At 42.9% G+C, this 72,089-nt stretch overlaps 1 protein-coding gene across 1 annotated transcript; it reads right to left on the minus strand.

Moving 5' to 3' along the window:
• Positions 1 to 9,050: 9,050 nt before the first annotated feature.
• AMOT (angiomotin) lies at positions 9,051 to 51,017 on the minus strand. The gene is made up of 11 exons (XM_065900646.1): positions 50,146 to 51,017; positions 43,456 to 43,960; positions 38,531 to 38,675; positions 37,681 to 37,773; positions 35,011 to 35,156; positions 20,977 to 21,126; positions 20,053 to 20,243; positions 12,498 to 12,620; positions 11,276 to 11,508; positions 9,452 to 10,141; positions 9,051 to 9,148 (listed from the first exon to the last, which is right to left on the minus strand). Exons 1-11 carry the CDS (start codon positions 51,015 to 51,017, stop codon positions 9,051 to 9,053), a joined length of 3,246 nt encoding a protein of 1,081 aa, XP_065756718.1.
• Between the last annotated feature and the right edge of the window lie 21,072 nt (positions 51,018 to 72,089).

Here is a 72,089-nt window from a genome sequence, read left to right on the forward strand (position 1 = left end):
TAATGCCTGAAAACAGAGGAAGTTTCTTCTGTCAGAAATGTACTCAATAATACAATGTATACAACTATGCACAGTACTTTTATTTATTCTGCGATGGGAGTTGCATAAAATATAATTTATCAGAATTCTTCTGTGTATAGAGCACAAACCTGAATCAGTTCTACAAGTATCAGTTCTACTTCAAGTGTGTGAAGTTGCATGCTTCAGCTTTCCAACTATCAATAATAACAATACATTTTGATCAACTATGCTAGTGGAAAGAGTAAATTATCTTCCTATTCTCTAGATAGGAAACAATATTACAAAACCACTGTTATGTGAAGAAGCCAACAAAAGTATAAAGCCAAGAGTGTAGGAAAAAAGTATTACAGAGGTGTGTTGGGCAGTTAATTCATAAAAAAAAAAATACCGCGTTGGTTTTCTTTTTTATTGTTATGTATGTGGTATTTGTCAGCTTTTAAAATTTTGTAGTTAGTTGTGATTTCTCATTCTAAATAAGTACTTTAATATCTGGTTGTGTATTTATAATTAAAAAAAATTCTCTTTCATAAAGAGGGCCTCCAAGCTGTCTAAGTTTCACAATTCACAAGATGTGGATTAGCCCCTGGGTGTGAGAGAAAGAAAAGAGTTTTAAAAGATACATTTGTTTTTGCTTTTTGGATCTTTTAACTTTGCTTGTTGGGAAGAATACATATGTTACATTTTTTGTCACAGAATTAGTTTTTAACACCTAGCAGTTTACAAAAATTTTATTTCCCTTTCCCCTTTTCCTAGCTCTAGTTAGTTCCATGGGTATCATGGTGGCTCAGCAAATGCCATCCTTCTCTTGGCCATCTACTGCAACATGACACACGCCTTGATTACTTCCCCTTTTACCCTCTTTTGTTTGTGTGACTCAGCCCCCTACAACTGGATAAATGTGAGTTACCATAGACTCATGGCTTGAAAGAAATGTAAACTATCCTTCCTTTCCTCTGTTTTGATCTTCTCAGATTTTTCTGGGAAATTTATTTTTGTGGATGTGTCTTCTTTGGAAAATGACATGTATAGTAGGAGAATGAAGTAGGTATAGCCAAGATGGGGGAATAAAATGTCAAGTGTGGGCAGAACCAGTGGGGAAAAAAAATTGAAGTTTGATTAATAGATTTTAGGCCTGTAGAATATTTTCAATATATTCAGAATTTAAAGTCTTTTATCTGTGCCACATAGCCAATTTTGGATACATGTGAAAGAATTTATAACCTGGGAGGTAGTATTTAGTCTTACGGAATCAAGGAACAGAAGAAGCAAAAGGGACATTAGAGATCGTAATCCAGTGACTTCATATTATAGAACAGTCATTGGAGCTAAATGAGCTAACCAAGATCATAAATATGTTGGTGGTTGTCTCAAGGACTATAAACCATGTAAACCAATAACAAAAGCAACCAACACGTCTTGTTTGATCAGAGCAGTGAATCCAACCACTTAAGAGTTATATCTGGGGAGAATAGGCAGCTATTTCACCATAGGTACTAAGGGTGAATGAAGAAAATAAAATGGCTGCCTACTGAAGTAAGGGTGTGTGTGATAGCTAATGTTCAAACTGGACTTTGAGGAACTGAAGAGGGGAAGGGAAGTAAGATAAATGCCAGGAAATCTTCAGCCAATGTTTCTCAAAGTTCTGTAGTTTCAGGACAAACTACATCAAAGTCTCCTGGGAAGCTTGTTAAATTGCAAATTCCTGGGTCTCATGCTAGAACTACAGGGTAAGTTCTCTGGGGGAAAAGCCAGGGAGTGTGCATTGAATAAACGCCTGCCTGAGGTGATTCTGATACAGATTGTTTGGAGAGGACTTCAAGAAGTACTCTTCTAGATTAGTATCAGAGAAAATAAGGATGCCATAGCAGTAGTGTCCTATAAGCATAAGAAAAAGAAGGTACTCAGAATAAAGCACGAAAATCATTCTACTGGAACAAGAGTCCAAGATATCTGCATTTTAGTTTCACAACCATCAACTGTAAAATTTGGGGTTAGTTGTTTAACTCTCACGGTCTCATTTTATTCACTTTGCAATGGAAGCTTTTGAAAGATTTTTAGCAGGGGAGTGACATGAATTATATTTGTTGCTGAAAAAATATAAATATTTGTGCTAAACAGATAAGAGAGTAGAACAAGACTCATGAGTTCCTGGCTTGTGATGAATGATTGACATTTTAAGGGGTATGGATGATTTGAGGGTTCAGGTGGGTTCAGATCAGGTAGGTCAAGGCTAAGAGCCTACGAGGAAATGGGGACGTCAGATGACTTTGAAGTCTCTCAGAAGTCAAAGGGCAGATAGAGTAGAAGTAGGAGAACTGGGAGGATGGGAGACTGTGGCCAGAGAGTGGGGCCCTGGTGTATGTGATTTCTACGGTGGAGTGGTTCTGCGTGATGCCAAGGTCTGTGTTCGCCATGGGCACAGAGGACTCAAGTGGAATGGATGTGGGGGTCTGTGGAGCTGGAGAGGGCAACGAGCTAACAGGCCAGGATGCTAACTGGGCCTTTGAGCCTGGAGAGGACAACTGTGATTGGGGGCCAAAATCATCATCGCACTTAGGGTAGTGACCAAATTGTTAGATGAGAGTAAACAAAGACTAGCTGGATGACAGGGACTTTAAAGGAACTGGAGCTTTTTATATAAGTGGCAGAGAAATAACAGCTTAGAACCTGCAATGGGGAGCCTTTAAAGAAAATATCTTCCCCTTTGATATGTGAATTGTGGGAAAATGAACTCCTCCATTTTTGAGACTTGAAGTTACAGTTTAAGGCAGGAGTTGTGGTATCAAACAAACAAGTTTTGCTAGCAAAATGAAGCCCAAATGTGATATCATTCTGTTTGGTTGGTGAGTTCTACGTTTTGGTTCCAGGTGTAGCACTTTAAATTTTTCACTATTAAACATTTCATCTTTACGCATACAAAAATATTTTTGGAGGAAATGCTATGATGTCTGGGATGTGCTTCAACATAATATAGGATGGATGGGTGGGAGCTAAAAATGAAGCAAGAGAGAGAATTGTTGAGAATTGCTGAAGCCCAGTAATGGTGACATGGAAGTGCCTTGCACTGTTGTGTTTTGTGCAAGTTTGAATTTTTCTTTGATAAAAGTTAAATAAACCACTTCATCTTTATAGATCCAGCCTATCATTTTGACTTGCATTTTTTATATTCTCACTTTGTGAAGCTCTCTTATCCCCTCTCTATGAGGTTCACAGGGATAACTATTTATCCCCATTTTACTGATAAACTTCTCAGATCCTGTTAAGGGATTTGTCCAAAGGTAAACATCTGCTAAGCGGCAGATTTAGGACCAGAACTCCATGTCCTTTTGACTTCTGGACTAGTATGTTCTACCACCTACTTGAGTGAGTTTTTAAGTTTCCATTAAGAGGTCGTTAAAATTTAGAGTAGTTATCTAGGGACTTTGATCTTGGAAACAGTCTTCATTTGGTTGCAGGTCTGACAAAGTGAGATTGCCTTTGCACATGCCATTTCTTTTGCATGGAATGTTTGTTCCCACCCCCTAGTTCACCAGGTTAACACCTGTGCATCTTTCAAAGCTCAGTTTCGTTTTTCCCACACACATACAGTCTCTGTTTCATTCCAACAATCATTCCCTCCTTTGCCTCGTACATAATGGCAACATCTAATATGGAGTTATTCAACAACTGCCACCAACTAAAACCATTGATAGAGGCAATAGGCTAATGAAAAAACATGGGAGACAAAATAAATACCCTGGACTTGGCCAGTTTGTGTATCTGAGTGAGTACTTGGATGTGGTATGAAATTTTGGTGCTGTGGAGAACATTTCTCTCTCTCTTTTTTTTTTTTTTCTTGGTACACGGGCCTCTCACTGTTGTGGCCTCTCCCATTGTGGAGCACAGGCTCCGGACGCGCAGGCTCAGTGGCCATGGCTCACGGGCCCAGCCGCTCCGCGGCACGCGGGATCCTCCCGGATCGGGGCACGAACCCATGTCCCCTGCATCGGCAGGCGGACTCTCAACCACTGCGCCACCAGGGAAGCCCCATTTCTCTTTTTGGAAACTGTCCTGTCATTCAGGTGTCTTCACTCAAATACCACAGTGATTGCCAATCAATGTGGAAACTATTCTAAGACCAAATGACTTACACTGAGCAGCTCGCTTGTCATGGCAGGGGAGGCCCACAGGATGGGAGGTGCAGTACCACAGAGATAAGAAGATTGGTTATAACACTGGATAATATATAGAAATGTTCCTACAATGTGATCTTTGTCACTTTTGAAGGAATACTTGCTTTTTCTCTCCACAAGTGACTGCTCATTAAGAACTAGGTACAATATATTTCTGAAAGAAATGCTTCACAAAGCTTTGTAAGAAGGTGTGGTTAACTTAATGCCGTCTTCTTTGTCCTGAAAAACAGGAGTGGGCTTTCACACGTACAGTTTTCAAAGCACTCATCATAAATATGGAGGGAATTTAGCCCAATTTAGTAAAAAAAAAATCAAATTTAGAACGGAATGAATTCTATACCCTCTCCCTATCCATTCTGCAACACCCATCAAGCCCAATTTCACGGTGAAAAGTGTCATTTCAAAGCCTGTGGGGATCTTATCCTCCCGGGTCAGGCTGGGACTCAGTGGTAAACAGGAGGCACAGAGAGGGCAGTGTAAAGGCAGCTTTAACATTTTCAGTGAAAAGAGCCAACTTGTTTGTGGTTTTGATTTGCTTTTAATAACAAGCTCCCTCAACCAAAACTGATGAATTGGCATAAGAACAAGGGTACAAAAGGAACATCAAGGGGCCTTCCAAAATGCTAACCAAAGGATGAATTCTCTGCTTTGGGTGGCCATCATTTTATCCCTTGGAACCAGGAGATAAAAAGATGCAAAGCTTTTAATATATGCTTCGCAAGTATATAAAGGAACTGATTAGACCATGTGGCCCGTGGTGGTGTTGTCTTAATACTTTATAATCACATTTCATACTTTAAGCAAATGCAAATTCTGCCACATACTGCCCCTGAAAGGCCATTTCACTGCATACTGAATTGAAAGTAATCACTGACACAGCGTAAATAAAGCCTCTGTTGGGTAAACACCAAAGCATTTTCCACACAGTATTGCATTTTAAAATAGCGAAGTTTATTGTCAGTGAAAAGATAGGCACAAAGTGGATTCAAACCTGCTTAACTTTATTGGAACTAGCTCAGTCAGTTACAGAATGGGGTCTCAATCATTATGGGGCCACATACATTTTAAACCAAAGGTGATCCCTGTCTAGCCATCTGCCAACCCCAGCTATCCATTTTACAAACACATGCCATCAATCACAAGGGAGGCCAGAAGGAGGTTTGATGGCTCCATCGTTGCTACCGGAAAAAAATAAACAAACTCCCAACACTTGTCCAACTGATGATGGATGGTACTTGGAAGCTATATTTCCAAGGATCATGGCGGGCTAAAATTGGTGGCAATTAGCCCATAGCTGATGCCTTCCTTTGAAAACATGTTCAGTAAGAATGCACACATTTTAAGTAACACATTCCATATGTGAATGGGCAATTGAGATAACAGGAGATGGTATGGCTAACAGACATGAGAATATCATTCATAAAGGTTAGTGCACATGTATACACTTGAAGCTGCCGCATTATGTTTAGGCTCTTCATAAAAAGTAGTCTGGGGCTTCCCTGGTGGCGCAGTGGTTGACAGTCCGCCTGCGAATGCAGGGGACGCGGGTTCGTGCCCGGGTCCGGGAAGATCCCACATGCCGCGGAGCGGCTGGGCCCGTGAGCCATGGCCGCTGAGCCTGCGCGTCCGGAGCCTGTGCTCCGCAACGGGAGAGGCCACAACAGTGAGAGGCCCGCGTACCGCAAAAAAAAAAAAAAAAAAAAAAAAAAAAAAAAAAAAAGTAGTCTGCACAATCAGTTTGTTCCATTTTCCAATTGGTGTCCCCAACCCAACTGTGTGACAAGAAAAAGAATGCACGACGGGGCTCTCGGTGTGTTTCCTATGGCAGATGACGGCAGATATTTCAGGTTCCTGCTATCCTGTCATCCTGAAGCTCAAAAGCAGCATTGAGAATAAATCCTTCATTAAAACAGCAATCAAGATACATGATCTTAAAAGACAGCTCAAGCTAGTTTTATTTAATAAAAAAATTGTTAATAGGAATTTTATATCAAGTAAAGTTTGTTCTAATGAAGTTTTTCTGTACATGGGACATTGGTGTACAACTGACTTAGAAGGTCCCCAGAGACCACCAAGCAGTACAAGTTAAGACAACAAGGTCACCCTCCTGTCCTGAGGTGCCAGTAAAATGCATAGATAGATGGGAGTCCAGAAAGATCCCCCAAATGTTATTACATCCAAACAATCATGAAAAGGTGGCTAACTTGAGATTTCTCCCATAAACCTGAAGTTTTTAAATGACACCTATTTTCTGAAAAGGCTGAGATTTTCTGAAAAGGCTGGATCTATCTTCCTCGTAAACATAATACACTGACATGGACTTCTTCCACCTCTTAGATGTTCCATATTATTTTAGCAAATTACCTGTGATAAAAAATTGAGCCAAAAGGAACTGCCTCTGGTGTGAGGGGGCAGAGAAGTTGTGGAAAGTTCAAAACAGTAGTTGGCCAAGAAGTTCCTCCTTTCCCCAAAATATATGAGTCTAAAGAGATGGCTGCCCCACAGTGTGGAATGTATGACATTTGTCACCTTACAGAATGTGATTAAAACGATGGCTCCCAGAGCTAGCAAAAATTCTGGCAATGTGTCATAACCATGAAAGGAGTAGATGAAAGGTTTCTTTTTATTTATTTTTTATTTATTTGAATAGAAAGTAGCAGTCCTGAAGTTTGCTACTTGTTGCTTCTACTATTTGAAGGATTTTTTCCCCCTGTGACTATAGGGTAATATGAGTATTAACACAACTGCACTTTTAATTTCTATTTGAGATTCACTTGATGACTGAGGACTCGTGTAGGATGATCACTTCATCTTTGAAAATGTCAAGACTGGCTGAAAAATCACATCACCTTCCCTCCTGTCTCTCCCTCACCACATACAAAATAATTCCTTTTAGGAATGACCAGAAAAACATTGTTAAATATACCATTCCTATACTCGCAGAGGAACCCTGTAAGATGATCCAAGATAGCCAATCCCATAGCAAGAAAAGTGAGGTTGATTTCTTAGGGGGATGTTTCATGTGGCTCAGTGTTGAAATAAGGATCAGGAAAGGGAAAACCTTGCAAAGGGCACTGCAGGAGAGGCAAGATAGGAATTCAAAACCTTGGACAAATTACTCAAGCCAGGGACATTTTCCAAAATGCATGTGCCCTGGACCGTGTCAATGTCTTTTCTTAAAGTGGGGCTTTTTGTATATAAGCGTTTCCCAAATTAAGCATGGTAATCGGCAGAGTGGAAAGCTGTGTTGTGTGATCTTGAAAAAGTCACTTAACCTCTCCAGGTCTCAGATTCCTCATTACTAAAATGAGGGCGTATGGCTATATTGCTAAAGTTCCTTCCAGCCACTATGCCTCACAATGTAATATATCAGGCCTACTCTTCTATGAATTTGGTTTCTAACTAACATATCCCCAAACCTCTACCCCCCCGACCCTTACCTAATACCCCCACTCCCCTCACCCCCCCCAATACCCCTGAAAACTGATCTTAATGACATTGTCTATGGATTTATCACCTTAATGAAGGGCAGAGAGGCGACACAGGGCAGAGACCTGTGGCAACAGGCAGCCCTTCTGTGTCCCTGGAGGCAAAGCTTGGAGCCATGGCCTCCTTGGTCCCTGCCCACATGTGCGTTTCCTGCTGCTCTCCAAAGGTATTTCAAGATGGAGTCACTGGCAGTGAGAAGAGGTAGCTGAGGATACTGCTGCAGCCTCCCTCTCCCCTGACTGCAGCGTAGTACTTTGGGCTTCTGATGCTATTCCCTTGGAGGTGATAGTCATATATGCCTTTTAAGACGTATGCTAAGAATTTGGGAAAACAACACGAGTTATTTCAAAGTAGTCACCAGAAATTCAAAGCATTCAACCTGTCAACGAAAAGGCTTCCTCATTTTGCAAATGATTGGCAATTTGAGACTGGTGACACAGCCAGTGAATTTGTGCTGGAGAAGAAATAAACACTAAGCAGGTTGGTCTTGGGAAAGGCAAGCGAGCTATGTTCCTGGCTACACACAGACCACACAAGTCTGCATACAGCACCTCATGCAACTCTCCATCAAGGCCTCGGATGGTCTAACTCCCTAAGAGAGAAGAAGTTGTACATCACTCAGCTAATTTACTCTCCTAGCATCTGAAAGCAATATATTAATTATCCAAATGCATAAATTACTCCACAGTATATATATGAATGTATGAACCTCCACAAGGGAACCAAAAGAATCCACTTCCAAAGCACCACTGAAATAAAGATAAACACAATCTCCTGGCCCAGGGTAGCTGGGAAATTGGGAGGGAAAATTAGCTCCAGCACCCTTCCACACCCCAATACTCCCTACCTTTTCTCCAGTTTACATAGCTCTTAAAACTATTCCCTTTCATGTGCCCGAGGTGAGAGCTCTTTCTGGATGCTGCCTAGATGGAAACTATACAAAACAGCACACACCCAAATCCTCTCTGGCTTCGACTTCTGAACTACATGTTACACACTGTCTTCCAAACATACTGTGCTCTTCGATTAAAGAATGATCCAGAATATGGAAATGCTAAACAAATTTCAGCACATTGAAAACACTGATGTATATCCAGCTATTAACAGTCCCAGAATTTGTAGAAATCCAAACAATAAACTTTAGAGCACATTCTGATTGATCTGGCTTTAGAGGTACTCTCTAAGCGTACCAGAACAGACTGGAGTTCATATGGTATTACCTAAGTACTATGTTGTTACAATAAAAAGTCCCTTTAAAAAACATCCCCCCACCCAACCCTTGTCCTCACCCTCAAAATAAGAACAAACAAAAGGGAAAAATGATTAAAAGCATTCTTGCTGATAAACTGCAGCTCTTGATTAGGCCATTTAGATGAGATATTCCACCATCTCTGCATCAGGCTCTTGTCCCAGGATCTGAATGGGAGCTTTTCTTTCCAGAGTATTGGAGTGGAAAACAGGGCCATCTAAATGGAAATAAGGGGTTAGAAAACACTTAGGGACAAGGTGAAAACTCAAATTTTAGAAGTGGCTTTAGAGCCCCCCATTAAGCCTAAGGCAAAGTGACATTGGCCCACTACACTCCCCCTGTTGTTCACCTGAGCATTTACTTTTACTGGGAAAATGACCTTGACTCATCCCCGTTCTATCCTGGAGAAGTCATTTACAGACTCTCTGCCCCTATCTCCTCTGATTAATCGGCTTTAATTAATTAATTAATCTGTCACTGAGGGCAGAACCCAGGGCTACCTGATCCAGAGAATTACTACCTGTCTTATCTGGATTGCAGCTCAAACTTGGTATAGACAAACGACGTGGTCCAGAACCGGCAGCTGGACTCGCAGGAGCCTCAGCCTGAGCCAAAGCTGGAGCTGGAGCTGGAGCTGGAGGAGCAGCTGCAGCCGGAGCTGGAGTTGGTGCCTGAGTCTGAGCTGGAGCAGAAGCCTGAGCCGCTGCTGAAGCCGGAATTGGAGTTGGAGCCGGAGCTGGAACCGGAGCCGGAGCAGCTGGAGCAAGCTGAACAGCAGCAGCAGCAGCAGCAGGAGCAACAACAGCAGCAGCGACAGCAGAGGCAGCAGCTGGAATCTGAGCAGCAGCAGCAGCTGGAGAAACAGCAGCAGCGAGAGCAGCAGCAGCCGTTGCTGGAGACGGGGCGGCGGCGGTGGCGGCGGCTGGAGCGGCAGCAGCGACAGCCACTGGAGCAGCAGCTACCGTGGTGGTGGTGTTGGTGGCAGCGGTGGCAGTGATGGCGGCAGCAGTGGCGGCAGCAGCAACTGGAGCAGGAACAGAGATGGGAGCGACAGCTGCGGTTTTGTTGGGTTCCGTTCCCCGTTCTGTTTGCGTGCTGCAGTCCCGGCTGCCTGTCTTGGAGTGAGCTGACAGTAGGGGAGTCGAGGGCGGCACAGGCGAGGGGGTGGAAGGGACAGACTCGGCACGGTAGTCTCCACCCAGGAGGATACCTACAAAGGAAAGAGGGAAAGAGCTTAGAAAACTACAGGCCATTCCAATATAGACATCTGATTACCTCTTCTTCCTTGCAAGAGGTTCAGGAGGAATAGGAATGGTCCCAAATTCTCTACTTTTGCCTCCAGTGAACCCAGGAATCAGTTTGTCAGGCACCTCCCACCGTGGCTAAAAGCTTCTTTCAGACTTGGCAGATCCCTTCTGGTTCTCATTCTTTAATCCCCCAGCGAAACGTATTAAACCTTTAAGTGTCCTGGGTATCTGTTCTGATTTATTTTTCCAATGGTGATTGATTTCCAACGAGCTGTCAGAATGCTTCTACTTGGTTCCACTTATAACCAACACCAGCCATTACCAAACAGCTGGAAAGGATCAGGGAAAGAAGTCTGTGGTCACAGAGGAGTGTGATAGTAATTGTGTGATCTAAGGTTCTAACCATGACCATGGTCCCCCAAATACCTACTCTAAGCAAGGGACACTGCAAGTGTCAGAGGACCAAGAAAGGTATTAGAAGCAACAAAGAGAGCTAAAATTAAAATATACATAGCTTGTTTCCTCAGGCTCCAAAAATGTGCCTCGTGGTATCCACAGTACTTCTGGGGTTTTGATTAGAGGGGAAGGAATGGACAGGAATGGAATGAAAAAGTACATTCTGTTCTCATCTCAGAATATTCTGGTAACAAAAACCTGCCACCCAGCTCCATTTAGCTTAACTAGAACTCTGCGTCCTCCTATTATATGGGAGGAAAGAACACAGAAAAAGCTGGAATTTTGAAATTTTCAGTGACACGAAAGCCACATGGGCTTTGGACAAAGACAAAAGGTTCCGCATGGCCAAAGCCAAAGCTGAGAAGTTTTAAGAGGAAATTGAAGTTATCTTCTTTCCCACCCAAACAGGACTCAGGATTCTTATCGTCTAGGGCTGTGGCTTCAACCAGTGTTCTCTCAGTGAGACTTCATGGTGTCTCCTAAATATGCAGTCAGCCTCTCAGGAGGACAAAACCCAACCAGGTATATCTTCCTCTCTAGAAGTGGGACTATTACTCCTTCTCATTGCCACGTGGGCACATATCCAAGTCAGGGCTCTCTTTAAACGTGTCACTTTAATCTTCCTTATTTACTGTCATTACCTAGGCTCCCCTTCCAGCTCTTGTCATCCCGCTTCTCTTCCATGATGGGGGTGCCAGTCAGGGTGGAAGAATGGGAGAGCAAGCCTGATCCAGCATTGGAAATGGACATCAGAGACTTTGCTGGCCGCATGGATGACAGCTGCTCTGTCTTACTTGGCTCCTTCCGGGAACGCTGCTGGAGTACCTTGATCATGGCATCCTTCTCAATAATCTGGGCATGGAGGGTCTTAATCCTAGGAGCCAAAGACAAAGAACATATAAAACATTGTTCTGGTCTCACTTCCTGCATGGACTTGAGCTTCCGTTATATTTTTGACTAGGGGGTGGTCTACTTATTTCTGAGTTGTAAGACAAGAGACAGTGTGCAACAATTTTTAATGCACACCCATATGGGCACAGAGGAACATCCAGGAGTTGTCAGTTAAACCTTAGGAAGCCAAAGAAAAGTATCTGTGAAAAGAAGGGCTGTATATGAGAGAGTAAACTGATGTAGTGGGTACCTTAGTGAAGAATCTGAGTCAATGGAAATGATGAGTCAGTCAGTGAGAAGACGAGAACTTCTAAGAATGGGCTACTTCGGCTAATAAGTAAATGATCACGCGCTTGTAAGAGACATCAGATGCCCTATCTCCGAGTTTGAGTGGATGTTCTTTTTTTTTTTTTTTTTGTGGTACACGGGCCCCTCACCGCTGTGGCCTCTCCCGCTGCGGAGCACAGGCTCCGGACGCACAGGCTCAGCGGCCATGGCTCACGGGCCCAGCCGCTCCGCGGCATGTGGGATCTTCCCGGACCCGGGGCACGAACCCGTGTCCCCTGCATCGGCAGGCAGACTCCCATCCACTGCGTCACCAGGGAAGCCCTGAGTGGATGTTCTTTTACCGAGCACTCTGCTGTACCACAGAGTTGAGGTGCAATGCTAGAAAGAATACCTCAGAGTGCAAATACCAACAATTCAGTTCTGGCAGAGGGCATATGGAAGCAATTTACCCAGGACAATGGGAAAAGCAGTGTTACTTGGAATTCCAGAGTTAGTGGGAGTGATCAAGGTAAAGGTCATTGCATCTCAAATCCTAAATAACAGGCTGGCAGGGGTGCAGGGGTGGGGGGAGGCTGCATTATCAGGTTCCCCTGTTGTGAATGAAGATGCTTGCCCTTCCCTACTGACCTATCTGGTCTCCATATCATCTTCTCAGATCCACCAGAGTCCAGATCAACATTTTACCTGCCCTCCATGTCAAGGCAACGCTTGTTGGCCATCAAGATTTCTTCTTCCTCCTTCTGGATGCGAGCTTCTAGAGCTGTGTCATAGCTGGTGTTAGGAGAGTGGCTGATGACTGTTGTGTCCCTGGGAAGGAAAATGGCAGTGATAATGACGGGAGGGCAACAAAATCTCTGTCCTAAGTCAAAAGCCTTAGGCTGGAAGGCCCTGCACTGAAATCAAACTTATTAGGAAAGGTCGGTTTCTGGGTGACTTACTGATAAGAATCTCCAAGATGGGAAGGTTCAGCTTTCAGAGCTAGAAGAGGTTATTGACAGACATAAGTGAAAAAGTCAGTGATGAATTCTATGAGAAGTGCACAGGCTTGCCTTCAGAACTAGAGAGACACCCTCCCAAAACCTCTGGCAGAAAGTCCCTTCAAGTTTGTAGATCATGACCAGGCAATAGGAAGATATTCATATTTCCACTTTATATGATTATTTATATTACATATGAGATATGCCCACTTTATTCTCATGACAGTCATGAAGGGGAAAAGGCTAGACTTTGAAGGAAGTCAGAGAAAGTACCAAAGAGCTATTGCTACATTCAACAGCAGTAACTCCACCTGAGTGTTTGCTAGAAATGAACTCTAGACATGTCAATAGCCAAGTTCAGGTAGGGCATGGGAGCTGAGTGAGAAGCAGGGCCTTTGAGTCCGTGCTGCTTGATTCCTATCTAAGCTATATCTGAAACATTCAAGTGCCAAATCAATGAGTCTCCCCCAACTAAGTGACTAATCTCTTGCCAGAGTCCCAACTGCACGAGTGACCATCATGTTCCATCTGAAAGTGTCTCAGGCCATTAACTCAATGGGTAATTAATAAGGAGAAGAGTGTGTGTGTGTGTGTGTGTGTGTGTGTGTGTGTGAGAGAGAGAGAGAGAGAGAGAGAGAGAAGAGAAGTGAGGAAAGGAGAGGAGAGGAGAGGAGGGGAAAGGATGTAACCCATGGGCAAGGCTGATGTTTAAACAGCACAAGTCAAAGACATAATGGGAATCCTATACCCTCCTGATAAGTGACGTCATGCATCTTTCTTTAGTTCATTTAGAACTAGTGGTAGAGAAAAGACGGAAGGGAAGAAAGAAAACTGGATCGCATTTGAGTAACTTGGAGGGAAAGAAAACGAGTTTAGGAAGAATGTTGATGTAATTATATTGGTCTTAAAGAAAACCAGACTATAGGCTGAGGAAATAATGAACTGGCACTGCTGCATTATACTTCCTCTGAGAATGAGGATCTGTGGGAGAACTCCAGGCATCTCTTCTGCTGGCAGCTGGTTATGTCCTGTTAGCATAGAGATTGTGACCAGTGCAGATGGCTGTGAAGGAGCAGGGAAATGAAGAGGCAGAAGGTTGGTATTAAAGTTGGGGAATTTTGGTGAGCTTCTGCAAAACTACTGTTCCCCAAAATGCTTGCACCTTATATGCAAGGCGGAAACAATTCATTTGAATGGAGAAATAATTGGAGAACAAGAAGGGAAAGGACCACAGTGGCTTTCATCATTTGCTAAATTCAAAATATTTTAGTATCTCGGAATTCTACACTTGCTCTAGTACAGTTCACTGGCTTGTAGTCCTACTGGGAATGGCCCCTGTGTTCCAAAGTACCCAAGAGGAAGCAGCATTGTGTAGTGTTGAGAGCACAGGCCCTGACTATAGGCCATGCCAGGGTCAAGTTCCACTTTCCCTAGTCCTCTGCCACTAACAAACTCTATGAGCTCAGGAATTGGGTTAACTGCTCTAAGCCTCAGGCTCCTTGTTTGCAAGATTGAGATAATAATTATACTTATATCTCATGGGATTTTGGGGGGGATGAAATGAAAGTGTGCGTGTAAAACATGCAGTGCCAGGCACAGTAAAAACACTCGACAAGTTATTATTAAGAGAGAAAAGTGTAGGTAGAAAGAGAATAACATACAAGAGAGTATGAGTTGAATGAATTCCAGCTCTTGGTATGATCCTGGAGGCGATCCCCGCAGTGCAGAGTTCCAATGTGATGGCAGAGGCTTCAGAGGCAGGCCTCTTTTAAAAGTGCATAGTGTCTAGGGACACTGGGGACTTGAGCGTACGGTTTGTCCCTGGGGGAGCCACTTTCATTGCATAAAAGACCATTCTGGGGACACAGAGCCCTGCCAGCTAATTGATATGGACACTGTGAACTCCTCAGGAATGGAGCCTGAAAATGTGGGGCACTTAGTGAATTCCTACAGAGCTGCCAGGATGGCCTTCGACATCAATCTTCCTTCTAGAAGACTGGGGCTACTGAGCAATGGCTTAAGCAAAAGCAAGCAGGCACAGCATTTGAGGGAGCAACTTGGCCTGCTAACTTCCAGTACTCTGAGCCTACCCTTAAGCACATCAGTAGAGAGATGCTGGGCTTGAAATGACAACCTACAGACCCCAAACCACATTATCCCTGAATTACTATCCTGCACCTCAAATTCTTAAGTAAATGGTTTCTGGCAACTATTCCTCCAGTCACCTTCTCTCTCCTTCCTCTGATGAAGTTATCCCCGTCACATTACTTACACTGCTTTCTAGAATGTCACCCATGACCTCCTAATTAAAACATCTAGCGGCCTTTTAAACTTCAAGTCCATCTTTTTCCTATCGGTAGCACCCTTTTGTTTATTTAAAATGGGAACTCAACCATGAGTGGAGCAGTGTGTTTGAAGTTCCTGGGAGGCTGGAGAGTGGATGGACATGGATAAGACTAGTCCCCGACTGTAGGGAACTTGCAAGGGGAGGGGGAAAAAGTAGATAATTAACTATTACAGAAATGAGTTTGGACTTTATTCCAATAGGCAGTGAAGCTTATTAGAGCTTTTCAAAGGGAATGAAATGATCCAAGCTGTGGTTCAGGAAGACAGCATTATCTCTGCTGAAATGTAATGGAGGGATTAGAGGAGCCATAATACTGGAATCGGGCAGACCAGTCAGAAAGGTTATAATCCCAGCAAGAGATATGGAAAACAGGACCCGGCGAAGTGGCAAGGGAAATGGAAACAGGCTACAGGAAGCAGAATTGCTAGAACTTGGAGACTATTTAAATGTGGGTGTTAGGGAGAGGGAAGAATGAATGAGGACTTTGTTGTTTCTAATTCAAATGACTAGAAAAGATGGCATACTGCTCGTTTTCTGTGATAGGAAACCAAGGAGAACTTTCTTTCTTTTTGGAAAATGCCTATAATGGTTTTTTTTTTTTTTTTTTTTTTTTTGCGGTACGCGGGCCTCTCACTGTTGTGGCCTCTCCCACTGTGGAGCACAGGCTCCGGACACGCAGGCTCAGCAGCCATGGCTCACGGGCCCAGCCGCTCCGCGGCATGTGGGATCTTCCCGGACCGGGGCACGAACCTGTGTCCCCTGCATCAGCAGGCGGACTCTCAACCACTGCGCCACCAGGGAGGCCCTATAATGGGTTTTGATTTTAGTTACAGTGGACTTAAAGTGTCTTATGGATAGCCATATGACAATATCCATCCAACAAGTTGTTGAAAATTCTAACTTTAATCTTAGAGATGTCAGAGTTACTATTTGAAGCTATAGTAGAGAACAAGATAACTAAGACAGAAGGTAGAATGAGAAGAAAGCAGAGAACGGAACCTGAGAAAGGCCTCCACAACGCAAGACTAGGTAGACATGCGTCACGTGTGTGACCAGTTTCTACCTTCTGCTTTCCCTTTCTTTACTTCCTTCTTTCCCAGATTTACTTTGTCCCAAATAAAAGTGAAACATTGCACATTCAGAGAAAGGTAACAACCTGATTCAGTAAATGCAAAGAAATAAATTACTGGTCGATCGGGTGTGTTATCCTTTTGCTGCTATTCAGAAATAAATCACCATTTGTGAGCTGAAACTAAAAATCTGCACTGCCAAATCAGTTCTTCTAAGATGAACTCCTACTTGGTAGTAATTTCCCTCATCTACATTAAGCATCTGGAGAGGAATACTCTAGGAACACAATAATATGAAGTTATAATATAGGCCATGTTTTTGTGATTATTTATAATAGTCTAAGAAACTAAATAATAAGCCTCAAATAGTAACTCCTGAACAGGTAATACTCCCTATTTCAGCATCTTTGAAATCATCCTATCTGGGAGGCAGCAGAGTACATATAGCACTCAAGGTGTCAAAAATGTAGATTTAAGTCCTGGTTCTTCTGCCTCTTAGTAGCTGTGTGATCTTAGGGGAATTCTTTAATTAGTCTGTGCCTCAGCTTCCTCATCTGTAGAATGGATACCAGTACTTCTCTCAAAGAATTATTGTGAAGATAAGCAATAACTGTAAAGCGCTTAGAAGCGTACCTTATATAGTAAACACTACATGTGATTTCTTGCATTGACAGCTTTCCCTTTGACAAGAGATGCTTCACAGAATCAAAATGCCAGAATGGGTATAAAAACAGATAACCCAATATGTCTTCTCACCTGAGAAAAGACAGATGTCTATTCCTATATTAAAAATCTATATTTTATTATTCACAGTGGCCAAACACTGGAAACAATCCGAATATCCGTCATCAAGTGAATGCATAAACTGTGGTACATCCATGCTATGGAGCACTACTCAGCAATAAAAAGGAATAAACTATTGATATACGCATTAACTTAGAGCAAGCTCAAAGTAATCACGCTGAGTGAAAGAAATCAAACAGAAAAAGTACATATTATATGGCTCTTTTTATATGACGGTCTAGAAAAGGCAAAATTACAATGACAACAGATGTTGTCTGGGGTCAGGCATGGGAGGAGGGGATCAAGTTAAAGGGGCATAAGGGCACTTTAGAATGTGTCCTCTATCTTGATGGTAGTGGTGGCTACATTATTAGATACAATTACCAACATTCACCAAACCAGACACTTAAAATAAGTGGTTTTTAAATACGTGAATAATACTTCAATTGAAAAAATTCTACAACTACCATTGTATGACCCCAGCAACATTTCCTAATTGCACAACTTATTACTTATGTATGAGCTATTATTTTACAAATATATTAAGTTTGAGATACTTAATGTCTCAGAATAATAAGCAGAATACACAGAAACTGAGCAGGCTGGTACAATGTGGCACTAGATTTAAGGATTTAAGTTGTATAGAGTTAGAAAGCATTTCCTTTCTTCTTTTACTTCTTCCTTTTGCCCTCTTTCTTTTTTCTCCTTTTTTTCCTTCCTTCATTACTCAAACATATGTTGAGCACTTTCCATCTGCAGCCAATATCCTAGGCACTTAAAAATTATTTTGGAAGAAAATAGAATATAAAGCCTTTACTACAGAAAAGGGTGGAGAACAGAACCTTGGTCAGTACATTTAGGGTTGGGAGGAGGGAAAGTGAAATCACTGGACAGAAAAGAAATGGCAAGAAGAGATGTTGGAAGGGAAGGCAGAAGAGCCCACAGGTTCTGAAACAAAGTTTTCTGAATGTTACTTTCCAAATTTGAAATCTCATAAAGAAAGGAGGAGAAGGAAACTAATCTCCGTGGCAGAGCATAAGAAGCAAATCTTCGGAAAAATAGTATAATCTTAGCAATAGAAGGGTCTGGAACAATCACCTAGTCCAATTCTCTCATTTTACAGGAATTCAAATACAATCTCTCAGTCTCTTCTGTGGGTTGTATTAATAGGCATGCAAAAGGTACACAGTCCAGATATGGAATGTTTGTCTGGGAAACTATTACAAAGTGTTCCTATTAGGTGGGAACTGGCTGCTTTTTACCATATTAAATGATAAGCATTTACTGAAAACAGTGATTGCATGGAAACTTTCTACCTGGTGACTTAAAGGAATTCAATTTAAATTAAATCTATTTTATGGGAGCCAACAGATTCTGGAAAGAAATCCATCTGAAAGGGGATTCTCCCAATATTCAAAACTTTCCAGGGAGGAAGGAAAGGGGTAGCTTCTTTATACAAGGCCCCCAAATGACAACCTCTTAGCTTTCCTGCATTTTGACTTGGAGTCTATTCTGAAGTCAGTTTCAACAGTGAACTTCCCAGCACCAAGAACCCTGGCTTTCCAACATTTTCTTACACCGCACACTTTCATGAGCTGTATCTTTCTAAGTTTCTGCTCAAAGATGACAAAAATGCCCTGCACCTCTTTGTCAGTGTTAGGGTTTCCTGAATAACCTCTGAACAAGCACTGGGCACAGGTGTTTTCTTGGGAACCAACAGCTAAAATTACACTTCATTCTGATTCTAAGCTGCCTACAAACTTATCAACCATCTTCCAGCCCAGCTGGGGCTTCTCTGCACTCTCTTACTACACTGGCATGGACTGAGCACATCGTTCTCAGGAAAAAAAAAAAAAAAAAAAAAGACAGGTAAGCTTAAGCCCATGAGGACCTCAAAATCAAGGCACAGGCAATTTCAATCTGTTTCAGGTTTATAGGGGGTATCTGGAGACAGACAGAGCATGTTAGAGAAACGTAAGGTGTCTTCCTGAAGAATTGGGAATAGGTTTACAAACCACCAGTCCGGCTTTTAAGCATTGACCTTCCTCTGATTTGGGATGAGAAGGACTCGAAAATAAATGTATCCACTGCCCCCTCCACACACATATTCCAACCCAAAGTCTGGCAAGTGCTACCAGACTCTGCCAGCTCACCACATTTAGGAGAATGCTAAAAACAACGCCATGGTTTTTTAATAACTTTCTGGATAGAGACCTATCTGGGTGCAATATGCTATAGCCTGCCTTAGATACCCAACTCCAGACCATGGCCCTGTCTGTATCCCCAACAATCCACATCATCTCCTGATTTGAATTTAGTTTTTGTTTCTTTCCCAACTGATGATTACAAACAGCAGCGAGACAAACTGGATAAGAGCACTGTGTCCTCCAAAGAGCAATAATAAATGTTTATAATGAGAAAAGGGGAACACATAAAGGGCAAAAAATGAAAACGCCTCCTGCCACTTTCTGTCCCTTACCAAATGGAATGTGACTGCTTACATGTGATGAATTTGGAGGCACAGAGAATGTGGGCTTCAAATATAGACCTTCTCAAAGGGCAGGGATGGATTCATGTTCAGCACAGTCTTTGGCATACCTTGGACAAGCCAGAGCTATCAAATGGCAGTAGCCACTCCTGAGTGACATTTAGTTTCTGAGTGGCATTTCTCTGGAGAAGCTTTCATTCCAGTCCTGGGGCTAAACAAAGAAACCTACACATGCGGCTGAAAGAACCTGAGGCTTTGCGGAAGGAGGTGTGCGGACGTTCAGTTGATCCCACCTGCGAATGTTCTGCCTCCTGAAGAAAGCTGAACTATGATTCCAGTAAGCTCATCAGTAACTTTAATTTACAAATCCTGGACCCTCTGCCCCACAGTTGTTCAGTCTCTGCGTAACCAGATTGAAAAAAAAACAAAAACCACACACTTAAGCAGAAACTGAGAAAAAAGAAACAGAACCTTATGGGCAAAAAGACACTGGAAAGTCTATTCATCAGTCACTTTTCTGTTCTCCACACCACCCCTGCCCTTCATTCAGGGACTCTACCAGCCAGCTACTTACCTCTGAGCAGCTACGGTGGCCGCAGCATCCAGAGCAAAATGTCTCATCACATTCTCCTCTAAATACTTCTGCTCCCACTTAGTCATGTCAGCTTCCAGGGCCAGGATCCTCTCCTCCTTCTCACGAAGCAGCTCCATCAGTGCAGCGGCATTGTATTCTGAAACATTGGTGGGCTGAGAGTTGCCCTGGCGCTGTTGGAGGAGATGCCGAGACCCCAGATGTTAATGAGTTAGGACCACAGTGGCTGAGTCCCATTTGAAGAGCCCTTATTTTTGGAAAGGATTACTGCCCAAGCCACTTCAGTTTGGATTCCGATTCAGAAGCAAGGGGAATTCATAGGACTTTCTACCTCGGGCTTGAGTATGAGACTCTCGATCACGAAAGGAGCCTGCCATGTCAAATGGTCGTGCTGCTCAGAAAGTGGATCGATGGTTTAAAAATCACTAGCCCTGCCGGCCAGCATGGTTCTTCATAGATACGGAAATTAAAAATCTAGGATTTGGTCTCTGCCTTGCCCCTAAACTTGTTGTGTGACCTTAAGGGAGTCATGCCACCTTTCCTGGGTCTTGATTTTCTCTCATCTAAAAATGAGGTGATGTATGGCCAAATGATTCTAAAGACCATTTCCAATCCTAAAACGTCCAGGAGTGTATCTGTATAGTGTCTTCACTTCTTATAGGGCCTACTGTTTCTGGGGTTCATATGAAAACAAAACGTGCAAGATAATAGGCATTAAGGATTTTGTTGTGGTAGGAAGCTAAGGAAGCCAACTTCATCTTTACAATTGGGAGGCGCTCTGGAGTAAGATCAGTTGGGGCAAAAAACCTGAAGATGAGTAAGAGTGTGTTTTTGGATTCTCATGTCAGACACTATCTGACAAATAAGCAATCAGGAGCAATCTCATTTTCTTGAAGTTCTCTATACCTGCTGGATTCGGAGGGATTCCAGTTCTCTCTCCAGTCGTGTCCGGAGACGGTGCTCCAGCTGCTCTCGTTTTTCACACGCTGCCTGGAGCTGTACAAGAGCTTGCTGCATCTTTTCCACCTTATCTACGTACACTTGCTTCTTTTTCAGCTGAAAATCCAGGTTGGGAGAATTACAAGATAGAAGGAAAGAGAACAACAGGGTCAGTTATACAGCCCCCAAATCCAGCCTTGTGTTTAGATCTCTTCCTGTCCAGCTCCAGAAAAGCATGAATGGCAAGAAGGTCCTTCATGAGTATCGGGCTGCCTTGTATTTACCATACAGATAATGTCTCAAGGGATAGGAATTAGGAGCTCCTTTTTCATCTCTCCCTCCTTCCCCATCTCTATGTTTCCCCCAAGTCTATTTCTATCAGTAGAGTCTGTCTTAGATGGCAAGCTCTTAAGATTCCCATTTATGGATGGATGTCCTCACCTCTGCTCTTCTTCACTCTATAAACTGTAATATTCTGGGAGAGGGTATATCTTACTTTGGTCATTATAGTAGGGAAATGCTAAAAAAATAAAAGGGGGGCTCTCCAGGGAGAAGAGTTTAATTCGGAATGGAAAGGAAGCCTACCCACTTTATATAGCTGTCTCCTCTCCAAGTGAGAGAAAAAGGGTGGTCAACTGCTGCACGCAGAGGGAGGCCAGAATTGTCTTTCTGAACTCTACAGTCCTGGTAATTACTCAATGTAATCATCACTGCTCTCCTGGAATGTTTCTGCTCCTCAAAAGTGAAGCTGCTGGGACTTCCCTGGTGGTCCAGTGGTTAAGACTCTGCGCTCCCAATGCGGGAGGCATGGGTTCGATACCCGGTCAGGGAACTAGATCCCTCAGGCCGCAACTAATGGTCCCGCGTGCCGCAATGAAGATCCCGCATGCTGCAACTAAGACGTGGTGTAGCCAAAAAAAAAAAAAAAAAAAACAGTGAAGCTGCCATGCAATGGTTCATCTTTAGTCTCTTTATTGACCAGCACTGCCCCCCCACCCCCAGTTCTTATTACAAGAACACAGGTCACTCGTGATTTCTGCCTCACTCATGAGCCTGAGTTGATAACATTGGACCGTAATCTCTCAACTATCACTCTGGGACCTTTAAAGATATCTAAAGATGCAAAGTAATGAATCAAATCTAAGACTAAATGAGATCAAATATGATTCTTCCTCTTTGCAAGCTTATGAACCATAACCAAAAACAAAGATAGAAGCAGGTTGGGACTAAGAGTTTGAGTTCTTTGTACCCTTGTAACTTCCAAGGCAAATTCCATCATGGTAAATCCCCGACTCCGTTGAAATGAAGGAATGAAGAGCATTTCAGAGCTTTTTAAAGAAGGCATACATACCCTCAACACCTAAGAAGATAGGGGAAAGTGCAGCCTTCCCAAATTGTTAGGAATGAGCATATGGTGCTTCTTCATACCTATAATACTTGTGCGGGTGCCTCTCTTGCTAATAAAATCAACGCATGGACTCTTTCTAAAGTAGAAATTCTTCCAAGCTGGTCACATCTGTTATTATTATTTTCGTGAAACCTGCGGTTAGGGATACTCTCATTATTAAGATTTAAATGTGAAAATATTATTGATAACATGGTCCAAAGGAAATTCAAGAATTCAGCTCAACTCTAACTTTCCAACAAATTCTCAAGCCCTTGAGATACCTAGATAGACAGTTGCAATGTAAGAGGTTACCCACTTTACCAGCACTGCCCACATCCATTTAGCTGGGGCCAGAGCAGCAGAACCAACCTGACACCCTCATTGCAGAAACCAGGTAAGACCTTCGTGGTAATGGGTCCAAATCACTGCTCTCTAGAATGTCCACTCAGACAGCAATGGCATGTGCTAATGGGGAAACTCTCCTTGTCTTATAACTGCTCTCTCTCCAAATTAGAATTGCTGAACTTTCTCTAGGTGGAAGAAAACTTATATTTTCCTACCAGACTTGCATTATGCCTTGCCTAGGTGACTGGGAAAACTTTAAAAATTCGTGCTACACTTCTTGACATTTCCTTTCATTCCAAGGCCTAGTTCAATCTAGCCTTGTAAACCAGTTGAGGTGAGTTATAAGTCTAAATGTTTTTATCCATTAGACCTTTCCCTAGTTAATAAAAGAAACAAAAATTGCCATTCTCATCCTCTCGATAAGCTTAAACCTTTCTTTCCTGGGAAATGCGACTATTTGTAATAACACTGACTAGGGCAATCAAGACCTTTAGGCCATGGATGCCTCTGCCTTCCTATTTGCTAAGCTTTGAATAACTGAAGAGCAGGAAATATCCTCTATCCTTTGCCTTTTGGGTTCTATAATCCTGATGAGCTATTTAAAGTTGAATGCACTTATTTGTGAATCGCTCTGAAAACCCTAGGGGAGCAGTGCGATGTTAATGCAGACAGTGTTAACTATAATTACTGAGGCTTACAGGAGTTATACTTAAAGGCAATTAAAGTTAGATAGTATGCAGTTCTTGCCTTGATGGTAAAGTACTGCAACGTAAGCTCAGAGAACTGAAAAATAAGCAGTCAGGACTAGGTGTATTTCTCTATGCCCTGCCCTTCTTGAGAAAGGAATCCTCAGTGTCTTAGCTAAGGAATCCCCAGCAGTGGAAGTCACTGAGCCAACTGTCTGGAAGGGAAAAGCAATAAAGGCCCAGAGAGTTTTCTGAGTTGGCTGAAGATAGTCACACGAGTCAGACAACTTCCACAAACCAGGCCAAGGAAAATCCCATCATGCTTTGCCACTGGGATGATTTTCCACAAGGTACCAGGACCTCTATTGTTGGCACAATTCTTCTACTTCCTTTTTTTTTGCATATCTTTTTTTTATTGTGCAAAGTGCCAATCTATTATGCCAGCAGATCCAAATAACAATCTAGTAGTATGGAAAATCAAGGACATTTGCAGATATTAAAACCAAGAGTCACGGACATTAAAGTCCCCAAAATAACTATTTTAATAAGAGAGAAAATTTTACAACATAATATCCAAATGCCCAGGAATTTTTCCAGATAATTTAAAAATTCACCAAACACTTTGCCTATCATAGTTTTCTCTGAGGGAAACTTTTACATCTTCCCTAACGAATGTCTTAACTTTATGTCCAATTGTGAATCACAATACCCATATACAGGACCAAGAAAAAGTGCGGCTCAACCATAAACACCAAGATCACCTAGTAAATGCTTAATACCTAGGTAATTTAGGGTACAAAAGGACAACTGTTGGAAGCTACCAGTGCAAGACCCTATAAAGATGCAATCCACAAAGTAGGCTATCTTCTAAGTTACATATTCTATGTTTTCTAGATCTCATCTATACATAGAAAAGAACAAAGGTCTATGCGGCTTATTAACACCTGTACTATCCTGAACTTTATATGTTTCACTTTTTCCTTCATTATGGTAAATCCCCTTTTCTGCCTCTCTTCTATAAACTTATCTCCTGTGCTAAGTTCCTCAAATGTTAGCTCAGTAATTAAGACATCCTAGATCCCCAACTTCACCTTTCAATGCCATCAGAAATGTCAATGGTTCCTTCTAGGTAAAGAGAGAGGCCATACAGTAAAATTGTTAAGGTCATGAGCTCTGGCCTCAGGCTACCCCAGTCCAAATGTTGGCTCCCCACTTACTAGGTATGCAACCTGAGGAAAGCTACTTAATCTCCCTGAACTTCCCTTTACTCATTCATACATAACATAGAGATGATGATAATTTGATATACCTCTAAAAGGAGCAAATGAGATAACAAATGAAGTGCTTAGTAGAGTGTCCGGCACAAAAAGTGCACAGAGTTTTCTTTTTTAAAGAAAAAGTTAATCCCAAGTCACACATACTCTAGTCCTCTCAACATTGAACATTCATTCCAGATAGCCTTGACATGGTTCTCATTATCTCAATAACTCTAATTAACACACCAATTAAGACATTAAAAACACAGCTATTTTTCCCCAGGAAGACATATAACACTAGGCCTCAAACCCTTCATGCAACAGAGCTTCAGATATATTTTTTTTGTTTTTTTTTTTTTGCGGTACGCGGGCCTCTCACTGTTGTGGCCTCTCCCGTTGCGGAGCACAGGCTCCGGACGTTCAGGCTCAGCGGCCATGGCTCACGGGCCCAGCTGCTCCGCGGCATATGGGATCTTCCCGGACTGGGGCACGAACCCGTGTCCCCTGCATCGGCAGGCGGACTCTCAACCACTACGCCACCAGGGAAGCCCCGAGCTTCAGATATCTTTATAGGGCAAGGCCTTTCATTGGAGATACAATTAGAAGAGAGTACTGAGTAGCTGCAAGGACACCATATTCTCTCAAAATGACACGATTTAGAGGGCACCTCCACTTTGTGAGAGATACTTTACCTATAGTCAAAGGTACTGTTCAACTAAAGACACTTAGGCAGAGCTCATTCCCTGCCACACACACATGCGCGCGCGCGCGCACACACACACACACACACACACACACACACACACACACACCAGGAATTTCTATTTGACAGCAAATTGAAAGGTAAAGGAACAAGGTGGCAATCAGGAGACTTGGGTTCTTGTCTTAGCTCTGTTTTTAATAGTAATTTGCTTCCCTGTTCTCAGCCTCAGAGTCCCCATTTGTTAAAAAAAAATGATGGGGGTTTTGGGGGGTCAGCAAACCAAAATGGTCAGCAGTGGGCCAAATCCAGCCATGCCCATTCATTTACCTATTGGTTAGGGCTGCCTCCCTGCCATAATGGCAGAGTTGAGCAGTTGCAGTTGCAAAAGAAACTCTACGGTCCACAAAACTGAAAATATGTACTAACTGAAAATATATACTATCTGGTCCTTTATAGATAAGGTGCCAGCCCTTGGAGTGATTTTCAAACTGTGTTCCACAGTCCTAGTGTTCTAAGGAGTGCTTCAGAAGCCACTACAATGGGTGAGTTGTATCAAGTGGCTCCACTTTTATGTGTTTTACAATGAGGGTTCTACATAAAAATTTCAAAGAAAAGACTGTTACATCTTTGAAGATACATATGAATATCCAGTTGACCCTTGAACAGCACGGGGGTTAGGGGTGCTGACCCTCCCTGCAGTTGAAAATCCATGTATAACTTTATAGTCAGCCCTCCATATATGCGGTTCCTCCATATCCACAGTTCCATATCCAGGGATTCAACCAATGGCAGATCGTGTAGTACTATAGTATTTACTACTGAAAATGTCTGCATATAAGTGGATTCACACAGTTCAAACCAGTGTTGTTCAAGGGTCTACTGTATATATGTTCTTGTGCTTTGTCTTTTTGCCCTAAAGAGTGGGCTTCCCATCTTACCTCACTCCATCATCTTTTCACACTTGACACTTCAGCATAGTTAAATAACTTTAGGTTCCCAAGGACCCCCTTGTATTTTAGCCCTCATTGCCTTTGGATATGGCATTCTCTCTCTTAGGAACGCCTTGCCCACTAGGTTTTAAGAAGTTTAGAAAAAACAACAAAAAAACAGCAACAGTAGGATAGGCAGATGTCTATCTAATAGTCTTTCAATTCACAAATATTTTATGAATCTAAGCTTCCCCTTTTCATCTTCAACACTGACCAGTAACTAAGGGGACTGGACAAAATGGGATCCTAGAAATCTGTATAGGCATATTCTTGGAGGTAAAAAAAAACCCATAAAAGTCCTGCCTTCGTTTGTGTGTATGTACATGTAAGAGACAGATCACATAAGGTGTGTACTCTCCATAGGATCCTAGATGATTTATTTTTCTATGCCTTTAGTGTTCAAGGAAGTGGAAGTTCACTTGAAAAGTTTCTAAAGCCAAGGTAGTGGTTCTGGTGTAGAGACAAGTACCCACAGATCTCTAGAAGGAGCCAGAACCGAGTTCCCTCTAGATACTCAGTGAATGGGGGAACTCATTCCATCCATTTAAATTTTCTTACCAAATGCCAATTTTCAAAAACCTGTCAAAACCCCCCTTCCCTAGCTTCCCTAAACCTGTGTTCTCCTAACATGGTTCCTTAAATCATTCTTACTTTCTGTCTTGATCTTTTAGACCCACCTTCCCTTCCAATTTCATCCCCATCTCCTGCTATACCCCAAAGGTCCAATCTATGGTAGTTTACTCTTTTACCTCTATACTGATGGTTCTTAACTGGGGGTGATTTTATCCCCAGGGAACATTTAGCAATGTGTGGAGACATTTTTGGTTGTTACATCTGGGGGTAGGTTGCTATTGGTATCTTGTGACTGGAAGCCAAGGATACTGCTCAACAACCCCACCATGCACAGGACAGCCTCCTCCGTCACTATCACCAAAGAATTATCTGGCCCCGAATGTCAATAATGCTGAGGTTGAGAAACCTTGCTCTCCACTTCAGCACTACTGGAGATTTCCTTCATGCCACAATTCTCACAACTGCTTATATTCATATTTTAATGTTATTATGACTCTCTTTAGTCACGGACCCCTAGCTGAGGGCAAGATTTCTCACTCTGAAACAATGTGCCCCAATGTGCTTTCATCTTTATCCAAACTGATATCCCTTCAATAGTTCAGCCATTATAATCATTTGTCCTGTTTTTCCAGTCTCCAAATCTTGGAATTATTGTCCTTTCTTCCCTCTTTCCTTTGACCACCATATCCAATCTGTCACTATATCTTAATTTTAAATAACATCTCTCATATTCTTTCATTTCCTTATATTTTCATAGCCTACATAGTTTAAGTCCTTATTTCACAACTAAATGATTAGAATAATAACCTAATAGATCTTCTTACTTTGTTGCCCTCTCCCATCTACACACAAGCACATATGCACAGATGAATACACACACACACACACACACACACACACACACGCACACGCACAGTCAGTCCATCTGACATACAATTGCTATAACAGACTTGCTCAAGTAGAACGTTATGGCACTGCCTTATTTAAGAACAAAAGCAATCTACTGCTAGCACATCCACTGAACTACTATTGATTAGGTACCTACTATATATCGAAGGCAACTTTACACCTCCTCTCTCACTTCTTTAGACCACAGCTATTCTTTCTCATCCATATTTTAAACCACTTGGTATTTTTCAATTCACCCCCCTATCTACTGTCTCATTGTCCCCTGTCCATCCTAGATATGCCTCTTAGAAATGCCTTTGTCAATGTTCTAGGCTCCTACTGCCTTACAATTCTACCAGGCCTACTATGCAAATGATCAGCCTTTGTATTAGTCTGATCATTTCTTCATCCTTCCTCACCATATCAGTAAACTCTCAAGGAGTTCTTCCTGAATAATCTTACCTGACCCTGATCACTGCTTTTCCCTAGAGCCTCTTATAACGTGCACTCTATTAGCAGTCATTTTATAAGATTTTGTTCAAGTGTGGATTCATTCATTCAACAGATATTTACTAAATGTTTATCACACATCAGGCCCTATTCTACATCTGAGAGCAGTAGTGATGCAATGGGAGGCAAGACAAAGTCTGTGCCCCATTGAAGGGCAGTACCCCATAAGCCACTTGAGGATAGGGCCCTCTATTTTCCTTCATATCTCTCTTAGGTTCTAGATCTAGTTCATTTTTCACTACACTCTTGGTGACCAGTTAATATTAAATAACTGTCAAATACAAAAACAAGAATGAGCATAGCTTAGCTGTAACAGTGAAAATATAAAAATAATAAACACACACATTCATAAATGTATTCACTTTGCTTGGAAAGTCAAGATAAGGGTTTCAGATCATTCCTATTAAGAGATAAGTTTTTAAAGGGGAGTCATAAAATTGGGAGGAAGAACAGCAGGAAGGCAACCTATTGAAGAATAGAGCAAATACTCTTGAGCTCAATCAATCATGTTTTTCCATTGCACTTCTGCAATAATTTGAACCCATTCCCAAGCATTTGGCAGATCTCTTAACCCCCTTCTGACTCAGGAAAATCTGATCCCTGCAAATGAATACCACGTGATGGCATCTCTTCCCTCCTTCCAACAACTGCAGATGTCTTTCAAATTTATTTTTTCAAGGATGGCTATACACAAAATTACCTCTAGGGCCCCTAAAGCTACCCATTTGTCTCAGCCATTTGTAAGGAAGTGATTTAATCATCGACCTTCTCCATTTATTCACTGGCAGACAAAGCATAGTATAGGATATTTTGGAATTAAGAGATCTGGGTTTTCTTCTAGATGTATTACTAACTGTATAAACTGTCTGCACTTTAATTTCCTACTCTACTGAAACTTCCAAGCTTCATTGTGGGGATGTAGTAAGTATTTGGAAATATTTTTGAAAGGTTAAAACTACATGGTAGGAATGAACACAGAGGATTTTTCGCACAGTGAAAATATTCTGTATGATACCATAATGATGTATACATGTAATTACATACATTTACCAAGCCCACAGAATGTATACTACCAAGAGTGAACCCTAATGTACACTATGGACTTTGGGTGATTATGTGTCAATGTAGGTTCATCAGCTGTAACAAATGTACCCCTCTGGTGGGGGAAGGTGATAACAGGGGAGGCTGTGCATATGTGGCAGCAATGAGTATATGGGGAAGTCTCTGTACCTGTCCCTCAATTTTGCTGTGAACATAAAACTGCCCTAAAAAAGTAAAGTCTTAATAAATAATAAAAATATATAATATGGATAGAGGGGGTGGGCTACTATTATTAGGTAGATGAACACCAACATATACCCACACTCTGATGACTAAAGGACATTGAGACCAATAATACAGAACTAAGTCCAGTGTCACAGAGGCCATCCTTCATTATGTCTGGTTTTCATCTTCCCTTCTATCACCCAGAACTCCAAACACTTATGGTGTCACAAATGTCACAACTGAAGTGTACTTTCTTTGCTCCTCTCCTTCATACAACTAAGTTATATGTTACTCCATGAGCCTTCAGTGATTTCCATTTGATCTTATTTAGCCTTGCCCAGGAGCCCACGGCTCCAAGTAAGAGTTCCCTCTGAAGCAATTTGGTAACACTACCCTGGTATTAGCAAGTTGCCTGTGTCCACTGCCAAGAAGCTGTGGTCTACTGGTAGATATTAAAAGAATTGAAGAGTAAAAAAAAAAAAAAACCACGCCTAGAAACTTTCTACCAAGGGAATGGAGTTCATTCTCTTAAGGAGGCTAAAGAAAAATACACAAGACTTTCAATTTGGGAATTTCAAAAGCCAAAATCATAGGAAAAACTGAGAAAATCAAGCTTTGAGAAGTAGCTCCACCTCTATTGGGGGTGGGGAACATAATTTTTTATACTGAGTGGAGCAATACCTACTTCAAAGAAAATATGCTGCCATAAATATGGGAAAAGTCATCCTTAGATGAAATGCCCTTCAAATAAGTCAACAGAACACTCTGGAAGATTCCTGGGTAGATATGTATTTTATCTGAATTCCTATCAATACTCTCAATGCACACATAATTCATACCCTCAGATCTTCTATCACATTTATAATCCATTATAACAATTGTATGAGTTTTACCTATACCAACAAAATCCTACTGTTTGAGGATTATTTTGGATTAGACATATAAATGTCTATGCCTAGGACATCTTCCTCTAATATTGGGAAAGAAGGAGACTAGTTATGGTGCTGTGTGGATAGGTGTGATAACAGAAAATCATGTATCTCTAAAACCAAAGAGACAAATCAAATAAATGGCAAGAGATCTAGAAATAAGAGAAAATATGAACCATGAAGAATAATGGTGGAAATGAGGTGAAACAATATGAATTTAGTTTTGGAGAACTGAGAGGAGTGGCAAAATGACTCTGGAAAATGCACTGCCACTAAGAGATTTCACTGCAATGTCTAAATGTCTGCACCAGACATTGCAGTTGAGAAAAGGTTAACACTTGGGTCCTTTTTTCCCCTGAATCTCTGTGGCTGTCAATCTAGCCTAAAGCCAAAGAACAAGGCTCACTGGCTCTTTCTGCCAGCCCTCCCACATTTCGCTCTATCCCTTCCTATGCACTCTGCTCAGTAAGCAGCCCACCCGCAGCATCTTCCCTCTTTGATCTTGCCAGGGCCTTTTTCCCACCATCCCTGAAACAATTACCCAAGCAGTGGCTCGGCTCTGGATCATCATAAGACAGCAGCCGGCCAGAAGCCTGGGCTGCCTTGAGCCTTGTGAGTGGATATGCCAGGCATCTGTCAAAACTCTCCAGTGAGGTCAAATTAGTGGGGGGCAGAGGGAGGTCTCTTTGAATGGGAGAATACCATGGTTGCTGTAGGACACAGAATTCTTTTGACTTGGAGTTTAATGAACCTCCACTTCAACAGGACCTACGTGTCCCGAAAGATAAGGGCAGGGATGGAAAGGCACCATTTACGCCAGCCAGCTTCCTGCTGCATAAGCTGTAGATTGGTGGCAAGACCTGGATTATAGTGAATCACCAAAAAACAGGTCTGCTCTTTAGAGTGCTATCCCCTTCTCAGCAAGATACCGTATCCCTTGATGTCAGCAGAGCAGGGTCTGTGAGAGAATCTGTGCTGAACTTGGAAGAGGAAGGAAGTTGTGATTGCAGGAGAAAGTTCTCTGTAAGCCTGAGGCACCATTTCTGTATAGAGCTTAGAGCACAGTGAATGTTGAGTGTCATGGGCAAAAGACTTGATAGGATTAAAAAGATGGAATGGATTTTAGGAAAAGTATCTAAATGAGGACCTTGTAAAGAGAAAGACATAAATATATGCAAGAGTCTTCAGACCATTAAAGTAGTCATAACCGTTCCCTAACCATCTTTTTTTTTTTTATTGAGATATAAATGACTTGTAACATTGCATGAGTTTCGGGTGTACAACATAATGAGTCAATATATGTGTCAACCTGACCATCTTGATGCAACGCAAAATAGTTAAACCTGAGTGGCCTTGCACTTAGTAGGCTAAGAAAATACTCCCTAGAATAAAGGCTTAATTTGGAAAAGTTCCCCTAATTCTCATTTGCTAAGTAGACTAGAGAGGTTTTCCCTAGAAGAACTTCTAAGGAAAATGCATGGTGCCATTTGTAAGCCATAACTAAATTATCTGTTTCTATGAGACATAGGCAGGCATCTGACATATCCCTCTGCCTTCCAACATGACCTGACTTGAGCCATCTCCAACAGATAGAGGGATATATTTTCTATTTGTGAATACTCTTATTGATTTAGAAATGCTCACTAATTTTGTGAAGGAATCACAATGAAGAAACCTTACTAGATTAGTTCCAGGGCTACCTACTCACCTTAAATACCTCCTAAACGTTCTGTACTTAAAAATTTTACCCCAGGAAAAATGAGACCTAGTGAGGGTTGAGTCACAGCAAAAAAGCAAAACTTCAGTTATCAATTCCTGTCTTTGAAGATAAAGGAAAGGAATGTTTTCCTTTGAATATTATGGAGAAGATAGGACAAATACCACCCAGGAGCAGACTCAGCTCTGATAGGCTACTAAAATGAAAAGGAAAATAGGAATCTGTGGATTTTGCCTGAGATGTGGTTTAAAGCCCCTATATGTGCTAGAGGTGATCTGGCTTGAGAGTCTGGAAGGCATTACATGGCCTCTGCCTCTGATTCCACTGGGTAGAAGCTTGCTCTCCCCATCAAAGGTTCCGCCTCCTTTAGCAACAGCAACTCAGAATTTCCCAACAACTAGACTCCATGCAAAAGGACAGGTTGGATGAGGACTAAAAAATTAACAATAATTGATGAGTTCATGTGAGATATCTCTGACCACTAGATGCCATCATTCAATCCTAGCCCAATATTTAGAGCTTCTTCTTTAAATTGTAAATCTACATATTTTGGAGCAGGGCCTTGGAAAATGACTAAAAATCTCTGGAACAAATTCCCAGAAAAGCCTCAGAAGTCTGAAGTCAGAAATATATGTCAGGCAACTGTTTCAGTGAGGGCTGCCCGGTGGGAACTACAGATTAAGATCCTCTCCGTACAAGTATACTATTTCCATGATTAACAACCAGTTACCACTGAGCCCTCAGACACTGCAAACCAAGATGGTTGCAGAATCTTTGTTTCCATTTATCTCCAACTGGAGGGGCACCCTTCCAGGAGGGGCAGTGGGGCTGTTTATATACCCCAATCTCAAAGCAGTCCAGACAAGCTTCTCATAGTCTGTTGAAAAACAGGGGTCCAATGGGTAAAGCAATTTCTTTTCAAATTAAAAGATGCAGAGGTTACTAAATCTGAACAGGCGCCCACATTTTCTCTTTGGGAGTGGAACCAAAGGATGATTCAGACAGGGAGACAGGCAGCAGGGTCTAGGGAATGAAGAGTCATGAGATTCCAGTTTTATTCCTGGCTCTGCCCAAGACTTGCCATGTGACCACGAGCAAACTACTCAGCGGGTCTCTCAGTTTTCCCTTCTCTAAAAGAATACAGTCTTATCCCTGTCCTGTAATTTACTCTGTCATTTCCTTGCAAAAAGGGAAAAGAAGGGAATATATGAGGTATGGCGAAGGGCTGGCTAAAGGGTGTGCTAAGCTCTTAAGACCTGGACACCAAGCATGTACAAGTATCCCTCATTTTCAATAAAGCAACTTGGCAGTATTTCTGATCTAGACAACTGATGAAGCAGAACATCAGCCTGACTTTATACAACCTGAAGTTTAACAATTAAGCAATTCAGGTTAAAGGACATCATAGGTTAGATGGCATCACCTACTAGAAAATCATGCCCACAATATAGCTCCAACAAGTGTGTTAACACCCACGAAAGAAATCAAAGGATATCTGTAAGTCGGGAGATCTTTAAGAACTAGACATTCTTACTAAGGGAGAGGAAGCAGGCAATGAATGAGAGTAGGAAAGATACCTCACCTGCAATAGCCAGAATGCTCAAGGTTTGGTCACTAAACACTTTTTTGTAATCTCAAGTTTATAAAGAGTTCAGCTTCTTATAATGGAGGCTATTTTTTTCTTTTAAAACAATTCCAATTTTAGAAGAGACAAGTCAGTGAGATGTGAAATTTTCTTTACCAAGTTACATTTTAGCATCATTTTTTTGCTGGAATATACCCGTTCCCTGAAGTGCAAAACATCTAAGACCTAGTAGTACTCCAATACAATGACAACTGACATCCAAGATTAATGAATGACAGGCCAGCAGCAAAGTTCCCTCTATTTCATATAAGCACAGCTTAGTGTTGCAATTGAGTAACATCTACATTGAGAGTAATCAGATACATATTAATCAGATGCTTAGTAGTTTGGGGGCCCTTGCATTTGTCAAGGAAAGGCTCCATCCTTGCACACAAATAACTGAGAACTTCACCCTACCACATACCTACATTCCAGAACCTAGCCAGTAAGAGCCAGGGCAGAGCTCTTGGCCTACCATAAACTGTAAATGGTCCTTGGATCCCATCCTGTGCCAGGCACCCCAAGATTGCTTCTATTCAAAAATCAATCTGCAAAATAAATCCAACAAGAGGCATAGCCCTCAAGATTCATTTTTTTGCCTGAGAGGACCAACTTCCCACTGAGCATAGGGAGACAAGGACCATTCTGATTTCAACATCCTTGGAGAACCTTAAAAGTGTGTGTGTGTGTGTGTGTATGTATACATACATACACACACGTGTACATATACATATGTAAGTATATATATATATATATATATATATATATATATATATATATATATATATATATAATCTGTCATAGGCTTAATTTAAGGCAGGGCTAGGTACACAGTCAGAACTTAGGGAAGGCGGGTGGTTAGCTTATTATATGAATGAGCAAATGAAAATTTATCCTTGACCTTGGTGACTTTCTAATCTGGAGCAAAAAGAAGGAACTTGAAGAGAAGAAAAAACAAATCAAAGTCTACTCACATCAGCACAGTTATAACTAGAAGTAGCAGATGGCACCTTCCTGTTGGGGGATGATGCAGCTGCCAGTTCGCCAAAGTGGGGGGCCCCCAGTGCCCTTGGTTCCCCAGCTCTTCTACCCTTAGGCTCATATGCTACCCGAGGAAACTACACATACCTCTTCCTCCAGCTTTACCACCTTGGCCTGGGCGTTGCTCAGGGCCTGGTCTCGGATTTCAATGTGTCGCCTTTGGTCCTCGTTGGTAGAACGGGCAGTGGCCAGCTCCGCTTCCAGTTTCTCCTTCTCCCGTTGGCTCTCCTTATCTATCAGGACATGAAATATCAATACTGCCATTCCAGAGCTAGCTCAAAACCTTACCTGAGCAAAACTGACAATAATCCCCATTACTAGACGCTCTAGTGTTCTCACACACAGCCACAAGAACCAGGACACCAAGATCTGGACTCTTATCACTGGCTCTACCACTAACTTGCTGTATAAATTCGGAAGTCACTTAACAATGGTGGTTGTGCAGAAGCAGTGAGAAAGTAGATGTAAAAAGTGTTGTGGAAGGTATTATACAAAGAAGAATATACACACATACACATACACACACACACACACACATATGTCAGAAGAACAGGTAGGCTTGTCTCCTCAATTTTATTTCTCAGTCTTGTCTTGGCCAATGAGCAATTGAGCCTCCACAAATTTTCCCCATTGTTTCCTCATGACAGTATATTAAATTGATATAAAAATGGTATTTCGTAAAATGCATAAAACCTTTACTCACTAACATGATTTTCTAACTGAGGTCAATCCATGATCACATTGTAGCTACAGATGACCATGACACATGTAGTTATGCCTCATGCCTTTCTAGGTCCCTCCCCTTTTAACTAGGACAGACCTCATACCAGAAACTCAAATGAGAGGTTTTGATTCTCATTGGGAGGTAGAGTGCCCTTCCTCTCAAGACATTGATATATAAGTTTGTAGGAAAGACTTTAATAGGACAGCCTCACCTTCCTTCCCACTCTGACTTTACATATCTATTCAGATGTACCTTGGGAAGAAATAAACATTTGTTGAATACTTATTGCATACCGAGTATTGTACTAAGTTAATCCTCAGAACAACCATACACGGCAGGTGTTGTATTATTCTCTTCTCCATCGTGCATATGAAAAAACAGAGCCTCTGAGGGCTTGAGTAACTTGTACCAGGTCCCACAATTGGAGAGTAAGTAGTGGAGCCCACACTTAAGGCCAGGTTGTTCTAAGCCTTTTATACTGTACCACACGGCCTTCTCCTAGGATTGCATTGGTCTGGCCTCTCTAGGGGGCCTTTTCAAGAGGGCTTTCTTGGCTCCTGACACACTTCCAACCCTGTGGCGCCCTGTTGACGCCCAAAGGCAAAAGAAATTAAAGTCATGTCCTCTTCCCTGCCTACTAGGTAGAGTCCACTTTTCCCTTCTAGAACCATTTGACAGTCTTTCACCCTGCTGTGAATACAATTTGACCTACTAAATTACCACATTTTATAAACCAGCAGCAGAACTCCTAGGACACCTGAAATACCATCTCCATGCAGGGAGAAGTGTGAAGTAGCAGATCCAGGGCCAAGAATCCATACATTTTCTGTTTTGTTTTATGCTGGGAGGCTGCCACCCTCTCCACCAGTGAAGTAGCTTCCGAGGTAACTGTGACACTGCAAAAGCAACTTCACAACAATTTACACTAAACACTGATGACACCAGAAAAACTACATTCCTTTCTCTAAGACATACTGACAGAGGAACAGGAGGCTCAGGGAAATGAGGAAGAAAAAAAAAGTCCTAGTTCTAAAGCCAAAGCACAAGAGAACAACCCAGGAAGGGAGGGAGATATTGTTAAGTGAAGATCAAACAAATTGTAAAAGCTGACTGGAAGCCGCATGGAATGACTTGAAAGGGACATGTGGAGGCCCAGCAAAGATGGGGCCTGACTGACAAGTCCCCACCAAGCGCCCTCCAGCTGGGAACCACACTGGTGGAGGCTAGGGGTAGGGGATACCAACTATGGGCATCTGCAGGAGTCAGGGTAGATCATCTGTTTTCCCCGAAATTCACTCTCCCTATGGACTCAATCCACTGTGTAGTTTTTATTGCTGGTTTTACTGTGGCAATTGGAAAGAATGAGGCATTGTCTAGCTGGGTGGAGTCCATTAGGGACCCGATAAAGAAGAAGATTAATTCATTGTCAGGGTCCTAGGAGTATTTCCAGACAAAGGAAACACTATTAGGAGGAAGACATAGCTCTGCCCTCCCCCACACCCTCCAACTCCACACCAGAGTCACTAGTTGAGGCCTTAGCAGCGGTCTCCCTCCAGCTACCCTTGCAATCCCCCAACATGGAATGATATGATACAATACAGGGTGTTTAAGGGAGCCCCAGGTACAAGTTGGGTATTCTAAGCACTAATCATTAATCCTGCATGTTAATCCCATCTCTTCCAGAGCCAACACATGCAGCCTTCAATGATAAATCCCTTCAATATTAAGGAACCCCAAGTTTATCAAGGTCCTTTTCAGCTAGCATGACAAAAAGCAGGGATTCCAAGGGGCTTCTCTGTTTCAATACAGAAGGAGTTATGTTGATGTGACTAGATGTTGCAGCAAGCAGCCTTCTTGGCCGGAAGGAAAAGAACACAATCTCCCAACTTCATGCTTGAACAGGAAAAAGAATCCTTAGATGACATTCACTCTGCCCTGGCTGTTCTAGAAGGCTAAATAGAACTGTGTAACCTTTTCATACACCTCACTCCCACCCACATATTAATACCTGCTGCTGAAGCTTTCAGACTTACTTTTTGCAAAGAGCTGAGAGATGGTTTTTCTGGTATCTTCTGACCCCTCATATTCCTTCTCTGCAAGCTGCTTGTTGGCCGTCTCTAGACGCTCTGTGGAATTTGGAGACAATCAACAGGGCCCTAAGGACAAACTTCCAAGCACATGCTATTTGCCCTCTAAACAGTGATCTTGGGCAAAACAAGCCTGTCTCTTCTTGTTACACAAGAAGGGGTGACACAGATATAGGTTTGCAAATGTGGATCCCAAAACCATACTAGACCATGACGGGGAAGGAGGAGGTGAGTACTTTAATACTTTCACTCCTCACTGACAAAACCTTAGTGCGGATTTCTAAATTCCAACCAAGGAATCCATCCCTGAATATATGATAGCTTTCATTCACCAGGAAAAAAAAATCATCAAAGTTATTACAAAATCTTTAAACCTGGAAAGGAAGAGAGGTAATACAGACTATGGGGACAGGCCAAGTGGGTCCAGGAGACCCGGGAGGGATACTGTCTGATTCACACATCAGTTCATCCCACTTCGATTAAGAAAGCTTAGGACCAGACACTATTGTAGTCACGAAAACCTAGCCTGGTCTATGCTCTGCAATTTGCTGACTATCCTAGTGGGCTGGACAAGACCTAGAAGCCTCGCCATGTGTTCCTTAGCTTAGCCCTTCCCTTCACCATCCTTTTTTTTAAATTGAAGTGACTCAGTTATACATATTTACATATACATATGGTTTATCACAGGATATTGAATATACTTCTCTATGCTATACAGTAGGACCTCGTTGTTTACAGTAGGACCTTATTGTTCCCTTCACCATCTTGACTGATGCTTCAGAAGTGATTCCCTCACCTCTCAGATCCCTGTTGAAGTCATGCATCCTTCGAATCTCGCCCTCAAGCTTGTTTCTCATGGCTTTCTCCAGGGCCTCTCTTTTGGAGGATGACTTCACAAGGTTCTCATATGCCTCTGAGACACGCTGGATTTCTGTCTCCACCTGAACAACAACAAAAATGAAAGATAGTGATGATGACAGGAAGTTGATGGGGAAGACGATCTGAAAACATATATGTAAATTCTTAATGACAACTTCTCCCAGGGCTTTACAGATGGCCAGGAGGCAAGCATACCACAGTCAGATGAGAAAAGTTTCCTGGAAGAATTTCTAAGTTCAACTTTGAGCTCAGTAATTAACTCACCAGGTCACGAGATTTCCTCAGGTTAAAAACAAATACATGTTTCTGCCTTCAGAGAAGGTGGTAAGAGAGGATAAATTTCATAAGTATAGCTATAAATGATTTTCCTTTCCAAATAAGAATTTCTTAATTTTGAAAATATTAATAATAATGTATATAGTTATTGCAGAGTGTTCAAAGGGCTTTCATATGTTTATTTCAATCCGGGATGATATTGGCCTACACAAGGGTACCTCTCCCCATTTTAGCAGAGAGAAGACTTCAACGGCCTTTTCTAGAGCAAGTCAGTGGGAGAGGTGAACCCTAAAAACCCGAAGCCTCAGCCTCATGTAGTTAGTTCAGTTCAATTTAACAAACATTTGCCAGGGGCCAAGTATTACAAGAACTCTTTAAAGCACTGTAGGGTGTGTAGATATGAATGAGGACATTATAACTGCCCTCAAGAAGCTTTCAGTCTAATCAAGTAAAAGAATATAGGGAAAGATACATTATTAAGAAAAGTAGGAGTAAAGTTATAAAGTGTAGGGGAGGAAGAGGTTATTCCTGCTTGGGGGTGAAGTGAGAGGAGAAGAATTTCAGGGAGGAGGTGGCATTTAGAGTCGGATCCTGAAAGCTGGGTCAGATTTCAATGAGCAGAGGTGAGGGGAAGGGTATTCTATTCTGAGTGAGCGAATGCATTCCCAGAATGACCAGTAGTCTCGTTTGGCTGGACGCTGTGGGGTACACAGGGGGAAGCTGGTAAGATCTGGCTGCAAAGACAGATTGGAGTCAGATCATAAAAGGGCTTTAATGCCAGGCATTTGGACTTTATCCCGTAGTCAGTGGGAAACCAGAACAGATTTTTTAACAGAAACTCACGATCAGAGTTGTTAACAGAAACTCATGATCAGAGTTGTGTTTTATGACACCCCAGCAAATCTTGTAAAAGGGAAACACACACACACACACACACACACACAAAACCTCAAAGAGAGGGTCCTGCCCTGAATCAGCCCAAATCTGGAAGAAAATAAGAAATTAGACTCCAGAGTCTTTCTGGAACCAGTAGAGTTTCATTGCACATATCACAACCACAGAGATATTTGCATATGATTTGTATAAGATAAGTAAACCTCATGGCCTATTAAGCAATTTTCAAATAAAATTTGACTCCTGCAACCATTCTGCATTCCTTCTCAGCTTTCCACTATCCTCCTTAACAAAGCTCAGGGTACTTTATGGGGAGAAATATCAGGCCCCCCGTGGGAGACTCGGAGAAAGGTGGGGTTACCAAACAACTTAGATTCCACCTGTCCCAGCTCCAAAATGATGCCTGAGGCAGGACTGCCTGCAAACAAATGAGGATTACACCACAGAAAAGAGCAGACTTGAGAGTGTTTTTCTCCTTGCAGATGGCACCAAGATAGCAGCACAGAAGGTGAAAACTGGTGAATGGCATTTAGAGACAAGATCTGCAAGGCCTGAGCCTGATAAAGCTTTTGCATGAAATTCAAGTGCTCAGTAGAGAAAATACACATTTCCATTTGAAAGAGCGGGCTTGGTATTGGGCAGCCTTTAGGGTACAAGGGTTTCCAGTGCCCCATAGAATGCCACACCTGGAAGGCAGTCCCCATTTTTTGTTTGTTTGTTTATGGTTTTTTATTGAATTATATTTGATGTACAATATTATGTTACAGGTGTACAATATAGTGATTCCCAATTTTTAAAGGTTATACTCCATTTATAGTTACTATAAAATATTGGCTATATTCCCTGTGGTGTACAATATATCCTTGTAGCTTTTAAAAAATATTATTTATTTTATTTATTTTTGGCTGCTTTGGGTCTTCGTTGCTATGCGCGGCCTTCTCTAGTTGTGGCAAGCAGGGGCTACTCTTCTTTGCGGTGTGTGGGCTTCTCACTGCGGTGGCTTCTCTTGTTGCAGAGCATGGGCTCTAGGCACGCAGGCTTCAGTAGCTGTGGCTTGTGGGCTCTAGAGCGCAGGCTCAGTAGTTGTGGTGTGTGGGCTTAGTTGCTCCACGGCATGTGGGATCTTCCCGGATCAGGGCTCGAACCCGTGTCCCCTGCGGTGGCAGGCGATTCTTAACCACTGCGCCACCAGGGAAGTCCTGTACCTTATTTTACACACAATAGTTTGTACTTCCTAATCCCCTGCCTCTATCTCTCCGCTCCCCCTTCCCCTCTCCCCACTCCTAACCCTAGTTTGTTCTCTATATCTTTGAGTCTGCTTCTTTTTTGTTATATTCACTAGTTTGTTTTGTTTTTTAGATTCCACATATAAGTGATAATGTACAGTATTTGTCTTTCTCTGTCTGACTGATTTCACTAAGCATAATGCCCTCCAAATCCATCCATGTTGCTGCAAATGGCAAAGTTTCATTCTTTTTTATGGCTGAGTAGTATTCCTCTGTGTGTGTGTGTGTGTGTGTGTGTGTGTGTGTGTGTGTGTGTGTGTATACATACCACATCTTCTTTATCCATTCATCTGTTGGTGGACAGTTAAGTGGCCTCCATATCTTGGCCATTGTAAACAATTTTGCTATGAACATTGGGATGCACGTATCTTTTTGAATTCGTGTTTTTGTTTCTTGCGGATATATACCCAGGAGCGAAGTTGCTGGGTCATATGGTAGTTCTAGTTTTAGTTTTTTGAGAAACCTCCATACTGTTTTCCACGGTAGCGACACTAATTTACATTCCCACCAATAGTGTAAAAGGGTTCCCTTTTCTCCTCATCCTCGTGGAAGGCTGTCCCTTTACTCAAGCTGTTCAGAGGACTCTTTCAAGATGTTGTACCAATCCTTTCCCTACCCTCTTTGTAGATACTGTTCCCTCCAAAAGGGCAAGTTGTACATCTGTCAACAGGACCTTCCAGGAAAAGAAGTCACAAGAGGGCGTATCCATTGGTTTGGTCTGCGGGCAGGGGAGAGGGAGGATGGTGGTAGGTTTCCAGACTTATTCTGTCTACTTATTCCCCTCATGAGCCTCGGGCCTTCTTTTTTCTAGCACCAGCTGATATCTACCTTATTCTCTCCACTTTCCTTGTCCTCTTCTCCCCAACCTGTGCCTCTAATGCACTGCAGCACTGGGTCGGCCTTCACTTCTCCCAACACTCAAGCTGTCCCGATTATGCTTGGTTGAGGCATCTTTCCCCATACTGGGGAACAAAACAACAACCCAAATCCTATTCTGCTCCACTTCCCTGCCACCCACCCTCCCCCTCAAAAAAAATTCACCATCCTCTGGCAAAGAGAGCCTGCAGAAGATCTGGGTCCATCATCCTTTGTTTACTGCATCAAAGGTGGGGTCAGGGCCACCATGAATAGAGAGTTTAGGGAGCGGTGTCAACTGTTAAACCTAATCAGCCAATGGGCCAGTCTGCTTCTAGTGTGTGAGTATAATTTATTTATTGTACCAATGTGATGGGGGGGCAGGTATGAGAGGAGGGAGAAAATTTTAAATTGTGGGCAAAGCTGGGAAGAAACATTTCTTACCCAACAACCCCCATCCAGACTTGGGAACACTGGGTAGGTGGTAAGCATTTTTTGCTACATAAAAATACTTAGCTGATAGTAAGCCCTCCTCTTCATTAGGACCCAGATCTGGTGTTTACATATTGTCAGCTTCATTCAGGCCCCTGAAATTTCCACTCCTGGGTGTCTTCTAAGGACAGAGTCGCTGAACAATACCAGGCAACATTCCTTCCCTCCTCCACCTTCACCCTCACCTCCCTGAACAGTCTGCATTGTCAGGAGATCAAACCACAGGAGCTCCACAATGACAAAAGCTGTAAAGAGGCTGCCAAAGGCATAACCCCATTCACCAACAGCCACTGGAAGCCAAGAGGTAAGGTTCCTAGCTTAGGGCACTCAAGAGCTAAAGTCCCAGCTGCAGTAGACTCAGGAGGGGCCCAGGAAAGAATGTGAACTTGGGACATACACTCCTTTTGCTACTTCCTCAGCCTAGGGCTGTCACCTGTCACCCAGCTGTGGTGCTTTGCCCCTCCTGCCCCCCACACACACCAGAGAAAGAGAGCAGATGTTGAATTTGATCTGCAGGGAAGGACCAAAGCAAGAAGAGGGAAAAGGAAAGGGTGTTGAAAAAGGGTTACCGTGAGAACTGCCACTTGGAAAAGTACTCTAAGCCCTTTCCAGAACAAGACAGGGCAGGATCTAACTTCAGTGGTGAGATTTTTCTGGGAACTATGGGTTTATATTTAACATTCAAAATCAATATTTGGGAAAATATAATCAAAAGGAAAAGTCTTTATGCTGGCAGGTCCTTCACCTACACAGACCTCTCCAGTGTTCTTGACTTTCTGAAGCAGTTTCTCTGCCTTTCGTATTTCTCAAACACTCAATTAAGCTTTCTTGAGGGCTATGGTGTCTGCGAAATGTTACTTCTGCTAGAAAGACAGGCAGAACGCTTTTCCAATGTTTGCTCCATCTATAACCTTGAAATATAAGAATCCTGAAGATGCGCCCATAAGTCATGCAGGGACCCACAAGTGCAGACTTTTACATCGATATTAAACCAATAAGATTTCAAAAAGACTCAAATATCCCCATAGGGGGGCCTCACCTTCTGCAGTCTCGCCACCTTCTCATAGCATCCTTCCAACTCCTGCCGCAAGTTCCGGTTCTCATCTGAGAGAATCTCAACCATCTGCTGGGCTCTGGAAACAATGGCAAAAGGGTCGGCTGGCATTGGCTGATACGAAGCAGACGACTGCTGAGCCCGAGGCATAGCTGAATAGGCTTCTCCTGGCTGCTGCTGCTGCTGCTGGTGGTGATGGTGGTGATGGTGTGGCGGCGGCGGCTGCGGCTGCTGCTGACTCAGGCCAGGCTGGGGGAGACGGTAATGATCCCCCTGGTGAGCCTGGTTAGCAAGGAAATGCTGCTGCGGCCTAGGCAGGTGAGCTGAGTGGTCTCCTTGGTTTGGGACCAAGGGGTGTTGGGCAGGAGATAATCTAGTGGATGGTGGAGACTGCAGCAAGGGTAAGGAACCCCCAGACGTGAGGGAAGAAGTAGGGCTGTGAGGCTGAGAGTTCCGGGCTGACAACGGCAATGAGATGTCCTGCGCTGGCCTGGAAAACATGGAGGGTGTGCTCAGGTTAAGATCCCTCTAAAGGCACTGGGGAGAGGGGCACAAGAAAGGGAGAAGACGAGGCTCCCAGGGCCCCCAGGCAGCTGAGAAATGAGGAGCAGGAAGGGTTAGACTACGGGATCCTGTGAATACCTGACCGACAGAGGTGTGATCCCATGCAGGATGGAACCAGATGATCTCCAAGGTTGCTTTATGAAAATCTAAGCGATGCATCCTTGTACACTGGTTATTCAAGGGGAAGCATTTCAAATTCGTCTTCAACTAGGTAATTGTCACCTCAGGATTTTAAACTAACCCTTTGCTGGCATTCTATATGTGGCCCAGCACACAGAAAGAGTCACAGTTAGAAAGTTCGTTCCACTTGCGCAGAAGGAAACGGCAAACCGTCATCAAAACAACCCTTCATCGTGTTATCTGCAACTTTCTTGGATAATTCATATAGTCACAAAAAATTACTTGAGGATATAGAGGTACTTATTACATTAGAGACACCAAATAATTATTGTTGATTACAGTTAATAATTGAATGATGCCTTTTAGCAGCAATAATCCCGATTTGGAGGGGATTACAGGCAACGCTACCATCCTATTTTTGACTTAACTGAATCACAAAATGTAAGGACTGGAAAGGCCTTAAAGAAATCCTTTAGTTCAACTCTGTCATTGGACAGAGGGGGAAACTGAGGTACAGAGAGGGGAAGTGATCTGCCAAATATTACAGGGTGAGTTAGTGGCAGTTCCAGGGTAGAACCTAAGTCCCATTTTCTGGTTCTTTCCACTCCTATAATGCAATGATTTCCACTGATGTTCAGATTCCCAGCCTATTGCTTATAGAAAGTTCTAGAAAGAGAACTTTAGTACGTGGTTTAATGTGACTCTTCCATTTTTGTACCTAATACTGGACTATCAGCCATTAAGGGAAACAATCAGAGTATGCAGATGGATCACTTCTACCATCACCATGACCAGGAAGAATATGTCGGTGTACACTGAAAACAAAAAAACTTGTTCAACCCCCTAGCCCATGCCCAGCTACCCTCATATACTCCCACATCCTGTGGATGCCTGTCCTACAGTTGATATTTCTCAATCCAGGGAAGACAGATGGCTAAGAGCACAGGATTTGGATCCCAACAGAGTTTGGAGACCTTTCCTACTGCTTACTAGCTGTGTAACCTTGCTCAAGTTACTTCATCTGCATGAACCTATTTTGTTCCCGAGGTCACAAATGAATTACAAAAATACTGGACTCTTCTCAGTTTTGAGCTCCATAGGAATTACAAAGAGTCTCATATCTACCTCCCAATGAGAATGGTTGACCCTGTTAGTGATTTTACTTATGGGATATCCACTTAATCTTTGCACTAAATTGCATAAAATTTGTGGTGAAACTGGGACGCATCACCAGGAGCAATTAACTTTTAACAGGCATTCCAGATGCTAAAGCACATCCCTCCCACACACACTCCAGTTGTCATTACTGTTCATTTATCTCTCTCTACAAGAGATCCTCACTATGAGGGATTTTTACAGCTACAAAACCATTCCAAACACTTGCTCACAGATATCCAATAACCCAGATGTTCGCCAGAGCCCTCGAACCTGCTCAAGCCGAAGGTTGTCTCTCAGCCCCATCAATGTGTCTGGTGTACCCACATTCTTCCAATTTCACACATCTGTCACTATAAATAATTGTTGAATATTGAAGAGGGAAAAGTTTTTGTAGACAGAAGAATTTACATGGTTTTTATGATTACAACTGGAAAGTTGCTACCATACATAACCGTTATGTCAAAGAGCTCAAAGCACTCATTCAATCAAAAGCCTGGGAGCTGTTTATAAACTTATTTGGGGGAGAGTCTTTCTGCATTTTTCATGCTGTGGATCTTCAGTTTCCTCAGAGGTAAAATGGACTATGTGCTCTCCTTCCACTTCTACTAAGAGTTATTATAATTTATATATATCCCTAGAGTTAAAGCATGATGTCCTGGGATTTGCTGGGGCTTTTGTATATCTTGCGCAGAAAAGAGGGGCTTAAATTTCATGTTCTTCAATCCAGCTTTCAAATTTTAAGGGGTAAATGACCATATTAACCTTCATCCTCAGTGCCACGGTTTGGAAACCCAAGGCCCGGGAGGTGTTCTCTTTTAAAGACTGAATGCCCAGTTGTGAACTGGGCCTCCTTCCCACAGCTCCCCTGGGTCCCATCAGCAACCCAGACCTCTCTCTCAAACAGACCAGCCACTGGCCTCCCTCCTGAAAGGCCCCTCCATGCCCTGGACAGAACATGGCCTCCCAGGGGCCTCGGGAAAGGAGAGACCACAAGGTCTCTGGGAGGAGGTCTCCAGGGTAGGATAAGCCCAGGATGGCAGTGGCCCCGGCCACGACTCTGAGCTCTGCCTAAAGATAAGTGGAGAAAAGGCAGCTGCCCCTTGGGTTGCCCAGGCTGGAAAAGGGAGCAGATTTCAGTGCACCGTGATGTTGGGAAAACCAACGCAGTCCGTCCCTGGCAGGTTTGCAAACACGAAGCAAGGTTTGGGCAGTCGCAAAAGGAGAGAAAGCCCTCCAGCCAACGAACTCCATCTGGACTCCGGCATCCGCCCACCATGAAAAAGTAGGACAGTATTAACACTCCTGTGAATTTCCCCCTGAGAGAAGGGGACTGAGGAATGACGGGAGTGGGAGCGAGCTGGGGGAATGTCAGAGGAAGCAAAACTACACTCAAGATTAAAAAATAATCAAAGTAATAGTAATAATAAAGGTGGCAGCTGGGTGAGCGGCACACTCCCCAGGTCCTTCCACTGCATAGCAGCAGGAATCTCTCCCCACTGACACATTAACCAGGAACAACAAGCCGCCTGTAGACCACACGATCACATGATCCCATGGACGCCCTGACCTGCCTCCCTGCCCCTTCCCTCCCTTCATCCTTCTCCTTCCTAAGACAACCTGGGCCCCAGGTGCTCTGCAGAAAAGGAGACCTGACATATACGCAGGACAGAGGCCAGTGACCAAAATCAGCATCTCCTCAAAGCCGGGGGAAATCCCTCCCGGAGACAGCTTGTGAGGACACAAAGGGAAAGCAAAAGCAGATCCATTGAGCTGACACAGCAACTTCCACCCTGCCACCTCTCTGACTGGAGCCCCTGCCCTTCCCAGACACACAGCCCCCCACACACACCCCCAAAGCACACTATACACTCCTGGCCTACACGTGTGCAAGCCCGCACATGCACACTCTCACCAGAGCAGATGCCAACAGCCTGGAACCCAATTTATTCTCCCCACGGAAACTGTGCCTTTCCCAGGCTCTGTGATGGTTACTCTCTGAATCCTGGAGAGGGCTGCAAATTCCTGATTGTTTCTCTTGCACAACCAGCTCCACTCTGAGCTACAGAGTTAGGTCACCCTTAGATTCCACTAAAAAAGGATTTCAAGAAACCTCAGATCTGGGCATGATTTCAACAATTGAAAGGAGGTGGCTGCTTTACAAACAGAAAGGATTTAATTTTTAAAAGCAGTTGATAAATGTATAAACCCCGGATGCAGAAAAGGCTCAGCACTTAGAAAGACAAAGATTCAGAAAAGTTTTAATTCTTCAGATGGCTTGGCCTTGTTTCCCATCTGGAGTTCTGGGCATTCAGGATATTTATTTTTTAAGTGGGGAGGAGGGCATAGGGAAGATGAAGTAATAAAAAAAGACTGTTTATAACGTTTTGTTCATTTTAACAGTAAATCTCTAGCATCTCACCGCACCTCTAAAGGCCAACAAAGGTTTTTTGAACAATTTGTTCAAAGAGCTTACTCTGAATCTTGATCTGTAATTTGTGGATTAAGAACTAAGGATTTTGTCTTCTAATCGTTTGGTGCTAGCGGCAGTTACTTGGAAAGGTACTCACAAACTGTCCAGCTAGTTAAAGGAAATAAAGGAGGAAGAATGTGCCACCACCTAAAAGTGGTATACTTACGGAAAGCAATTCAAGGACCTCCCGTTGCCAGTAATTTGTCAATACGTGCCACCTCCTCACCCCAGGCTCTGCAAAAATTTTATTGCCAGAGTTTGTCTGCTGCAGACCCAAAGCTCACAAAGAGCATCTTCTGGTTAGGATTGTCTTAGGCTTGATTATTCTTTGAGCATATCAAGCACCCTATTCCTCTCCCATAGAGGAAAAAAAAAAACTGTTCCAGCAACCCTGTGTATTAAAATACCGCTCAAGAGAGGGTAATCAGCGTGGAATCTACTGCTTTGGGGAACAGAGCGAGAGAGCCACAGATAACATAGGAGGGAGGAGAAAATACAAATACCTTCCAGTTAAATATATGCAGCTAAGTTTCTCTGGTGGTTTAATCAGTATGGGGAGGAAAAAAAATCTCTCTTTGGGCTCCTTAATATTTTTTTAGGCAGATCAAAGGGCTTTTCTATCTAGCTTCAAACACTGTGGGAGTCATTTCAGATCACAAACAATGCTAGTGAATGAGTTCTGAAAATAGCTTTCCTGGGAAGGCGGGCCATGTGTTGAGCGGGGCTTGGATTCTGCTCCACACCCCAGCCAACACACTCCCCTCCCACAAGGCAATACACTTAACAGCCCACTCACATACAGGAGGGAGTCCCACACACTCTTCCATGCTGCTGAAAAGAGCAAAATAAACGCCCCCAGCTTCACTGCCATGTTGCTGGTTTGGATGGGTTTCCATTAAGCTAAGCAGTCCAATGGACCAACCCCTCCCTGGGTCTTCCATTTCGTTGGGCAGATGGGAATTGGGTTCTTGCTCATTTAAACCGGAAGGGCCCTGTCCATTACCCCATTTCCTGTTTCAAGCCACTTATCAGACATTAGGCTCCTGCCCTTTGAATGCTGCACAGAGGAGGTTGAAAAAGGTTAGGAAATCAGCCTGGGTTAAGGAATTAAAAAAATCCTAAACTGGCAAAGTTAGGGGTGGAGCCCAAAGTGAATTGCCTCTGGCTAAAAAACAGGGCCTAGAGGTGAAAAAAATGAAATACCAGGAAATGCCAGGTGCATTCTCTTACCTTCACCCTACTCCACCCACTGACTGCCTTCTTTCTTGAGTCACCCACTATACTTCAAGCCAAGAGACTCTTTCCCAAATGAGTACGAGGGGACAGGAGGCAAAAAGTTAGGCATCAAAGAGATCACAGGCCTCGTCTAGGGGCTGCCTATGGAAAAAAGCCACCCATAACTACCCATGGTAACAAGGCAGGAATACCACACATAACTGCCATCATTTTTGCCCAAGGTTGAAACCTTCCCTCTGTCCCATATGCTGAAATACTCCTGACTGGAGACATGGCCCCAACAGGAACAATGAACAGAATCATAGAATCCTAAGGTCCGGTTGATACAGCAATGAGTCAATCGGTCCCTGAATAATTCAGAAGTACATTTAGGAATTAATGAATATACAAAACAGTCCTCCTGAACTAATGGCAAGTTGTACAGAAGCCATGGGAATATTTTTCCTTCTGCATTTTTAGCATCTATATGATATGAGGTGAATTTGACTTAGATGTTTAAAAACGTCACCAGCAGCTAACAAACTCTCTACAGAAGAAAGATGAAGCAGTCCAGACTTCAGGAACTGCAAGGAAGTACACGGCAAGTCACATTCTGAACCTGCACGTATATAGTTCTCCCAACAATATCTGGATGTTTGTTTAGTGTCTGAGAAAATCATACAAATTCTGCAGAAAGATTTGTTTGCAAAAATTAGTGAAGAGAGCTTTGTGGAGGAGACTAAATGAAAGGGATAGGATATTCCAGACTCAAGCGCAAGATAATTTACTTCCCCTCAAAGAAGGGCTTAATAACTCACAAGAAGAGGAACACTGACTCTTCCTTCAATATCTGAGGAGACCGGACAGCGAAAAGCTGCTGAAATCAAGACTTGTGCTCCTGTTCAGCCACTAGGCAGCTGGGGCCATGCTCAACCTATAAAGTCAAGGGTATGTTAATACAGGGCTAGTGACTGCTGAAGAGGCTAGAAATTCAGGTTGGCAGGAAATTTGCTAAGCCAGGGGCCAGCCATGCACTGCAGAGTTTGTTATACCAAACACCTGCCCATTCCTTCCCTTAAGATTCCCAACACACAGCAGAAGCTGGTTGGGGATGAGGTCAGGGAATGACAGAAAGGGAACTCTCTTACCTGGCTGCTCCATACTCAGGGGGATGCTGATACCTCATCAGTTGCCCCTCTGTTCTCCCTGGCTGGTTCAGACGATGCTCACTATAGAAGTGCCCTGGCTCTTGGGGCTTGCACACTACAGATTGGGGTGGCATGCCCTTGAAGGGATACTCTGGTGGGGGGCCTCGGTGTTCCATGCCCTTCAGGCTATGCTGGCTGGGAGGTGGCCCTTGGGCCTTGTAGAATTCACTGGAACTTGTGGGATTCTTGTAGAGGTCATTGGGTTGTGGTGGGGAGAGGGGAGCGCTGGTAACAGGCGGATGAGCCTTAACTCCACTGGTGGCCAGTGACATCTGCATTAGTCGTTCACTCAAGGAGCGAACATGTCCTTGCTTAAGGTCTCTGAGTCCTTCATCCTGATGCATCTTTCCAGGATTGAGCCGCTGAACTGACGGGCGTCCCTCAGTCCTCATCTTCTGGTTGGTCACTCCAGTGACATAGAAGGCAGCTCCGACACTGGCATGCTGTTGGCCCCGAAAGTACTGGGACTGGACCTTGGCTTCCTCATAAGTCGGGAGTTCTTCATTATTCTGCATTCGAGGGGAAAGCTGCTTCTCCATGATGATGTTTTCTGACTGGATTTCCTGCCCCTGAGGTTCTTGTCGAGCAGCATGAGCCACAAGCTGTTGGTGGTGGTCTTGGGGACTCAACACATCATTCTGAGGGCCTGGGTTCCCACTGCCACTGGGGAAAGGAGGACCGTTCCCTGTGGCTTGCTGGTGTATGGCAAGCAGGTTGCGATTCTCATTAGGATTGCCATAGCGGAGCTGCTCTTGTAGCAGACGCTGCAATACTGTGGTTCCTCCACTTGGCTGTTCTTCAGAATTTCTCATCTCTATTGCTGGTGGTGCCTTGTGAAGAGAGAGAGAAATTGGGCACCTGGGCTGCCCTTGACCTGGGAAGGGGAAACAGGAAGCTTAACATCCAGGTGATGGATAAATCAGTCCTCTAAAGGGGAAGAAAATGAGTATTTGGGGGTGAGGATTCCACTGCAGAGACAAAGTAGAGAACTGAATCTAGAATTAATCAGTTAATTGTTGGTGGCTTCTGGCTCTAACATTGACATGATGAGGAACTTGGAGGCATAAGAGCCCTCTGTTTCCTCTTTTACTTTTAGCCTGGGTTAAGTATTCAATCTTGACTTAACTCCTAAAAGCACTGGGGAAACGTGAAGCAGCCAAGTAGGGTGATCAGAGAGGGCAATTTTCCTAGGTCCTTACAAAGTTCATCTCTCTGTATTCTACTGAAATGAAAAATCCAACTCTTATGGTTGTGGCAGCGGGGGAAGGACCGTGAGGGAAATTACCCCATAGGCAGGATCTGTAAAGCTGTTCAGCATGTGGAGGGAGCTACAAAATGCCAAATAATAACTCAAATAAATAAAAAGTGAAGAGAGCTTGGCTTGCACCAGATAGAAATGATCTCTGCTTGATGCAAATCTTTTTCTCTGATCTCATAAAACTCTGAAACATATCTTTTTTTTTTTAATCCTTTTTGTATTGTCCATTTTGGATACTCCTTGGCTTAGTAAGAGAAGGGCTTGGGAGAATTGTTATTGACAAAGTTTCTCTTTCAGCCATCCAGAAATAGTCATTGAGAATTTGTTGTTGTTGTTGGGTAGGAGGAGCTTAAAGGGGAAGCCCTCTTTATTTGAAGTGTGCCACTGACAGCATTTAGAAATTGAAAAACTAAGAGGTCATCCTTCTGGAAAGGGTATGATTACCATATCCCTTCCCCCACCCCAATTCTTCTTAGGGAAATAATATGGGTTGAGTGAAACGGATATCAGTAGTAAAGACAACTTAAAACTCAAATTCTAATCATGCTGTGGGTTTACAGGTTAACCTAAGCAATTGATTCCTCTTTTCTTGGCTTCTGTTTTCCCACCTGAAAAATGGTAGTAGGTGACCTCTCTCTTCTCTCTCTCTCTGCACAGCATAGTCTATGCAAATTCATTAGAGGCTCATAAAATCTTTGGACAGAATCTGTCATGTTAAGTCCTGCAATTCAATACTAACATTCAGTTGTGAAACTTTCACTTCAAGGATCTTAAGTAGTGTTGGAGAATGGACATGATGTCACACAAAAAGTCACAATTAGGTCAACATAACCAGCCTCGGGTTCCTAGATGAGAACTTTGGAGTCCTGGCTCCCAGGCCCTGACTTCTATGATTTGAAATAGTCTCCAGTCTCTCTGGAAACATGACCCCTTTTCCTTTAGTCTTGCAGGGAGTGACCCAGAAGATGCGTGTGGTAGATGGAAAAAGGTCATCCCCCCTCCTTTTGCACTTCATGCATGATTACTGCTACCTGGTTTCTAATTGTTCTGTTGAGCAGTTTCACCCCACAGTTAACCTTCCAAAGGCCCCTTTTAAATCCCATTCATCATATTTTGGGGGGAAGTACGCACCAAGGGGCTGAGCAACCTGCCCTTAAGTCCACTTTCCCTCTCTCGCAGTGACCCTCTGGGACTCCTGTACTTAAACTGTCAGACTGCGATTTTCTATTAGGCTGACAGGTATAACATATAAATTTCTGCTGGTGCCTGAAACTGGAAAGATGACTAGAAAACTACTTCTCTTCTCTCCAAAAAATAGAAATGGGAGCATGTATGGTTCAAACAAAATCACTTAGAAACCCTTCCTGAAAGGCAGGGAAATGCAGACTCTGAAGAGCGCACCACCCCCTCCCACCCCACACCCGCCCCGCCCTGCACACACCCGGGCTCGCACTCACACACCGGCACCCACTCACACCAATGGTCCATACCTATTTCTGCTTTCTTTTAGGCTTAAAGCCTTGCTCAGGATAGGGAATTCTTGCTTATGAGCAGCTCCAGAAACCGCAACGGCAGATTCCCTCTCCCCTAACACTCAGGTTCAGGGTAAGCGCCGCCAAGAGTCCAACCACTGGTCACTCTGAAATGGTCAGGAAGGGGAGGGAGGGAGAAATAAAAACGTCGTTTCTATTTTGCCACCAATGGCCAACAGTTAACCAAACCAGTCCTTCCAAGGGGATGACTTTACCCGCCGTGTGCTTGCCTTTTATGTGAGTGGCAGAGTCCATTTCCACAAGGACAAAAAGAAACCTCACTCTCCAGCGGCTGTGTTCAGGGGTTCGTCCAGTCTCCAGGGGATGGAAATGTTCAGGATTGCTCTGCTCTAGCCTCACAGCCCCCAGGAGCAGCTGCTTCCATTCTGACTTGGAATGGTAGGTGACGACAAAAGCTATAACTACTGTCACCTTTTGGGTGCAACATTTAAACTGCTATCAGTAGCAGGAAAGGTAAGTGAGACTCACTGGCCCACATCCCAGAAGGGAAGGCAGTCATCAAAAGGTAGATTTTAGACAAAAAAAGAACACTCGGTGAAGCTCCTGATTTAACTGCTACAGCCTCAGGGGGGCGGAAGAAAACCCAAGCTTCTTTTCAACCAAGTCATTAAGTACTTCTTGCATCCTGGCTATTCCACACATTTTCCAGCCTTGTGCTAAACACAATGAGGGTTACAAAGGACGCACAACACATAGTTCCTGCCCTCACAGAGCTTACAATCTGATCAATGGCCCATCCATTCTTACTGGAGTAGCAAAAGTGATTGCCCTTCTCCACACATAGCAGCAACTCTTCTCCAAGAAGATGCCTCAACTTGCGTTCTCAGCACTTCCACTGCCCCAGTATCTCCACAAAAGGAAACTACTGGACTCACATTATAGAGACTAGATGCAAACGCCCACCAGATATGGATCTGACATAGTCCTCATTTCGAATTACTCCTTTGACCCTCAGAAAAGCCCTGCAGGTCCAACCAAAATGGTTATGAAACTGAAGGGTTTGTGTTTAGGTGAGAGGCACATGTTCTACATTCCTATTTTCTTCCCTGGCCTAGCCATGACTCACTCATATCACTTAAAGGAAAGCCTTTAATCCACACCAGGGACACCATTTGAGGAGCAAAGCAATGCAAAGGAAGCACACAAGCATCCCTGTATTTTGGGAGCATGTCCAAAACATCCAAGTTTAAAAAAGAAAATCCACAAAACCACACAGTGATTAATTTAACATTATTTCCTTGCAATGTTGCCAAAGATAAAATGAACAGATATACAGTGAACAAACATGGAAATTTGTCTTTCCATCTTGTTTCGGTCCAACGTATAATCACAAGCAAAAGCAAAATCACCTCCAATATGCAAGGTAATTATTCTTGGGTGTCTCCCCTAATTTCAAAACAGAGGAACAACTTCTAATTGGAATCAAAGCTGGGCTATTAACAGAGCTATGGTAAATAACCGCTGTGCTTCTATTGTCCAATTTTGAACAAAACAGTTGTCTTTTTTTTTTTTTCTTCAACTGAAACACGCAGAAAACAGCCCAAGGCTTTTAAACTTGAGCCCCTGGTGAGAAACCACTACAATTCTTTTCCAGTACTATTTAGATTCTTCATGCTGATTTTGACTGGCTTGCTCCTGGCACCCAGCTCCTCACCAAGAAAACTTTACATATCCAAAATCTTACTCTCTTCCTTTAATTTTGTCCCCTCTCCTCCATATCCTTTTCAAAACCCAAACCACTTTATGTCAACCGGACACAGATTGTCCCTCCCCACCACCCCACCCCCTGGCCTTTTTTGTTTCTGTTTAAAAGAGGAAAAGAAATCCGTCTAAGAAAAAAGCTTTGCTGATTCCTCTCCAGTTTACTGATTTTTTTTTCTTAAAGAACTTATGTTCATCTACATGATAAGAGTCACATAAGAAGGGGAACACTACTCCATTTATTTATTAGAGAAAGGAAAGGAAAAGATTCCTTGTCTCATGCGCAAGAATTAAAATAGTTATGAACTCTGCAACCTTTAATCTGCCCACAGCTTTAATCACGCCACTGCCAGGGGTCTGACATCATCTTCAATCAATAAAATAACCTTGTTTCCCCTGGACAAACAGACTATCCCTGAGGATACTTGATAGGGGAAGAAAGGATATCCATGGTTCTCTCTTTAAAAATGCAATTGGAATCTATATATTCAACTCTTTTGTAACAACAACAGGGCAGCAAGGCCAAGCTAAATTCTTACTCCATTTGCAGTCATCGGCCACTCCCAGTATACCTGAGGGGCCGAGCCAAAATGAAACACATTAGTGAGAGCCCAGATATTTCCCAAGCCAAGACCCAGAAAATCAACATTACAAGGTGGGCAGGGCAGACCGAATTCCTACCCTTCAATTAATTTTGAAATCTGCCTATAAGATCTTCTTTCTATCCCTTCTACCTCCTCCTCCTATTCTGCCCCCACCCCTCACTCCACCAACCAGGATAAAGAATATAAGTCTAGGAAACCTGTTTCTCTGCTAAATCTTGGTCAACTTGTTTCATACCATTTTACTTCCAGCTAAATGGAAAGAAGCCAGTTCAAAGTTTTCCCTATACCTACGTGCACGTATTTGTGCATAAAACACACACACAGCCTCCACCCACACACACACACCCACACTCACACACAACCTCCCACACAAAAATGCAAAACAGCCCACTGAATTCTCTCATGTCCTCTCATGTTGGTCCATATTGTGGCCTGAAGTGTACTAGAGAACTGCTTTCCCAAGAGTCTTGCAATGCAAGATACTAACTGCTTCCTTTGGGAGGTAAGAAACAATGGTCCCTTTGCAGGTTATCCCTAAACTTTCACTGGGTAATGGGCAGGCAGTATAAATGCCATGGTTAAAAGCCTGGGTCTAGAGTCACACTGCCCAAGTCCGAATCCTGGATCTATGACTTACTAACTGACTTCGTACATGTCTCTTGATCTTCCTAAGTCTCAATTTCATCATCTGCAAAATAGGGCTAACGGTGCTCATACCTCAAAGGGTTGTTATAAAGATTAAGGGAAGTAATCTATGTAAAGTGCTAAGCTCAGAGCCTGATACATAGTAAAGGCTCAATAAATATTATCTTTGAATATTATTTTTTCAAAGGGGTCTTTTTCTAGAAGGGTACAGCAATTTTATGAAGTAAGGGTTTTTTCTTTTAAACCCTTTATTTGCAACTCAGTCTTTTGTGCAGGTGTCCTTAGATAAGTGAAGGCTAGAAGTAGAAAGACTCTTGGGAGACCATCTAGTGCTTCAACCCTCTCTATAGATGAAGCTGCTAGAGCTTAAAAGTGGTCAGAGCCAGGACCAGAGTGCAGGTTTTATTACTTCTAGGGTAATAGCACTTCCACTACAATATATTATCTAGCATATTAGCTCGTACATAGAAGATGCTTAATAAATATTAATTAAATTGAATTGACTCTGGTTTTAACAGATTATAAACCTGGCTTAATGCTACCTTCAATTTTCCAGTTCCATTGTAAGTAAAATGTTAAAGGCAGGAGGGAAAATTCAAAAATGTAAGAGGAAGGCGTTTAGCCAGAAGTATGGCAGAAGGACCCTGCAAAATCTCTCCTCTTTAGGCTATGATATGCAGGTAGGTTGGAGAGCAACAGGAATCTCCACTGATCAATGTTTCCCGGACCCTGTTCTAGGTCTTGTCAACATCATACCAACTTGGCACTTACTGTTATTTAAGTTCAGCGCTAGCTTAAGAACAGGCTTTGAGTTGGCCCCACCTCTTTGCTCCTATCTCTACTTCTATCTAGATTAGGTTGGAAAATTATTTTAAGAACCACAGTAAGCCCTTGGCATTTCCAAATCTTGGACCAGTGTCAGTTATCTGTTTCACAGATAACTCAAGGCGTGGTCAATTTGGTAGTTTTACTCTTCTGAACTCTAAAACAATTAGCTTGAACATGGTAATAGGCAACAAAGGTGATTAACCCTAAAGTGTACATGAGCAGTGAAACACTGAGTAACAAGGAGAATCCTGTTGCCACCACCCCTCCACCTCCCTCCACGAACACCCATTCCAAGGGAGGAACAGATCACACCATAATGTCCTATTTCTTCTTGCCTCAGAAGAAGTATAAACAGTCCATGAAATCAGATTGAGCATAAACCAAGAAAAGTTTAAGAATATACCTACAAGCTGCCTGCTTTACCAATCTCCTGTCTTCACTGGCATACTACCCACTTTTATTTTTACTTTATTCTACAAGTAATATAAGGACAACATGCAAATATTGATAACAAAGAGAAAAAAACCCACTCATAATCCCAGCACCTCAACCCAAGCATTGTTAGCATTATAGAATATTTCCTTTAGTTTTTTCCTATGTGTTTTTGTATTTTTACAAAGCAGTGGAATATTAACGTACATATCATTTTGGGTCCTACATTTCACTTAGTCATCAGCACTTTCTCCATGCTGTGGCATAGACTTCTTAACAAACATTGTGTGTAACAGTCCATTAAACCAGTGTATCAAGATTCACCGACCCATTCTCCAATTATTAAGAGATTTAAATTGCTTTTCATTTTCTGCTAGTCTAAATCATGTTACAAAAACATCTTTGTGATTTAGCCTTTTTTTCAATATTCTGGATTGTTTCCTAATGATAGTATCCCGGAAGTGAAATTAATGGGTCAAGTAACATGAATGTTTTCAGACAACCCACTAAAAAAATAAATAAATAAAACTAACAAAACACCAAAGCCCCATGAAATCTCTCCATTTAATGAAAAGTTCGCCTGCTCCCATTTTTCCACCAGGGCAGAGCAGGACTCCTGGGAGGGAAAGAAGCCAAGAGGAGCAGTGTAGTATCCCAGTGGCTTGCGAAATGGCAGAGTGGAATGTGGGCTCCCCTGTGAATCCAGCTTGCATGCACTTGCCCCAAATTGCCACCCAGCCAAGAAGCTAATTAGTAAAAGCATCAGGTGGGTGAGAACAGGTTCATGGCCTGTAATGGCTGATATCATGTTTCATTTTTGCCCTTGGAAAGATCTGACAGTCAGCTCAAAGACATTCAGTTCTAGTGACCCAATGTGCTACATTCTGAGACTTCAATCTGTTAATTTTCAGAACCAATCTTCAATATATTTTAAAGGGTATTTTGCTGTATAGAACTAAGCATACATGACCCATGAGCCTGTGTGTGTACCTCTATTTTCAACCACGGTTAAAGAGGCACATTTAAGGTCAGCCTTGTTTAATATTATATGACTAAGTGGCACCTGTCTTACATGGTCAATGTGTTATAGACAGAGTTTTATTTGCAGATCCGACCATAAAAGTCATCCAGTCCTAAGGCAGGGGAGGCAACTGTCCAGAGATGCCCCTGGCTTAGCAAGAGCAGACACAACAAGCATTTCTTTCCTGGGCTGCTTTGTCAGAACTCTCAGAAGAGGGCAGTTCCGCTCTCCACCTTCTCCTTGAAGACTTTTCCCTAGTCCTTCTCCATCTTCCCCCTGCCCCCAGCTCTGCTCAATATGGAAATGTAATTCTCTCTTCTCGGTCTTCCTACTGGACTTTGGACACACATCTCTATCACAACATTTATCACCGTATTTTCCACAAACTTTATTGAGCACTTACTATAGCCAAGTACTGTATAGGCCCTAGGATGGATAAAAAAGAGAAATAAAACAGGGTCCTGTCCTCAAGGAGCTCCCAGTCAAGCAGAGGGGTCACAATCCAATGGGAAACCAGAGGTACGAGCAGATAGCTCAGGCAATGCAGAGGACCCTGCAAAAAAACTCTGGGCCACCTGAACAAAACTTCCTAGAGGAAAAAACTCATGAACTGAGTAGGAGACATAGAATCTGATAACCAATGTTGGGGAAGCTGAAAGGGAGGAGTCAAAGATAGGTTGATATACATCTTTGGGAGTTATTAGCATATGGATAACAGCTAAGGTCAAAGAGTGGGCTGGATCATATAGAGTAGGAGCAGAACAGAATCAAGGATGAAGCTCGGGATAGACGCCTGAAAAAAAAGTGATCATTCAAGGGTCAGGTACTTTGCTAATGTGGGAGTGAGAGAGAAATTCCTTTATTTACACTGCATGGTTTTTCCCCCACATACCTTCAATCTAGACCTTGTAGTACACCGCTCCAGGGACAGAAGTCCCCAGTTAGAATGGAGAGAGAAAAAATGAAGTTAATTCTTGTCTTTTATGCTTCTAAGTACCCAGGTAGAAATCATTATAATAGGCTGAGCCAGAAATGGAAGTTGCAATCTTAGAGGGCATGGACTAGGTGCGTGATTTTCCTCTGTATCATTCCCAACACCTAAAATATCAACTGGTACATAAAGCATGTTTAATAATTGCCTATAACTTTCCAAAGACTTTGCTAGAGGCAACAGAAAGAGAAGAAAAGGAATGAAAGACATAGAATAGCAATAACAATAATACTCTTACCTTAAGTTTCTCAGCCTTTCTTCTAAGGAGACAAGAGCTCTTTCACTTCTGTTATCTTATTTGTCCTTCTCTGCAGCTCTGTGAGGAAATAAAGGCCGATGTGATTAATTCCATTTTACAACCGGAGAAGCTTAAGTCCAGGACAGATAGCTCATGATAATTAATTTGACCAAGGTTTCACTGTGGCTTACTGGCGAGGCCAGGATCAGAACCCAGGTCTTGTGACTTGCTGCCCTGTGCTGGGTTACTAGACACAAACTTCTACAGAGCTGACTCTCCAATGATTAAGAGGACAGTTCACAGGAGAAATTCATTAGGAAAGCAAATTCCCTAGGGACTCCAACAGTCTCTCGAGCAAGCCAGTGCACTGCACCTGTAAGAAAATATCTAAGACATTTCCCCATACCAACACTAGAACGGCTGGATGTAATCATTCACAGTCGTGCTCCACTAACATAATTGGGAGCTCCCCGTTTTGTTGTACCCCTTTTGAAGGGAGCTCCATCTGCCTTCAGTCTGGTTTTTGTGTCTGCGTGGGGCTCAGGTGCTGATTGCAGGTGTGGCATCCAGCAGGTGCATGGACAGAAGCCAGCATTTCATATCTTCATACCAAAGGGCCTGAGTCACTCCCCAAAGGCAGCTGCCCCTCCTCCCTCTGACTTGCAAGCCCCAGGAACCTGTCTTGACTGAGTTGCCACTGCAAAACTAAATCTAGACCCTGACTTCTCAGGAAAGGGTAGGGTGAAATCAGTTAAACTACATATTAGATAACTCAGCCAACCCCCCCCCCCACTTACTCTCCAGACCTAGTGCAGACATATGCCGCAGGCATAACATCAGGGAATATATGTACAGAATGACTGTCCCTTACTAGTTATGGGAGAAAGGAAGACTACAGCAGACCCATATTACATATTTAGCTACAGAGCACTTATTCTATTGCAAATGGCTTTGAACCCTCAGGAGCAAGTATTCATTTCCCTAAATAAGATGGAGTACAGTAGAAAGAACATGCTAGAAGTCCTGCACTCCAGTTCCCGTCATAACCACTCTCCTTCAGGCTGCCAAGGGAGAACTACTCAGTGTAGTCACAAAAAGTACCAGGACAGAAAAGTCATCACGTTGTCCTAATGGAAGCCTAACTGAGAGCCCGAGGCAGACAAAATGTTCTAGGGGGTAAAGGGAGGGGGGTGGTCATCAAATTTTTCTTAGCTCCAAAAATTTTTGTTTTAAAAAGAAAGCAGGGGCTTCCCTGGTGGCTCAGTGGTTAAGAATCCCCCTGCCCATGCAGGGGACAAGGGTTCGATCCCTGGTCCCGGAAGATCCCACATGCCACGGAGCGACTAAGCCCGTGAGCCACAACTACTGAAGCCCGCACACCTAGAGCCCATGCTCTGCAGCAAGAGAAGCCACCACAATGAGAAGCCTGTGCACCACAACGAAGAGTAGCCCCCGCTCGCTGCAACTAGAGGAAGCCCACGAGCAGCAACAAAGACCCAACGCAGCCAAAATTAATTAATTAATTAACAATAAATAAATTTATTTTTTAAAAAAGCAATTTGCCTCCAACAAACACACACACACACACACACACACACACACACACACACACCAAAGAGAAACTAATTGTAGGAGGAAAAAAACCCCAAATGTTATTTTAATAGAATGGTTTATTGTCATTTGTCATATTTCTTCAATTCATACGGGAAACTCAAATTAACAAGCTTTGGTTTACAGCCCATGATCCAGAAAGTAAAACTAGCTACTAAACTAAAATGTGATCACTGTATATAAACAGAGTGAAAGAAAAATCTGAACTGAAAACCTAAATGTAATAAAAAGGAGATTAGATTTCTTCAAAATAGGCAATCTAAATAATTTTCCCCATCTGTGATTTTTATCTTAGTTTGCTATCACATGGAAAAGAATGTCATTAATTCAATGCAAATCCATGCCCCTTGAAAACAACCAAAATGAGTAAGTGATGTACTAATTAGCTTCCTAATGGGGAAGGTTTTAATTGAACCATTCTATAATAACCTTCATCAAAATTTCCAGGGCAACTTCATAAAAGGATGTCAAACCTGGCCCATATTTTTATCCCCTTAAAAATAATTCTCAATGCACAGAAACACGGAAAGCTTATTTCTCTTCAATGCTGTTAACACTCAGGCCACTACATTTTCTGATGTCAGCAATCTCCTTCCCACAAATATTCCAAGTATGCACCACCGTCATTCTCCTTTCAATTATGTGGTTTCTCTGCTCCTTTACTGATTGAGTCCAGGCCTCTCGGATAATGAGAAGCATGTGCAGGGAAAATATGCTCTTAAAAAACACATACATCAGTTTCATCTGCATTATGAAAGGGGGGTGATCATTTGTCCATATCAAAAGGATCAAAATATGAAGTTTGCTATGGGAGATATAAAGGAAAAAAAAAAAAGATCAGCATCAATGCCTAAAGTTGGGGGGCAGTTATTGTGATCTGAAGCAACACCAAAAAGAATAAAGAGGACTCCCCCAATCCACCCTTTCTAGCTTGGCCACATTTATACTTAATGTTATCTTAATGTTGCTTTGGGGGGTATTTAAGTTCTGACATACACATGGAAATGAGCCACGAATTGTACAGCAAGCATAAATATTCCATCATTAATAAAAACCAGCTGTGTATAAAACACTACAATGGCTGGGTTTCAGTTACTGGCTATCATCAGTATGTGTCACAAGCAAATGTTACTCAAAACTTTCCCCCTTAAAACACACACACACACACACACACACAGACACATGCAGAATTTTTTTTTTTTTACTCTTTTTAATCTTTTGGAAGAGCTTTGAAGAACTCACTGATCTCTATGGCACATACCAACTAATGTCTCTTTTTGAAGCTATTTTTCATCACCCCAGCAGATGCTAGAGTCCTCTTATTAGAACTTCAACTTACCACACAGAATGACAATGCTTAATTTTTATAAAAGCCAAGAGGGTCAATAATACAAATGTTGGGACAATCAATTATAGTCAGTAAGGGATTTGAGGCACCAAAGGGCACTGTATAAGAGAGCAAAGCTCATTAAAGTGAACACCTGCTCAGAACCCTATAATAAGCCTGCTCCGCCATCGTGCAGACACCTTTCATCCAATGACCTCAAAGCATGTGCCTAATATGAAGCATGCCTAAACACCTCTGTGAAATATTAATATCCTTGCTTCCCAGAAGGGTAACTGAAGCTCAGAGCATCTAATTCATTTACCCTTGGTCACGTGGCAAGTCAGAAAGGGTTGGGCAGAGAAACCCAGAGCCTGGCTTCAAGTCATGCAGTCTAATGATATTTCATGGGGTTGGGACAATAGTGAAAGTGACTTAACAAATGTCAAGGGCAGCCTATACAGTTAGAAAAAAGTAGATTTTCAAAACACACCTTAGGAGATGTTAGCAAATATATCCATCTGCATTTTCCCCATGAACACATATCATAAAAAATGTTCCTGTACTTAACTTGATACTTTCTAAGTACTAAAACCCATACTTTACTTTCCTATTCTGGCTAATGAAATTTAATCTAATTTATGAAGAGCCATTGGTTTCCAGGAGTGAGTCCATCCAAAATTGGAGATCATATGTATACTATACCTTCATTATCAAAGGAAAATTAAAGGACCGTGTAACTGAACTTTCATTATATGGTAAAGCCTCAAACGAAGAACCTCTTATGTGTGGGTCATCCTGCTACACCTACATGTCTTTTATTTAATTATCTAAAGCCCTTAGTTTCCTTACTATTATTTATTCTAATTTAAACATATTATTTTCAAAGCTATTAAAAATTTTTGTGCTTTCCCGCTTTTCCTTTCTCATTCAGGAGATTTCATAGTCTACCCAAATTTGTACTCTCTTGATGGGATATCATGATACAGTGATTTAAGAATCATTGCTAATGATTTAGACAAAGTAAACAGTGAATCCTAGTTCTCTTTCTGCTTAAAAAGAGTGGAGGAAGGGTAATGAGGTCAAGGGAGTAGCATTAAAAGCCTTGCTACATACATGAACACCCTAAATTACAGAAATGGTTTAGGGATTACTTACTAAATCTGTTAGTTTCTTCTGGCATTGGAGGAACAAGCGTGTGTAATTCCTCATATGTACTCAGTCAGGTTCTGACTTCATTCCTCCACATAGGTTTACAAAGCTAAGTCTTAGGTGAGCTCTTTTTAAAATTTAAAATCAGCATTGTATATTTCTATGACCTTCACTCTGTAAAATTCATACAAGTACAGAAACAAGGACTTGAAAGGAACTAGATAAAATGAACACAGGTGATCTGTTAGGATGATGGGATTCTTGATGAAGTTTTGGGCAGGGTCTTAGCTTTTTAATTTGATATGTTGTTAAAATACAAAATACAATGCATTTATATTGATATATTGATTATTGATATCTCCTTAGAGGCTTTTTGTTTGTTTTTTGTGGTTTTTTTTTTTTTTACATCCAGGTGACTACATGATTGCACTTCTAACAACCATTACACCTCATTCTAGTAGGAATCATTCACATTCACACCAGAAATGGAGGCCTAAGAAGAGAACCATAAGCTTTTGATAACTGGTTCTCAAAATCACCCTGTCCAACCTCCCACAATTTACAGAGGAGGAAACTTGCTAAGGGTGGTAAACTGATTTAGAGTTGGGCCCAGAGCCAAGTTCCTCTCACCAATAGGCTCACTAGGAAAGCTTATTGTGGATTCTTTGATTAAAAATGGCATCAGTTGCTATTATTTTCGACAGCCTTGCTAGATACATGAACAGAATACCAGAAAAAATTTTTCTGGATCCTTGGGTTATTCAAATACAACAACTAGAATTTAAATCTTTTACCTATATGGGATAGAGTCCCATCCTTAGACTTACCAAAATCCATGAAGTCTGATATATTTCCAGAAAATCATACTAGCTCTCTTCTACAAGTAGATGTAGGCTGGGGCTAAACGTGGCCAGCATTATTACAAGCCAGAATAATTTAGACAATTAACTCCATGCCATGTAACTAAAAGATTTCAAAGGCCAAATCACGGCCTCACTTAATTCAAGAAATAATCATTACAACAAAATTCTAATGCCTTCCTTTATGCAATAAATATGTTTCTGAGCAGTCTCAGTTATAGTGAATTTTTATATATCAAGGCACTAGTTCAAAGGCACTAACTAGGAAAGCTATTTCTTTCAAAGAAAACTGTAGTGGATTCTTTTATAAAGCAAATGACCTCCTATTTTCCTGCTTTTTCCTTTTTTCTAGTTCAGATTTTGTGTGTTGTGTGTGGAAGGGGAGACATCCCTCCTTTCTCTGTTTTAAAAGGGGTCAGAAGCCCACCACGGAGGAGAGTAAAGCAGTATGGGCAGCTTGTTTAATGCCCCCTTAGTTCCTGAGACCAAATTCTAACCTTTGACTTGGGGGTGGGACCCTAGATTTTGGACCAAAGTCCACAAAAGGCAGCAAGAAACGAAGAAGTAAGCAAGACTAAAGACAACACATCATAGTAAACCACCAACGAAAATTCCTGGGGACAGGAAATCAATGGAGCACAATTCTAAACAAATTGGTTTAGTCCCAAGCTAATTAACTTGTCAAGCAGATCTCCAAACCCACTCAATCCATGGGGGAAAGAGGTGATGTAATAGGAGATTTGGGAACATTTACCCATTTACCATCCTAAAAGGCTCAGCCACGACCACACACACCTCTCTCCACTCCTTTCAGTGGGTTTAAGCTGGGCTTAATGGGTGCAAAGGACAATTTCTTCCAGACAGTCCCTAAGAATAGACTGTTCTCATGCATTCCAAATGCTCAGTCTCCATGGAGGAGGCTACCTGGTCACAAACATTTCTCAAGAAGGAATATATCCTCAACACTTCCTCATTGGTAACACCCCCTCACCCCAACAAAACAAAATTTCTAACCATCCTGAGAACTTTGGGGCACTTTTGGGGGGGAGAAAGGAAAAGAAACCTTAAGAGGAAAGTAGAAGAATGTGAGAAACTCCTCTTGTCTCCAAATGGAAAAAAGCCCTTAAAAAGTTGGATCAGAGGAAGAAAGGGGGATGGGGGAGAAGGGCTGCTTAGTTACAAAGACACCCTTTTAAAGAAGGCACAGGCCCTGGGAGAGGGCTCTTAGGAGAGGCACAGAAGCAGATGTACCCACTTAGAATTCTGGCACTCAGTGGGACCTCAAGGTCATAGCATCCATCCCTCTGCTTTTTGAATAAACTGTTCTTAAGGCATTCTAGAAAGAGACTGATTCGTTCTTTACAAAACTTCAGAAAAAGCAACTCCACAAAACACCTTACTAATGCATTAGTCTAATAAATCCTACTTCATAAACCAGAAATGAGATTTCAATTTCCAAATCCAAAACAGTATTGAATGTGAATTTTTAAATTCCCTTCTAAAATCTTTTAAATAGGTAAACAGATCCACAACTTTCACGTAAAAGTTACTCTACATATAAGCATGGTCAGAGGTTTACTTCATATCTAGACTATGAAGTAAGAAAAAGCACTTTCAATTTTACGGAGCCATAGACTTTACCAAAGAAAGAAGTATCTTAAAATGAAGTATGATGTAGTGCCAGAAAGTGTCTGTAAATGACACCGGATAAACCCATACAGAATAGCTGGAACCTGAGTTATCATCTGTAAATAGATGCAACTACTCTACAACCACCTGGCTATTAAAATGTCCCAGGCCAGTTATAAAATATAGTTTGGTCAGGCCAACTTTTCCTTTCCAGCTGATCTGAAATATGATACCCTTTAAAATTGTCACCCTGTAGCGTTCCTTCTCTCCTTCCTGCTTTCTCTTCCCCCATTAAAACCAACTAATGAACTTAGGTAAAAATATAAGTAAATAATTTGTTCCCAAATAAGCAATGTGTTGGGGACATCTTTGTAACTGGTTTTTGAACACCACCATTCTTATAAGTTTGCCACGCTTGCTCAATTGGAGGTAGGTGGGACATGGGTGAAGATTTATCCCACAGCCAAAATGGTATTTCAAATTGTTCTTAGCTAGTAAATGAGGGTGCTGAAAGGTCTAACTGGGAAAGCTTCACAAAGACTGTCCTAAGAAAGGACTTTTCACAAAGCCTAGTTCAAGGAGACTTACATACACTTAGCCCTCCATTATTGAAGATTATGGTGACTAATTATCTTTCTCTGAATGGGAGAAGAGGGTTACATTTTTAAAAGCTTTAATCTGCCTCCCGACTTCCACTCTTCGTGGGGATGGGGGAGGACAGGGAGGATGAAGGAAAACTAAATTAGATACTTGATACACAAGGTGTCAGAAAATTCTAAAATACATGCTAGAGATTGGAAATGCCGTTTTTCACAAACTGCCCTTTCCTCTCTCATTTAATTGGATTTAGTCCCTTGCTGCAAATTACTATTGATATTATATTATTATTAGTGGCACTTTACCAGTGATTGCTCAGTCTACAAAGACTGTACTTTCCCTCTCACTTTTCCTTCTCTTCATTTGCATATACTGATAAGTCCATCTTGCTGTTGAAGTACCTACGTACAGTGACCCAGGCTTGGGACCCTCAACACACCTGCATGATCAGGCAAAACTAGTTACTAACATCCATAAAGCAAATAAGGGGCAACCCTCTCCTCACGACCACACACACACATATACCTAAAAGAGTGTCGCACTGCAGATCACTCCAGGCTAAGGCTTCAAGAATTCACAGCCCCTGGCGGAGGGGAGTGTGAGCCCCCACCCCAACCCCAAGCATTAGGAGTAACGCATCTAACAATCTGAGATAAGCGCGTACATTCCAGATGAGCTAAACGTAGCTCAAGTTTCCTTTGGTCTTTAATTCCTTTTGTGCTTAATGACCTAGAGACCTACAAGGACCCCAGGAGGCAAGAAAGTAAAAGTACCATCTAGTAGTGGTACCCATTAGCATCTCTGTAGGACGCGGAAAGGTGCGCAGACTCCTTAACCTATTTAACTTGCTGCACATCCCGGAAAACTCTCGGCCAGCAAAGTAGAACACAGGCATCCCCACACGCATCTAGATTGACTCACTCACGCGGAGGTTACGATCAAGTTCATGCCACCATGGATTCCTGCCCCAGTTCCCCGCGAAAAGTAACCACGCGTCTCCTACCCCTGAAGGCAACGAAGACAAGGTGACGACTCTGCTCGCTCAAGTGGCTTCGGTCCCGGGCCAGAGGCCAGGGATAGGCAGGAGGGAAGCCCCAACTCCCGGCTGCTTCCCTCCTCGCTGCTCTGTCCAGGCTCTCCTTGGTGGCAGTGCACAGGCAGGATACCGGGCCGGAGGGTGGAGCAGCGGATGGTCCGAGGCGAGACAGACTGGAGGTGGGGGTGGAGGGGGCTGTGAGAACTAAGAGAAGATGAGGCGAAAGGGAGCGGAGATGGAGGAATAAATCAGGGGGTCTACCAGCTTAGGCAGCCAGAAAGCTCCTCGGAAGGAAGGGGCGTGACTGCGATGAAGGCAGCTCCTGGGCAAAGGATTGGAGGTAGGGGAAGGGGGACGAACGGGTGGCTTTTCTTCTTGCGGTGAGCGGCTAGGACCGCCCAGGAGCCGGGGGGCGGTGGATTAGGGAGTGGGGCGGAGTAGAGGGCGGGGAAAGAAGGGAGGGAGTCGGCCTGTACCCTCGGGGCGGGGTGGGGGGGTGGGGGGCGGAAGAGAGGCGGGGCTAGGGGGCGGGGAAGTTCAAACAATTGATCGGCGGGGTCCGGCCACTCCGGCGAAAGTTGGGGTGGGGGGGCCCTCACTCTGGTCCTCCCACTAAAGTGGCACGACTCGGTTACAGTAGCCCTGAGAGTCTAAGCAAGGACTGGCTGGGAGGAACGAAAGGGTTTTGCAAAGACTCCAATAATAGTGTACGGCAACAGCGGAGCGGAGTCGCGTGGGAGAGCTAGTGCAGCTCCCCGCCCCACAGCGGGAGGAAGAAAAACAAATAATAGAAATGCTGAAAAGCAGCTTCTTGCAAAGGTTGCTTAAAATAATTCAGGAAGGAGCAGCGATCCTTGGTTTTCCTTCCCCTCTTGCTTCCTATGACCAGCAGGCCCCCACCCAGGTCGCAACTCGGCGAGACACCCTCCTTTCTTCCTCCACTCCCTCTAGCCACCCCCTTCCTCCCCCGCGCCACCCTGCGTCCCGGCCCCCCTCCAGTTGGCAGGCCGCGCTGGCGGCAGGGGTGGCGTGGGCGGAGCTCTGCCAAGCCTCCGCCTCTGGGGCGGACTGAGAGGACAGGCCTGGGCGGAGCCGGCCCAAGGAGTAAATCCCGCCCACCATTCTTTGGCAGCTATCGGTTGGCGAATCCTGGCCTAGGGTTCCTGTGCGATTGGTTACTTGCGTCGTCGATCCGATTCTTTTGTTCCACCCGCCCTCAAAATTAATAAAACTAAACAAGAGGCCATTGTCTAGCTCTCGGTTCTCCCCCAGCTACTGCTGAGGAAAGAAAGATGAGACGCTTGGTTTCTCAGTCTCCTAAGAGAATGCGGCAGTGTGTCGGCCGGCTCTAGTACACCTTTATGGCACTGCCCGGCCCTCTGGGAACAGGTAACTTTTCTCCCCCCTTAATTCATTAGGCCAAGAGGGGGGGAAAGTATGAGAAGTGTCAATGTGGTGTTCACATTTCCCGGCTGCGAAAAAATTGATATTGCTTGAAGAACACAGAGGGTTGAGAACAGCCTCCTGGGACACTGAAAATCAACCATTTTACAACCGGGAAACGAAAGCACAAAGAAATAGCAGGATAAGATGGAATTTGGAACGAAAGGAAGAACTCGTTTCAGACTCAAGCACTTACCAGCTAGTTGTGCGATTTTCGTTAAGTCCCTTAACTTCTCTGAGCCTTCATTTTCCTATCTGTAAATAAAGGCTATAAAACATATCCTATTAACTTACTGGCACTGGTATATGAAAACAAAATGAATTGTGTGTGAAAACTCCGTAAACCACAAAGCACTCCACACGTGTATGTGTTCCTACTTGTGTCTGTCACATGGTGGAGATTCTCACATGTGTTTGGGAATCAAATATTCTGCTCATCTGTTTTAAGCATTCATAGCCAAGGTGTGTAGGTTTTGTGGCTTTATTTTTAAAAGTCAACTCTTTTCCTACACTTTGTGGCTCCCTGAAGTTAGAATAATAAATTACTCCTTTTCTATCCAGGGTAGGTGAGATTTCTTCTTTAAACTGTTCTGCAGTGGTGCCACGACCTAAGTCTATTGTGGTGCTGGTACTGAAAGAGGAAATCATACTGTGTATCTCTGAAGAGAACTTAAGAAAACAAATATGAGGGAACATTTACCATGGAAACCACCATTCTCTACAGATCCGTATTTCCTAGAAAATACTACAAGGAGGAAGCGAGTCTGTATGTAAGGCCTTGACAATGCAGAACTATTATAAGGAACTCATGCCAATGAGAAAATGACACCCAATTCAAGCTTGCCTACCGGGAGCTTCTGAGGGGCTGTGGACCAAAGCATGCAAGAGGAAATGTGCTCAGAGGAAATACCATCTCACTGTGAACAGGGTTCCAGAATATAACCAGGTACAGGAAAAGTAGTGGGGTAGCCTCAATGTGCAGAGGGCTCTGCTAGAGCTGCTGTAAGAATTCAGAAGCCAGAGCATGGGCAACAATGGATTCTTGATATGATTCAGTTTATGTGTGAGATGAAGTTATTTGGGTGATTTTTCCTGGAGAAAGTGAGATTTTGAGTGTTAAAGACATGGAGACATCTAGTTTGTGAAACAAAGGAAGATTATTCCAGCTTTGGAGGGATAGACAGCAGAGCTGGATAGGATGGGTATATGCTGCAGACGACTACTGATCAGAATGGCAATAGGATACTTCCTAAAATTAACACTGCTATTAAAGTGGGAAAAATAAAATATGTGGGCTTCCCTGGTGGTGCAGTGGATAAGAATCTGCCTGCCAATGTAGGGGATACGGGTTCAATCCCTGGTCCAGGAAGATCCCACATGCCGCAGAGCAACTAAGCCCGTGCGCCGTAACTACTGAGGCTGCACTCTAGCGCCCGTGAACCACAACTACTGAGCCCACGTGCCACAACTACTGAAGCCCGCGCACCTAGAGCCCGTGCTCTGCAACAAGAGAAGCCACGCAATGAGAAGCCCGCACACTGCAATGAAGACTAGCCCCCGCTTGCTGCAACTAGAGAAAGTCCACGCACAGCAAAGAAGACCCAACACAGCCAAAAATATATAAAGAAATAAACATTTAAAAACTAAAAATATGCACATGGTAAACTGAAAACAGTACTGAAAGTAGGACCATAAAGAGTTCCTCTCCACCACTCTGTTCTCATAGTCCCTTTCTCTCCATACATGTGTATAATCTTCAAAATATATTATTTGCATACACGCACACACTTTTCATTTCTTTACTCAGCAATGTCTCTTAAATATCCTTCCATCTCAGGATAACTTCCTTTGCCTCATTCTTTTTCATGATAGTTCTGTGTTCCAATGCATACATGTGCCAAAATTCTTTTACTCATTCCCCTATGGAGAGGTGATTCAGGCCATTACAGAAGATGCTGGGAAACAAACCCTGGTAGCAAAGGTCTGGTGGCTCTGTTTGCAGAATGCCTGTCCTCAGCCTTGAAGTTGCCCTCCCAAGACTTTTCCAAACCTGCCTTCCCCACAGCTAGTGGGGCCTTCATACAATGGAAACCCCTAAAACACTTAATTCTTTTAAAACCCCCCTCCTCAAATCCTGCCTTGGGCATTATTGATCTCCTCCAATTTTGAATTTTGTTGGGGTAGAGCATTGCACAGCACTGAATTTCATGATGGATCAGGCCCCGTGTGAGTCACTTTCTTAGCCTGTGGCTAATAACAGGTTTTTTAATACCTCGTCTTTGCCCAGGTCTTCTAAGCGTCTTAGGTGTTCCTTCTCCCCTGCCACGCAAGACTTCCTTCTGTTTTTACCCTGAAAACCCTTCAGTTTGTTTAAACTGAGTCTGAATGTAAAGCTATGCTTTGCCAGCTCTACTTAAAAGGAAGGGGGAGGGGGGCCAACATCAGCAAACATTGATGGAGCTGCTGTTATGGACAAGACTGAAAAAACAAAGAGGGATGAGACTTGGCTCCTGCCTTCAAGGGTATATACAGAAAAAGACAACTAACAAGCATATGCTAAGTGCTAAATGAATGGGATTGACAGTAAAAGCTGTGGAAGTTGAGAGCAGGGAGCGAAAACTAGTTCCAGAGAGTGAGTTTATACAGCGAAGTATGCCACACACATTTAACTAATCCCCAGAGCATCCCTGTGTCTTCATATCCTGACTGTAAAATATAGAGAAGCCTCTGGGGGATACCAGGAGAATTAACCACTAACTGTAAAACACCTGTGTAAAGATGCAGGGTTACCTAAGTACATTAAGAACCTCCACATATCGATAATGGATGTAATGATCATTTAAAGAAGTCAAGAATCTCGATCCCAAACTATCTGTCCTATTTGACTTTTTTCTTTTTTCAGTGCAATGCAACTCCTCCTTTAAAATGCAATAAAAAGCAGGAGTGGTTAGGACTTGGTG

This window comes from Phocoena phocoena, chromosome X (assembly GCF_963924675.1).
Source record: "Phocoena phocoena chromosome X, mPhoPho1.1, whole genome shotgun sequence".
NCBI lineage: Eukaryota > Metazoa > Chordata > Mammalia > Artiodactyla > Phocoenidae > Phocoena > Phocoena phocoena.

What these genes read in the sequence shown, in the direction of transcription:
- AMOT (XM_065900646.1), bottom strand. Translation starts at nt 51,017, where the DNA reads ATGAGAAATTCTGAAGAACAGCCAAGTGGAGGAACCACAGTATTGCAG. An exon ending in CTCTCAGCTCTTTGCAAAAA is followed by an intron (nt 35,157 to 37,680) that starts GTAAGTCTGAAA and finishes ATGTCCTGATAG; the next exon opens with ATAAGGAGAGCCAACGGGAG. An exon ending in GCCACCGTAGCTGCTCAGAG is followed by an intron (nt 12,621 to 20,052) that starts GTAAGTAGCTGG and finishes TTTCCTTCCCAG; the next exon opens with GGACACAACAGTCATCAGCC.